Here is a 72,089-nt window from a genome sequence, read left to right as displayed (position 1 = left end):
GAGCAAGGGGTTGTTTGCAGCCGCACCCCAAGAGCTGATTGTTTAACTGTGGAAGCAAAGCTGGTGGTCTGAGGAAGGAGAGCAGACCCCTCTGCCTTAATAATTATTCTTCAAACAACAAAATTAAGGGTTGGGTGTGCAGCCACAGGCTTTCAAAACCACAACGTGGCCAAACAGCACGCTCAGATTTTCATGATCATTACTGCACATATGTGGTGCTCTGCTGCTTGAGTGAAATAATAACCACTTCCACGATGCATAAATCATCTGTTTATTACACAAAATAATTTCCCCTTGCCTTTTATCCAGAAAAATCACTAGTTCTACCGTTGCAATCAAGAAGTTCACATTTTTTATATCCTGTTAAGAGTCAAGATTTAGAGTATTAAGAAAAAAATTTAACAGACACCTAGGAAATTTGAAGATATTTGCATCAAAAATTTAAAATAAAATTTAAATGTGAAAACATAAATTATTCATCTTATATGTTCTCAAGTGATCTTCCTCTGAAAACATTTAAAATCTTTTAAAATTAAAGCAACAAATGCACATTATAATCCACAAATGTCAACAATTTAAAACAAAATTATGAAAGAAAAGTCTATCTGTTTGTGTGTTTAATTTCATTATGTTTTGTACTGGTTTGAAATTGTTACGTTACCCAGAAAAGCCATGTTCTCTTTCCCTGTCCAATCTTGTGGACCCGGTACTATTGATTAGGCTTTAAACTGCGATTGGATTGCTTCTGTGGAGATGTGACACCCCCAATGTGTGTGTGGCCTTTTGGTTAGAAGGAGATGAGAATCTGCCCATTCAGGGTGGGTCTTGACTAGTGTACTGGAATTCTTTAAAAGGGGATCATTTAGGGTAACTTCAGATGCAGATGCTTGGAGAACGTTTACTTCAGAGCCAGCACGAGACTCAGATGTCGGAGATGCAGAAAGAAAACTGCCTCGGGGAAGCTGTTTGAAACCAGAAGGCAAAGGAGCAGCAGCGCCAGCCCTGTGCCCTCCCAGCTGACAGGTGTTCCGACCATCGACCTTTTTGATGTCAAGGTGTCTTTCCCTGCATGCCTCAGTTTGGACATTGCCACGGCCTTTGAACTATAAATGTGTAACCTAATAAATCCTCTTTATGAAAGCCATTCTTTATTCTGGTTTATTGCATTCTGGCAGCTTTAGCAAAGCTTTCTGAGTATCGTCTGAGAAATGAGGCGGCGAGCGATCCAGGTGCCAGGGACGACGTCGGCAGCGCTGCACATTTGTGGCGGCCTCCCCCTCGCGGGCATGGGTTTGAGAGGCGAGGGGGCCACGTCGTCCTGCGGACGTCCCTCTGGGGCCGCGCAGTTACTTAGCGTTCCTGAGGAAACCGCGAGTCCTTCCAGAACTGCAAACCGGCGCCCAGAAGGGAAGGGAAAGGACACCCTGGGGCACGGGTTGGCTGTGAAAGTGCCCGCTGTGGCTTCACTCCCAGCGTGATGCCCCGGTCAGCCGGCAGCCTTCTCCCCAGCCCTCTGCCCCCCGACACTTCGTGCGCCCCTGCCTCAGGCTCCAGCTACTGGCCAACCCCAGCCTGCGGGGGCCCTTTGCCAGGTCAGGGGCGACCGGCATGGGTGGGCTCTTCCCTGGGGTGCGTGGATGTTTAGGGTTGGGGTGAGCGTGTGCCCACCCAGTGTTCCTGCAGAAGTCCACAGCGGGGACCCCACCCAGCGTAAGGCCGGGGCAGCCCGTGGGCTCCTGGGTGTGGCCCTGTCCGAGGCACATTGTCCTGGAAGAGGGAAGAAGGGACGGCCCCTGAGCAGGGAAGATAGAAAAAGAAGTGGCTTGGTGGGCCGAGCTGGATGCTGCCTTCCAAGGCAGATTTTCCTTGTCCCACTCCTATGGGAACGAAGATTTCGTTAGCCTGGAGGCCCCCAAGTTTCACTAGTTCGCCCGCTGAACTTGGGACTCAGGGACCTCGTCAAGTCCCGCTTGTACCAGCATGAAGGGGGTGTCAGGAGGTGCCCTGAGCTGTACCCTTGGTGTGAGAAGCAGGACAGCTTGTGGCATCCTCTGAGACACACTCCCCAGGTACCCGCCCGAGGTGGAAGGAAAGGCTGGTGGGCTTGCAGTGGGATAAACAGCCCAGGCATAGGCATCGTCCCAGGGAGGTTTTCTTTTAAACAACAAATGCAAAGTAGACAAGAAACTGGGCTCCCTGTCATTTTATGAGAGCAACATAAAGATTGTTAGATGCATGGCCCACTTTTGCCCCACCTTGCAAAGGAAGTAAGGGAGCGGTACATTCCAGATAGGAACCACAGGCGTGCATCGCCATCGCCTTCATCGGCTGTGGCATGGTGCCTGGGTCTGCGGTGAGCAGAACAGTTAGGGACGTGGTCCTCGAGTCCAACCCACAGGCAAGGGGCTTGCGGCCAGCAGAGCCTCAGGACAGAGCTCCGGGGAGGGACCCGGAGAAGCAGGCCTGGGGTGTCCCCAGGAGGGCGCAGCAGAGGTGGGCAGGGTCCCATCAAGGCCCTGGGGGTCAGAGCGGGATCCTCCGTGGGGGGACATGACGGCCAGCCCTGCTGCCCCTTGGACCTACCACAGGTCCTGCCACTTTGAACCGGAGCTTCGGGCTCTCCTCAGTCTATTTCCACCTTCTCCTTGCAGAAGCTGAGCATTCCTTTGCCAAAGACAGCGCTCATCCAATCCTAAACCTGAGTTTTTATGGGAGTTTAACACACATGGTTCTGATTCGCAGAAAATGAACTCATCCCAACTTTGGAATCTGCATTTTGGCTGTTGTCCCAGCCAGCCTCTAGATGTTCTGTGCATTTACCATTACACACTTCAAAGAAGTGAAATGCGGAATTTAGGATACCGAGTACGATGAGGAAAACCGAGCTCAATTTCCTGGCAGCGTCCCAGGGCAGGTGCAGGGAGGGGCTTTTCCCTCACCTGCCCGCCCAGGGCTGCGAGCCCGGCCTCTGCCATTAGACCGTCCTAGTCAGGGAAACTTCCGGTCTGCACCAGGGCCGGGCGGGAGAAGGGACAAGTAGGCTCCAACTGCAGGAACGTGACACCACCCATTAGGAGGTGCTGGATCAGGGGGAATCACAAACAACTGTAATGCTCAGCCCCTCTACCCTGTGCCAGGTATGCGGAGCATTCCCTGGTACTTCTTGCTCCCTGACTTACCTGTTCAGAGTGATCGAAACAGGGTCAGGTAGCAGAGCCACCTGCAGAGCCCCCCAGCCCCCGCATCGGTGCAGGGAGGTGCCAGTCGGGCTTCAGGTACAGCTCTGCCTCCCACCGGCGCCCTGGCTTCTTCCCAGCTTTGGGGGCTCAGGGACCCCCACTGCCGCCCCCCAGCCCCTCTTGGCTGGCCACCCGGCTCCAAGCCCTTCCTGCTGGGACCCTAAGGAGGTGGGGCTGGGGTCCACGTGGGGAGACGTGGGGTGCTGCGAATCGGGAGCTTTGGCTTGCGGCCGGGTCATCCATGGGCGCTGCTATTTCCAAGTCCGAGGTACAGGTGCAGGGCAGAGGTGAGCACAGAGCCATGCCCTTGCGGGGACGGTGCAGTAGGGGAGCCTCCCACAGCCATCGCTGGCCGGCCCTGAAATGGGGCTCAGGGAGGGTGGAGGACGGAGCCTGGGGTCCACCAAGGATGCAGAAGTGGTGCCAGGGCCTGGCATCCTTGGACATAGTGCCCTGGAGTTGCTGAGCATATGTCCAGGCTCATGGAGCCAAGGTGCAGGGTGAGCAGGGCGTGGGGCGGGTTCCTGGGGGGTTCATGTCAGTGGACCATGGGGACAAACCAGGACACCATGGAGGGTAAAGGAAGGCAAGTCTCGGCCAGCCCAGAGAGTGCTGCAAAAGGGGCAGTTGCATACACTGGGGGGCAACCTGCACCTGCCAGCTGGGGGCCCAGGGTGCTGGGACTGGTGGGCTCAGAGCGGGCAGCCCCTCCACCCAGCCCCCTGCCCCGGAGCCGTGGGGAAGCAGACGCTCGGGTGGCGCAGCCTCGCTGGAGGTCTGACCTTGGAAAACAAGTGGCCAAAGCTACCTTCATGTAAACTCCTGCTCCCTGGGAAAGGAACAGGTAAGCGGCTGTGCCAGTTTGACGGAATGGCGTACCCTAGTAGAGCTGTGTTTTAGCCCTGATCCATTTTGTGGATCTTTTAATCCCTATTCAGCACTTGATTGGAAACTTGATTAGGTCATCTCCACGGAGATGTGGTTCGCCCAATTATGAGTATTAACCTTTGATTAGAGGGAGATGTGACTCCACCCATTCCAGGTGGGTCTTGATTAGTTTACTGGAATCCTTTAAAAGAGGAAACATTTTGGAGAAAACCACAGAGCCATGAGACCGACGAGAGCTGACGCAGCCAGAGACATTTTGAGATGAAGAGGGAAACACCTGCAGGGAGTTTTGTGAAACAAAAAGCCTGGAGAGAAAGCTAGCAGATGCTGCCATGTTTGCCACATGCCCTTCCAGTTGAGAGAGAAGCCCTGACTGTCCTTGGCCTTTCTTGAGAGAAGATGACCTCTTGTTGGCCCCTGTCCTCACACCAGCTGTGTTGGGCCCAGGGCCTCTGCTCGTTTGCAGCAGGCAGGGCAGCTGTTTTCTTCATCCTGCCACCGTGCAGGTGTAGGGGGGAGGCACGTTCGGATGTGTGCAACATCTCAAACTTCTTTTGCAAACTTTTAGGCCAATGTGTTTTGACAGAGACTTGGCACCGTCTGTGAAATCACCTGTGACTTCAGGGAGATGGAGCTCAGAGTTCCTGAGTCACCTGCTCTGAATCGCCAGGCTGGGGCAGCTGAGGCTGGCGGGGTGATGGGGGTGGTGGGGGTGGAGCGGAGGCAGGGGTTGGCGAGGGTGGGATATTGATGTGGGTGGCAGGCAGGAACCCAGGACCATTCAGCCTTGGGGGCTGGGATGGGCTGCGAGCACTTGCCGGGGTCCCTAGGGGTCTGTGGCAATCTCAAGCCGGGAAGGCAGAGAGCAGGAGTGACCCCAAAGAGGCTCACAGTGGGGCAGCCTGGACAGGGCTGAGGGGCCGGCCACAATGGGGACCAGGATCCCAAGGTTCAGAGAAGAGACAGGAGTGGCTGGTGCTCTCACACAAGAAAGCAGTACAAGAGGTGTGTAGACCCCAGGAACTGGCATTACCACACTGTCTGTAAGGGCGCTAGTGTCAGGTCTGGGTCACCCACATCCCTGAGGGCACAGCTGTCACATCTGAATCACCCCTGACCTCGAAAGGCATTTTCTCCGTGGAAGGCTGTGCAGTGCAGGGCAGACAAGCCCAAGTCCAGGATGTGCAGGGGTCCCATGTGGAAGGAAGGAGGGCACTGCTGTATAGACAGGGCAGGCAGGGCTGGCTCTCTCCACGGCCACAGGACATGGGCAGCCTGGGGCCCGGAGGTGAGGGCCGGTCTTGCCCCGTGCTCAGACACAACCTGCTGGGTGACAGTGACACCTCCTGAGCCCCAGGCTTTGGGCCGCACTCAGAGGCAAGAGGAAATATGCCCTGTGTGGGCTTTGCAGGTGTCCGGCAAGGATGTGCCCAGATGAAAGGTGGAAAGAGCTCTGCACAAAGGTGAAATGCTGAGAAAGGGGACGGGGGTGGAGGGAAGCCTCTTCCCTGTGGCGTTGGGGTTGGCCTGGGGAAGGGGGCAGCTGGCTAATCATGAACCCAGCATGCCCTGGCCATGGGTGACAAGAAAAATACTTCTTTACGGGGTGTCACGGTCAGATTCATGTGTCAACTAGGCCAGGTGGTGGCACCTGTCTTTCTGGTTGGGCAAGTGCTGGCCTGTCTGTTGCTATGAGGATATTTCATAGAATTAAATCATGATCACGTCGGCTGCATCCACAGCTGATTCCATCTGTAATCAGCCAAGGGGAGTGTCTTCTGCAAGGAGTGATGCTCAGTCTAATCACTGGAAGCCTTTTAAGGAGAATTCAGAAGAGAGAGGCTCTCTTCCTGCTTCGGCTGGCAAGCCTCTCCTGTGGATTTTGTCCAGACCCTCCATTGGAGTCATCAGCTTCACAGTCTGCCCTACGGACTTTGGACTCAACGTTCCCACAGTTATGTGAGATACTTTTATAAATCTTGTATCTACAGATACTTCCTACTGATTCTGTTTCCCTAGAGAACCTTAACTCATACAAGGAATACAGTGGGACCATGGTTAGTCTACAACATTCTTAGCATTGGCCAGAATTTATTCCAGATACTTAGAGATCAAACAAGGCCCACTTACTGCCTCAGCCACCCCCCACCCTGAGCCCCAACTCCTCTTGTGATGCAGGAACCCTTCCTTCCAGGCCCATCTCCCAAGAGCCCTGGCGAGCAGAGCAGATATGGGAATTTCCTTCTACCAAGCTCCTCTCTTTCAGAGAGTGGCCCAGAACTGCACCCCTGAGAGGACAATTGTCCCCCAGTGGGGACCCCAAAATCTGCAGCTCTAAAAGCAAGGAAGGCTGGAAGATTTTTGGTGTAGGTATTGAGAGGGGGTCCTAAATAGATTTTAAAGAAGGAACTAAAGTGGGGCATGGCATGCCTGGGCCAGGCTGGGACGAGAACGAGGCCACTGAGCAGGTGGATGGGGCTGCCTGGGGGACGGGGATGGTGGACACAAGCTCAGCTCACCGTCTGTCACCTGGAACCTGTCCGGGGGACCTTCCCTCTTCAGAAGGATGGGAGAGGCCAGCAACGTCCACGGGAAGCCTCTGTGCCAGTCTCCGAACAGCACTACATACTCTGACAGTTTTTATCTTAAACCTTAAAACTTGAAGGATTTCGGATTTACGAATCCCTACCATTTCATGAACATAGAGTGGGATCAAAATGAGACAAGATGTTCCGTCATCCATGAAGAATGATGACGTTTTCTTTTCTCCTTGTGATCATCAATTTTATGATGCAGCTTCCCCAGAATAATTATTTCCGAGTTAAAATTGTTTTTTGTAATTCGCCAGTCCCATAATTGTTCATGATCATCACGTCTATTTATTTTTTCTTAAGTAATCACGGTATTTTCATCAAAATTCATTAGAAGCTGCTCCTAGAAGGACATGCTTTTAAAATATTCAAATTTATAGTTAATGTTTTATTAACCATATTTAGCCTATAATTATTTTTCTAATGAAAATTATCCTGACTGCACCATCTGATGTTATGAGGCTAGTTGTTCAAATAAAACTCAGAGAAACATTTATGCAAGAAGGACTGTGTATTAGTCATTTGGAAGGAAGGATTTATGTGCTGGATAATTAATTGTTGCCTGGGTTTGACAGTCCATATTTTATTGCAATGCATTATTTACACTGGAGGAGGCTCAGGGGTTCACCCTTCAAAAGGTTAGGAAAATATAAATATACACATTATCTGAACAGCGGATGATTGTGTTGCAGTGGAGAGCTGTGTGTGTGTATCCGTGGGGTGGGGCTATTTCTCCGTACTCTCTGGCCTCTCAGGACCCTGCTTTAGGGAACCCACATCTTCTGTGGGTGGTCTCAACCCCCAGGCCCAAAGACACTGCATGGGCTGGAGACCTGGCAGAGATGGACATACTGACCCCCACAGGGGGCCACATGCTGGAGAACCCTCTCTTGGGACTACCCAGAACACGAACGGCAGGAGGCTGTAGAAAGGTCCCTGAGATGCTTCTGGAATAAGGCACATTCCTCCAGTTACCTTGGGCTGATGAAATCACGGGGTCTTTGCTGCAGACCATCCTGGAACCAGACAAAAGCTCAGTGCCCTCAGGACTCCCTCCTCTTCCAGGAGGTTCTGCCAGGGTGCAGCTCCCAGCTGAGACCTTCCTTCAGTAGCCGCAGTGTGGGGGCCGCTCGGGCCCATGGGTGTAGATGCTGCTGTAACTCTGGGGGAGCTGAGTGGATTCTGAGCTGGGGAAGCCCACAGAGAGGAGGCAGGGGCTGCAAAGGAGAGTGGACGGGCAGGGCTGGACTGGAAAGCCACCCAGCCGGCCCAGTCCTCATTGCTCAGAGAAGGCGGCATATCTTTGCTGTGCCAGGGCTTCAAGCAGGACAGAAACTTGAAGGGAGAATTGTTTAGGGAATGGTGTGCCTTTTCCCGCAGTCCCTGTAGGCCCCAGATGCGTACATCCCATAACGCATGTGCTGAGTGAGGGCCGTTCAACAATCTGGGCTTCTCAGGAGAGGAGTTCTGGCTCCATTACCCTCAGAGGCCACCTGGGCACCCCAATGAGTCAAGGTACCCTCCACTCCCTCAGCTCTCTCTGCCTCACCTTGTCCATGGATCAGCGGCCACATCCGCCCACTGCCCCCAGGAGAGAACCTTGGGAACACGTGTGCCCTGAGGCGACATCCAAGGCTGGAGGGGCTGAGGACCAGCTCACCGCAGCAGCTGCAGGTGTGGAGAAAGACCAAACCCCGGGTGCCTCACCACCCCCTTCTCAGCAGAACGATTCCTAAGTTCAGTCTGTGTCGCTTCTTTGCTTGCGGAATATTTGCCTGGCATTTCAGCTTTCAAAAGCGGCCAGAAATGCACAGAAAAACCCATTCCAGGGGTCCTTACCCAAACACACAGAGACTATGAAATGGTAGAGACGGCATTTGTGGGATAAAATCCTGAGTGCCCACGTGGCTGAGTGCCATGAGCCCAGACGCCCTTCGCGGCTGTTCCGGGAGCTCCTCGTTAGGGATGTGCTGGCTGAGCCCCCTAGGGTATGGGAGGGCCCTGGATGTGGAACTGGCCAGCTGCACAGTCGTGGTTTAGTGTCCACCCGATTTTCGAGGGAAAAAAGCTCAGTTTGATTTACCAGATCAGCCTGTGGATGCACGGTGGGAGAAAATTACTTTCTCGAACTCCCCAGGAACTGCCATGGAGAGTGACTGGAAGGGAAGGACGGTGAATTCCACAGCACGTGCACTGATAGATGTGTTCAAGCAACACAAGGCTATTAGTGCCTGTAAGTGGAGAGTGCAGGGGTGTGGGCTTCAGGAACAGCTGGTCCCAGGAGTTCCAGCCATGATTCTTCTCATGGCCTCCCAGTCCTCTTTTCTTCCGCGCTGCTTCATTCCGTAGGAACGCCCACGTGTGGGAGCACATTGCCCGTATTTCTCCAGGCCGATGTTTCCATCGTATACAGTGAAGCCAGAATAAGAGCCCTGCTCTCATGAAGTATGCAGAAAGGCTCAGCTCAGCCCGGCACAGGCCAGGGTTGCCCTGCCAGGGAAGCATACACACCCTGGCCAGGATCAGGGACAGACCCCAGCCCCAGCTTGGGTTGTGATGGCCATGGGAGCGACAAGCAACCCTTGTGGGCAGCTGAGCTGAATGGTGGCCCCCAAACATGCCCATGTCAGGTCCCAGAAGCTGTGGCCACATGACCTCATGTGGGAAGAGGGCATGGCAGGGGGATGAGGTTGAGGGTCTGGAGATGGGAGACCATCCTGGGGACCTGGCGGGGCCCAGTGGAGTTGCCAGGCCCCTTATAGGAAGGGGCAGGAGGGGCAGCGTCGGAGAAGGAGACGTAAGGGTGGGAACGGGCAGCGAGCAGAGCAGCTGTCCATTGTAGCTGCCACTGGCCGTGAAGAAGGAACCCAAGAACACGGGTGGCCTCAAGGGCTAGGAAACCGCCCCCCACCGCCTCCGGGATAACCAGCCTTGCCAGCACCCACGTCAGCCGTGAGTTCGGATTCCGGACTTCTCATCTCCAGAACTCACGAGAATGTTTGTGCTGTGTTGAGCCACAGTAATTTGTCACTGCAGGAAAGGGACAGTGCCATCATAATAGTAATAAATAACAAGTAAGGTGGATGCACAGCCACGTCTACGTCTGCGCTATGTCTGCGTCTGTTCTATGTCTGTCACTATCTCTGTATCTCTCTATCTATACTTCTGTCTGTCTATGTCCTCTATATCATCTGTATTATATAATCTACATCTACATGTGCCTATATCTCTATCTTTCTCTGTATCCACATGGATATCTAAACCGTTACTGCATACTCACATATCTGTATTTATACCTGTGCACGTCTTTATATCTATGTCTGTATCACTATATCTATGTGTTTGTATCTATGTCTATATATTTTTACCTGTCTCTGCCAATGTCCGTATCTATACCATCTGTATCTACATCTATGCCTATATCTATAGATGTCTTTAGTTTTCAATATCTATGTCTCTATATTCATATTCATATCTATATCCATATCCAAATCAATACCTAAATCATATCCCTACCTCTATCTACTTCATTTATATCTGCATCTACTCCTTTGTCTATCCCTGTTTCTGTATCCACATCCATATATATATCGTATTCACATCTGCATCCATATCGTGTCCAAATCCATATCCATATCTATCTCTATTTCCATATCCAAAGCCCTGTCCTCTCCCATGTCCGTGTCTATATCGTTATCCAAATCCATATCAGTTCCTTATATCCACACCCACACCTGTGTGCACACGCCTGTCTGTATCTGTGTGTCTGTCCCTGTCCATGTCTCTGTCTGTGATGCTTGGGGAGAGGCCGTCTCAGCCGACACATGACATGGGGCGGGCATGGTGCATGTGCTTCTTTTGCACAGATCACAGGAACAGCAAGATTCTACACGTGAGACCCCTGAGAAAACTGCCTTCGGCTTGCCGAGGAAAGCCCCTGACCCAGGGGCAGCCTGAAGTCTGCTCCAGGCGGGGCGCCATAGGGTGCTGCGGTCAGCGGGCTCCCAGCCTGGGGCAGCAGGGGCAGCCTCCCCAGAAGCCCACCCACGCCCACCCATTCCCCCAGGCACAACCTCCAGACTCAGGATGCAATGCTGCCCTGTTGTTTAGTCTCGCTCACACACAGACGCTGGGGAGCTATCCAGGGAGGTTGCAGACCCCGCGCGGGGAGGCCAAGCGCGCCCCCTCCCCTTTCCCGCTGGGTCTCCGCGGATAGGGTGCCCACCCCTTCCTGCAGCCTCACCGACTTGCCAGCTAGCTTCTCTTTCCTGAATTAAAAAATTGAATTATACACTCAGCCTCGTTACCGAGCTGTAAAGTTTATTAAAGTTTATCGACCGCGTGTGCTCACTTCGCGCCGGAGCTTCAATCGCCCCCTGAAGCTGGGACATTGAATTAGGAGGCGGCGCCGTGCTGGGCTCGGCAGCCTCCAGCAGGGCTACAGGTAGGAGAAGTCCCCTTCAATTAGGCATAATCATCACTCACAGCCAATAATGGTGCTACAGGCTGCTTGCAAATCTGCGAGGGACTCGCGTTTCATGTACTGATTCAGCTTGTCTGAGCCAAATTCACTGTGTACTGAAACCAAACCAATTCAGTTCTAGCCCACGGCCTTTTTGGCAGCTCATCTAGTGCTGAGCTCTGTAAGGACTGTGAGATACAATTTAATCTGCAGCATCTGTGCACAGACAGGACCTTTTCCTTAACAGAGAAAGACGGAGGGACGCTAAGCCCTAGTTTTATGTGAAAAACCAGGTCTTATCTCGCCCCTGAAAAAATAAAGCATTTAAGATAGCATAAAAACCCAAAGCAAAAAAAAGATTTTTTTTTTCTTTCCTTGGGTTTATGAAATGCCCGCTGTGGCTGCTCAGCCTCCCTACCCCAACTCCACAGAGCCTTCAGCCCCAATCCTGGCTTAACCCTTTAACAATACTGCACTTGAATCACTGGCTACAGCTGATGGAGACAATCTTTATTAAATATGAAATGGAAATGTCTCATTCTTTGTGCATCTGCAGAAATACTAAATTTCTCCATGCATGCTACTTGCCTTGTGTAGTCTTGGGAGATACTGTAATAGCCAACACCCCTGTCACCACCCTTTCCTGGGGTCACGTCCTTCGCAGCGTTGGAAAGGCAGGACTTTTCCTCATCTGAACAGATCGTGCTAAGGCTGTGCGGTGAACTGCATGCGAGTCACCTCCCCTGCTGGCTGCTAAGCTGGCAGCCCACAGGGCACTGCCGTCCACGGGCCCCACAGTTCAATGGTGTCTATTGAAGCTTGGGATTTGGGTGGTGGGTTTTCTCATGGGAGATGGGATCACAGAGATTCTTAGAATCATGTGCAAACACCCGATGGCGGAATTGTGGCTTTGGGGCTTGTCCATGGTTCCACAAAAGAACAAAGTCTCCCTGCACGGAGACTAAATGTGCACACGGGCAGCACTGGGACCCAGGAGGCTGTAGCGTGAACAGCGAGGCCAGGACCCAGCCACTGCATATCGTCCCTCACCAGGACGTCTGCGCTGCCTGTGCTCCTGAGAAGGCCAGGGACACTGGCCACCGGGTGGAGGAGCTGCAGGTTGGGGCAGAGGGGCCAGGTGCGGGTGCCACAAATGGGTCAGGGGAAGCAGAGGAACTGGAAGGTGCAGCCGTTACTGGACTCTCATGGCCCGACGTTCAAGCTTGAAGCCTTGAGGCTGGCCTGTGAGCCAGTGTGGCTGGGGTGCAGGTGCAGACAGGGCATGCCCAGCTCCCGAGATAGCTGTGGAGGTGGGTGGAGAGACCTCGCGGTGGAGAACCTTGTCGGGAAGCTGGAGTGAGGGGCATGGGAAGGAGGGGGAGGCACACGAGGTGGCCCTGCGAGGTTCCAGAGAGAAGGAGGTGGCGCCCCAACTCTGGCACCCACTGGCACCACTACAGTGGGCACTTGCCACGTGCCGAAACTCACGGATGCCCCGAGCAGCCCCGGGCAGGGAGGGATCCTCACCCCCAATTTGCAGACCAGTAAACTGAGTCGGGGCAGGTCGGGTGAAGTCTTACACTTGACAAGTGGGCACAGAACTGGTTCCAGCCCCAGGGAGAGCTCAGTGTCCAGAGCGGTGGGATGGGGCAAGAGGGCCACCAGGAGGCCGGTGCATGGTCACAGCTGCCTGACCTCAGCCAAGGGTTGACGCCTGGACATGGAGTTGTGGCCACAGCTGTGGGGGACACACGGGAGCACTGCCACTCCAAGCAGAAAGACCTGCCTGCAGACACACGCACTCATGCTTAAACACACACTCACATACTCTTGCTTCTATACACTCACATGCAGACATGCACACACACTCGCAAACACCCACATACACTCTTATCTACATATAGTCACTCAGACATGCCCACACTCACATTTAAACACATACTCATTCACACACACACACTCACCACAAATGCATGCATGCTCACACACTCAAACATACACTCGCTTACATGAACTTATGTGCAAATATGCATGCATTCACACTCACATTCACATACTGACACATTCACATTCCTTCACACACACAAACATGTTCATGCTTACATTCATACACATCTAGCACACACTTATGCTCACTTGCACACACAAACACACACTAGCACAGTTATGCATGCCCACATTCACAAACACGCACTTATTCACACTCACACACTCTCAACACATGCATCCTTATACACTCAACCAAGTCACACTCACACTCTTGCCTACTTACATTCACACTCAAAACGTGTACATTCCCTCACACTCATCTGCACTTACATACCCTCACACACTGACACACATTCACATTCCTTCACACTCACACAAACATGCACACACACTTACACTCCAACACACACTCATGCTAACCTACCCACTCTTAAACATGTATATGCATTCACATGCTCACATAGTCTCACGCTCACACTCATGCTCCCTTATGCTCACACAAACACTTGTACACTCACACTCAAACACGCTCTGCAATCCTCCTCTCCCCCCACCTCCACCCACCTCCCTCACCTCCACCCACTCTCGCATCCTGAGCAGGGGTGTCTCTGCTCATCCCCTGAAGCACCTCCAGAGCCCTCCCCGCGCTCTTGACTTCCTGTGAGGTTCCGGGGAGGTGATCCGCTGCCCTGTCCTCTCCAGACCAACGTCGCCGAATTTGCATCAGGGGACCCTTCCAACGGCAGCTGGGACAGGCATGGGGCTTCCCGACGACCTGCGTGATGAGTCCCAGGGCTGCAGGCGGACAGACGCCAAGACCCAGGAAGCCAACATTTGCAGAGGGCAAATCAGACCCCATTACTTTGGTTTTCCACCCCTGATTTTTACTGCGGTCTCGCTTTGGTCCAGGGAGGCTGGCGGCAGGAGCCGCAGCCATGGGCTGCAGGGCAGATGTGGAGAACTCGTGCCACCTCCATGCTGCCTCCAGGCCACTTCCCCCACGGCGAATGACCCTCTGGAGAAGCTCCGGCTCTAAGATAAAGTCCCCCCCTCCAATAACTTTAGTAAATCCCAGAGCATAAGCAGTCAGTGTATTCAAACATTTCCCCAAAAGGTACACAACATATTTCCAAGGATGCACTGTCCCCAGACTCTATGTTTTTGACCTTTGAAATCACAGTCAGTTGAAAACAAGACAAGGGCAGATTTGCACAAATGTCTGCAAACATGTCATAATGTTTTATGTCAATACCCACTCTTCCATGCCCTGTGCAAACAGGTCATTTTTTTCTAAATAAACCAAAAATATAGAAATGCAGGTTCAAAAATACATGCACAAATGTGTACCTGTATGTGCATATATGGACACAGACACACATTTCTGTAGTTTATTCAAGCTCATGGTGTTGATTTACGTCCTGGGGCCTAAGGCGGGCCTGAGCATTTGGGACAGGCTGCGGCTGCTTCCTGCACAGGCTGGGAAGAGAGTTCCAGAAGCCCTTGGGAGGCTGGCATTGGGGATGACGGTTAAAGCTGCCTATAAATGTATTGAAAACACAAACAAGCAAAGACAAAAATCCACCGGTCCATAAAATGGTACCACCCACAAGATCTTGGTTACATCTGCTTAGCAAAGGCCATGAGTTTGCTGGGAAGCCAACGCCGGCCACCCATTACGCACGTCCTGTTAGAACCCAGCTTTTCCCAATAGGCTCTTGGCGCTGATGAGGAAATGCATTTTCCTTTGGTACACTTTGTGAAACGGTGAGTAGATTTTGTCCTCATTGCAAAAATAAAACCCAGATAGGGCCGAGCTCTTGGCTACATCTCCCTTGGCAGGTTGGCTGCCAAGTCTGAGCCAGGCCATAGCAACCGTGGCAGCCGTGGGACATTTTGTGGCCTGAGTTTCACTCTCACCCTGGAGCCATGCCCACCGAGGTTCCAGGGGCCCGCCTGCTGTTACAGTCTGCAGGAAAGGCCAGGGCACCCAGGCACCCGGCAGCAGGACCACTGTCTCCGAAGGGCTGGATTAAACGATACAGTGAAGGAAAGAGCCCTGTGTCCTGGAGACATGGGGTCAGTCCTCAGGTGTCATTTCCTCCCCTTGGTGACAGAGGCAGACACGGCTGTGCATGCAGCACACACATTCTGCCTTCCCAAACATGGTGACTGCTCAAAGAGGCACGAGTTGGTCTCCGGAGCAGACGCTTTAGAAACTGGACCTTCTTCCTGTATAGCTCAGGGGAATGCAGTCCACGGATTTCATATTTCCAGCCAAATCATTCAAGTTGAACACATGCAAACAGAATTCCAACAAACGCACAGGTACAAAATCTCTGATACTTCACTTTCAGTGAGAAGATGACAGATGTCTTCTACTTGGGGGGCTCTTTATTTCCACAGAAAATTTGCTGGGCATCTTACGTACTCTGGAGTACATGCAGAAACGCACTTCAGAATGAGCCAGAACATGTTCCTTAAAACAGATCAGATTTGTCCTCCGTGCAAATTTTCTGCACAGGAGGCAAAAGAGATGGAACATTATTCATCTCACAGGCAAAGAAAAGATTTCCACTTGTCCGAGATTGTGTCCCCAGCTCCAAGCCCTCATGCGTGGGTGATAAATGCAGAGGAATAAATAAACAGGTTCCTCTATGAGATGGATGGACAGATGGACTTTGAAGGTACTGAGACACACATCACTCTCTTTTCCACTTCAACAAACTGTGGGGCAGGCGTGGTGCACACGTGTGCAGACAGGTGGCTGTGGCTTCGACACCTGCACACCTGAATAACGCATGGTGCTTCAGGGCTTCACAAGGGGGGTCAACGGGCTGGCGGAAACTTGCTCTCTATTATTTGGGGTTCCTGTAGGTTCCTGCAGGTGCTTGATCTGTGCTCAATAGCAACTATCCCCTTAATTCCATTTTCATGGGTTTTGCTTCAATGCTTTATTTTTATGACTAATTTGTTTATTAATAGATGACTTCATTTTTCATATGGGAGCCCTCCTGTGGCGAAAATTATCCCTGTAAGATGGCAACACATGGTTTGCACTGAGGCCTCCTGGCTTCCTCAGAGGTGAGACATTGAAATGGTGTCTTTGGGTACATTGTTTTAGAGATTCCTTTTTTTTTTTCCTTTGAGCATTTCACTGTGATTCACTCCACTGTCTTATTGTGGTTAAATTTGCCAACCTTCTAGACATATTTCAAGTCTACCCAGTATAGAAAAACGGAGCACATTCTGGAGGGATATCCCAGGGTAGCGATTTTGCATCTGTATTTGGCTTTCTATAAAGGCACGTTTACTTGACTTTCACAGGACAAAAAAAAATATGTATATATATACCATTTGTTGGGTAAATCTAAGCTTCCGAAGCCAAAGTTATTTGCTCAACTGGGAATGTTCATGGAAATACAACTCATTTGACAATTGCAATTTTAAGCACAAATTGTCTTGACTGCAGCCATATATGCCTTATTTTGAAAGCTCCTTGGCCGAATTCCTCTATATGTAATATGCATGCTTTTCCTCTGGGTTCGCTGCCTTATGGAAAACAATAGTGTCAACAGTTAAGTCCCGTTGCTATTTTTAATAGAAAAAAATGCACAGATTTCAAATGTTATCCTACTGCATCTTATTTCACATACAGGATTAGTTATCTTCTTGCAGCCAAGAATTCCAGGCCGAAGATGACTGCTCATTGAGAGGATGAAGTACCTTTCCCAATGCAGACGGCATCTCCTGAACGTCTGACCTGGTTTGAGGAGGGTGTTTTGGACAATAAGCAAGTGAACTAATCAGTAGGAAAAGGAGAGATGGTCAGAAGGCGCACGTGGGCAGTTGAAAATCAGAGCCACCCTTAGGGCATCCAAGGGGACCCTGTCGGCAACGTTCTCGAATGCCGTCCCTCGCTGCAGGAGAGGAGAGACATACAAATGTACGTGTCATGCTCGAGGAGACACACACACATATTTTATTTATATCTTCTAATTGCTACACACATTGGCCCATACAGTCCAAATGAACACTTTGTTAAGAACAGCGACACCCAGTCCTATTTATCTATGGATCAAATGGGGCATTTTCCGCCCAGCTTGGAAAGCCACTGGCAGGTGGGGATAGAAGAGGAGCAGAGTAGGAGGCTGGCCGCAAAATCACCCCCAGTGCCCAAGGGAAGCAGTGGGGGATATGCAGTCACCGCTCAGGTGTGTCCTCACTGCCCCTCATTGCATGGCTCATTTCCTCGCTGCCCAGGAAGAGCTGGGAGCACCAGCCTTTGGGTTAATTATAATTGGAGCATCCTCTAATTAGGGGAGGCATCAGCTGACTCTAATCATTATCACTAGGGCAGCGCTGACTAACTGATATCTGAGGCCCACAGGACTTCAGATGACAAGGCACACGGTTTAACAAAACAAACTGAACTGGCCCAGGAAAGCAAGCCGCCACATTCGGGGCGTTGGTGGGTGCAAAATCAAGGCATACCACAGAGCTTTCGTGGTTGGGAGCCAGCCCTCAAATGAGAACGGGCATTTCATAACCTCACCCTCTGCCCCTGCCACCAGCTCGTGCTGCGTGGGGGCCCAGATCTGAGTTACCACACAGAGCCCCTCCTGGGGAAACCAAGGCTTCTGGAAAACTTTCAGGGTTGGCAAAGCAACCAAGCTCGTGTTTTGTTTTTGCAGCATTTTTTTTTTTTTGATGGCCAGTAGCTATGTAACCACTGCTCCAACTCTGCAATTCCCAGAAAACAACTATTAAACATGCTTTCTAAGTGTGAGCTAAATTTCCAGCTTCTCATTCACCGGTATTTGACAGTCTCTTTCATCTTTACTCGGTTTGGTGTGAAAACATGTTGAATTTGGGAAGACAAAAAAAGTAGTTTAGTACCGGGACAAGCTCCACATTCTCCTGCCCCAAAGAAAAGAGAGTGGGGTGGGGGATGGGGGGTGGGGGGTGCGGCTGGGTTGGATGAGTGTAGGATTTAGTAGCAACTGCCATTGAGTCATTAAAAAAAACACTAATATTTAAGTTGGTTTTCTTTTTTTTTTTTTTAATACTTAGTTTTATAACTTTAAAAAGACAATTTCTACTAAGGCATGCATCATCCACTGTTGGATATTTTACTCCACCTATCCATACCTTACCCCATCACCATTTTATGTTACATTTCAGCAACTCTTGCTCATTCAATTTATATCTACCGGGGGCACACTCCATGGGGGCTCGGGGGTGCCAGCACAGTGAGGCAGACCCTGTGCCACCCTCACGGAGCCCATCGCCTAGAGGAGATGAGTGGGCAGTGCCAGCCACGGCCTCGGGATGCAGGAAGCCTCAGGATGTACCGAATCCTGGCTCCAGGGGAGCACGAGGAGCTGGGCACATGGAGCATGTCCCCCTGAAGAAGAGCTCTTTAAGCTGAGCCCTAAGGGAGCAGCAGCTAGCCTAGGGGGAGAGGGGGGAGGGCCAGAGGAGGGTATCCTGGGGTGAACCCCAATTCAAATGCCTGTGCTGATCTCTCCCCCAAACTCTGCAAGTTAAAAACCATAATATTACTTGACACATCCTAATGGAAACACGAAGCTCAGTTTGTACAAAACAGGTCACTGGGCTCTGTCCCCATGCCAGCTCCATCCAGCTGACGCCTGTGGGAAGCCCTTTCCTTCGCTGCTTCCCAGCCCATCAGCAAGACCCCTTCCAGTACTTGTGCCCCCCAGCCCATGCTGCCCACCCTTCCTCTCCTCCAGGCGCCCACTGCGTCCACATCCTGGCCCTGCTCACCCGTGCCGCCACCTCATCACTGCCCCTGAGCACCGAGATTATCCTTGGAAAATGTCAGTGCGATGGCACGTCATGCATTTGCCAACGGTGCAACCTGCAGAGTCTCCACATAAGGTGCAGACTGGACACCAAGCACCTGTCCGTATTACTCCACCAGCTCAGCCAAAGGAGCCACCCGGAAGCAGCACTCAGGTGGCAGTAATGGGGAAAGCTGTAGGGGGAGGGGGGAAACTCTGTACACCCTGGGCAATTTTTCTGTAAACTTAAAACTGCTCTAAGAGTAACATTAATTATTAAATATTTCAAAACCATCATCAGTTCCTACAACTACTCTGATTAAATCACCCATTGGCCTCCCACCATCCCCGCACTGGAATCTCGGCCCCTGATGGTGGCCAGAGGGCGCCGCCTCATTTGTCCCCCTGCGACTGCCCCTCCTGCCCCTCGCTCCCCATGCCAGGCCTCAGCTGGGCTCTTCCCTCTCCGGGAATGCTCTCTCCCCAGTTCCTTTCGTGGTTCCTGCTGGTCCTTTGGGTCTCCCTGCAAATAAATACCAGCTTCCCAGAGAGGCCTCCTGCTCCCAGCTTGGGTGTCCACCCACCAAGTAACGTTGCAGAGCCTGCTCTGTGCACTTTGCTCTTCTCTGCTTCCTGCCGTGGAGGGTGGGGTCCAGGAGGCGGGGACAAGTCCGGATGGAGTCCTTACAGAGTGTCTGAGGAGTAGATGCTAGGAGGGTGTGTGCCGCATTACTTTTCTGGCATCCACATGGCTGGGTGGGCAGGGAGGACAACGAGAGGGGAGGCCCACGGCTGGGTCTAGAGGCAGAGCCAGGCCAAGGCATCCTGGGACCCCTCCATGAGGATCCAAGTCTTAGACCAAGGGCTTTAGAAGGTCAAGGAAAGACCTCCAAAAGGGTACACTTAAGGGACAGGGGTTGGGAAGCAGCTCCCGAGAGGGACTCTGCAGGTGTGCCCAGGGGGTGGGTGTGGACTGACGCGGGGTCTGGCACTGGGGGCTTGAGAGGCATGTGTAGGAGAGCAGCCAGGAAACTCACATCTGGAAGCAGAACATGGGGAAGAGCAAGAATCCAGGACCAGGTCCCCTCAATTTTGGGGGTGGAGAATGAGAATGGGGCAGCAGTACTGCTCACTGAAATAGGAAAACCCAGGTGGGCCTTGGAGGTGGGAGACCAGTCCCCTTAGAGATGCTTTCTCCACCCCAGGACTCCAAGGGCAGGTGCTCTTCTGGCCTCCGTGAGGTTGGCAGCTCTCGGCCACATCTGGGTTAGGTGGAGAAGACATGTGGTTCTGAGGTCCAGACAGGAGCTGGTGGAGGGAGGGAAGGAGCAAAGGAGGACACAGCGGCTGGGTTGAAGAGGCAGTTTATTTCCTCAAGAGGAGGATGGAAATCCTGAAGGTCATTCTATGCAAATAGGAGAGGAAGAAGAGCTGTGCTGTGTATAATGGCTCTTAAAGAAAGGGCTTTAAAATGTGTCTGTGTCACACATGTGTATATATGTGTTTGTGTGTGCATAGTGTGTACATGCACATGTGTGCTGTGTATGCTCATGCATGTGGTTGTGCATGTGAACATGTGTGTAAATGTGTACATACACATGCATATATAGGTGTGTGTGTGCACACATGTGTGGGTAGCATGGTGTGTGTGGTGTGTGCGTGTGCATGTGTAAGTGTACATATGTGTACCGCATGTATGTTTTTGTATGTGAATACGTGTGTGTGGTGTGTGTATGCACATTTGTGTGTGGAAGTGAGTATGTGTGTGCCTGTGTGCAGAGGTGTGTGTGCCTCCCTGTAGGTGTGTGTGCATGCAGATGTGCACACGTGTGTGTGCTCACTATTTGATGTCACTGGGGATTTAGCAGAGTATGGGGAGAGACAGAAGGAGCCCCAAGAGGCAGAGAAGGGCCTGGGATCAGGACGGTAGCTCAGAGGGAGTGCCAGGTGCAGAAACTACACCGAGCAGTGACCTCGCCACACTCTAGTTAAAAGCACAATCTTTGGGGGATGCAAGAGTGGTTCAGTGGTAGAATTCTCACCTGACATGCGGGAGACCCAGGTTTGATTCCTGGCCTACACACTTTCCAGAACAAACAAACAAGCAAACAAGAGAAAGAAAAAACAACAAAGATTCAACAAATGGTGCTGCAATAATGGGATACTCATATGGACAAAATGAAATGTGATCCCACCATACAGCATAGAGAAAAAAGAAAAAGAAAAAGCACAATTTTAGGAGCAGTTGGGAATCTCTTTGGCAATGAAACAGCCACCCCAGCTGGCAGAGAGGCTAGAACATCTGGTAAGGGGAAGAGCAGGCACCTGCCAGCACCTGGGGAGTTCCAACGGGAAACGCTGAGCTGCAAGGAAGGCCTGGTCTCCTGTGCAGGGGAAGTGGCCTGTAGAGCACTGTGGGATCTGCCTGCTGGCTCTGACCTCATCTCCAGGCCGCCCCCGTCCTGCCCACCACCTTACTCTCCCAGCTATTCTCTGACCTTGCTAGGTGTGTTCTCACCACAAGGCCTTTGCACTGGTTGCCCCTGACCTGGATACCCCAGGGCTCCCTTCCCCTCCTCTGGGCGGGATACCTGGGTGTCCACTCGGAGGCTAGCTCCCTGCTCTGTGAGTGGACAAGCTCACGGGGGTTCCTGGAGCCCCTTCCTGGGCATCTTGCACCTGACGGTCAGTGGTTGTGCAGTGAGGACAGCAGCCCAGCCCCAGAGCCCTGGAGAGCAGCTGTGAGAGCCATGGGCAATAGGCTCCAAGGAGCGGCACTTTGCACCCTCCACCTGTGCCTCCTGCTTGCTCTTTTGGGGTACACATAAAAATGGCTCACTTCAGTACCTCAATACCCTGAAAGCAATGAGTGGCCAGGAAAGCTGGTGGCTGCTCTGTGTGGACCAAGTGTGGGTGGCGGACACGGCACGGACACTTGGGCTAAGGTCAGCTCTGAAGGGACCTTCAGGGTTCAGGGTTGATTCCCAAGTGAGGAAGTGCTGAGTGGGGCTCCTCGGGAGCCTATGAGTTATGGGGAGATGCCTGGAAGCTGGAGCCTCTGCTGACTTTTCTACCTGTTCAGGGAAGTGCTACAGCGATGGACGCCCCAGCTCCCCACTGAGGAGGGCCGGGCTGCAACTGGGGTTTCAGGGAGCCTCCAACCTGTTTTACCATTTAATGTGTAATGTCTATTTTCAAAAAGAAGGAAATCAGAAAGGATATCTCAGGGCTGTCTGATCTGCTTAAAGGAGGAAATAATCCTTGCATTGGGTAAAATTGCGCTAATAAGCCTCAGCGCCTGGAGCTGGCCACCGGCATTGACCACTTGCCCCTTCTTTGGCCTTGACCTCTAGAAGCATAAATGAGAGATGCGGAGGGGAAAGGCAGTTAGAAATGTGGAAATATGGACCAGAGGCAAAGAGAAAACTTTCTTAGCATTTAGATGGATGTGCTGCATTAGAAACTGGGAGCTGGCAAAGTGCTTCCCAGCGATCTTTGGAAAGAGGGCAAAGGGTCTGCAGTGTGAGAGGCTGAGCCACCGGGCAGCGTCCGGGCTGCCGAGTGTCAGGCATGCGGGCCGAGGGTGTGGGGCAGAGGGTGGCGCTTCTCCATTCCCACAATGCTGAGGCCGGGACTGGGGAAGGCAACATCCGCCCGGCTGCTGTGAAGGCCGACCAGCAGAAGTGTCCAGGGCTGCGCGTGCCAGGCGGTCCCAGGCCTCCAGCGGGCTCCTGCGCACCAACAGAGCCCCAGGGCATGGGTCTTTACGGAGTCTTACCCCAGGGGACTCTCCGGGGATGCCCACTCAGGTCACCTTACCTTGCCCAGTGGGGGAGGACGCCACCACCCCCCTGGGGAAATGCTGCATTTTCCACCCAGAAGGCACAGAGTGACCCAGGTGGACACATAAGGTGCCCCAGCGGACAGAGGGGCCCTTGCAGAGAAGTAGCTGCGAGGGACAAATGCCCACGCTTGCTACCCTGGGAAAGTCGAACCATCCCCAGCCCAGCTGAAGGAGAGCCACGTAAAGGCCATATCGTCCCAAAGTAGCAGGCAGCTCACTTAATGACCAAGCCACTGCCCGCCTGGCCTGGCACTTGGCAGCCTGGACACTGCCCAGAGGCCTAATCACTCACCGAGCACCAGCCATGAACGCTTGAGGCCATAGCCTTGGCTGCCAGGTGAGTTTTGTGGCAATTCACCCCCTTCATTTCAGGGGACCCGCTGTCTATGCTGCCGATGACTCATTGCTGCGCCAGACTGGCGCACTGGGAGAGCCTGCCGGGGGGTGCTGGGGGTGGACATAGGGGCGATGGCTGCTGGGCAGTGCCCGCTGGATGGCTCTGCCGTGTGACACGGGCAGTGGGGGATGGCCCTGTGACGGTGGTGCTCCTGACCGGTGGCTCGGGCTCAGGGGCTGCTCTAGGCAAGGTGGGAGGCGGGCAACGCCAGGTGGTCACCTGAAGGCATTTCCCACAGACCCCAGATCAGATTTCAAAGTGGGCAGCAGACGCCTGGAGGCGGGATGCTTCGCATACCTGAGCATGTGAACAGGTGTGTGGGGCTCACCTCTCTGTGAGCCCCCATGCTTTTCACTTGCTGACTCAGGCAAACACAGCAGGCCCTGGCGGCCATCTTTCTGGGACACCTGGTGACAGACTTTGGGGCTCAGTGGGGGGTTGGTGGGCGGTTGAGGGCCGCCCCCTTGGAGGCAAGTGTACGAGGGTTGCAGGGAGGTCGAGGGCCCCCCTGCAACCCACACCTTGGAGTTGAAACCCCGAAAAGAAACTCCAGCCCAGTTGGGCAGAATTTCCCAATGACTCTCCTGCCCAAAGGCTTTTCCACCCAACTCGCATCTTTGGCCAAAACAGAAGCAGAGCCTGAGACAGACGACAGGAGGGTGTGTACTAATGACATTTAGAGACTCACCCTGCTTCTTCCACTCCAAGGCTGGGTGGCCTAGGTCTGTTCTCTCACCGGCCCTGACCTCTAGAAGCTATAAGTGGGAGACAGGGCCCCTGAGAAAGGTGGAAATACGCACTGGAGGCAAAGAGAAAACATTCTCGGCTTTTAGAGGCATGTGCTGCGTTACGCACTGACCCTGCGAGGTGCTGCCCGGGGATCTATAAAAAGGATGAGACTGAATTGGAGCTTCTGTGCCGAGGTTGGGTGGAAGTAGGTGCCAGGGTTTTATATGTAGAGGTGGACGTCCATCCTTCATCCCCACACGCGGGCTTGATGGGACGTCCAGCTCCTTCCCAGGACCGTCCAGCCCGAGGAGGCTGGGCGCCCACACCCCCAGGACGTCTCCATGTCCGTGCTGCGCCGCAGGGGAGCTCTCCTCACTTTGGCTCCCGTGTAGGTCATCACTTTTTATAGACAAATCAGGTGAAAGACGGAAAGCAAATGGGAATCCCAAAAGCAGCCTTCTAAGTCAGTTAAAAGATAAACTCTCGTGGCTAATTCTCAGGACTTTGAAAGTCGGTCCTCCCTGAGCACAGCTCCTCAGATGCAGAACACTTTTGCATAAGATCAATTTCAAGCAGACCACGAAGCTGCTGTGATGACTGCCAGCTTTCTCGTGCCATTTCCCTTTTCACCGATAGCCTGAAAAACCTCCCCAGGATCGTAATGATGAAGACTTGCCTTGTAGAGTCTAGGTCAGTCATACGCGTCTCTTTCGGCTCCTCTGCCACACGCCGCCCACCCCAGAGCGCTGAGCAGCTCATCCCAGGTGCGTCACCTGGCGGAGAGGGTCCGTCCTCAGACCCGGTTGCTGCCCCCTGAGTGAGTGACGGATCCTCCACCCAGACCCTCCTGCGTCACCTCCCCTCCACAGGGGCGAAGCCAGTGCCCCCAGCTTGGAACAGGCCTGTGGCTTTCCGCCTTGCGTGTGCCCATGATATCTCAAGCAGAGTCCCCTCCAGGGCCATCGGGCAGCACCTGCACAGGTGTCGGTGCCGATGTGAGCCCTGCCAATCAGCTACTTGGGAACTAATGTGAGTCAAAGCAGGAAGGAGGTGTTCAGAGCTGGGCAGTTTAATAGAAGTCCAAATGTGTATTCAGACACTGACAAATGGATGGACAAAAAGCGAGACAAGTACTATGAAAGCAAATCTGGGAGAAAAGAGCTTAAGGAGAGCTAAGTGGTGAAACTTTTATTTTCTACATAAAATCCTACTAATCACCTACATTCCCCACAGAGCATCAGACAATGTGAACAAGAACTGGAAAAAGGAAAGAGAACACTTGCTGGTCCTTTTGGGCTTATTTCAACAAGCAAATAATGAGAGGGAGAAAGGGGGAGATGTGGACCCGGCTCAGCTCCAGGGAGCAGTGGAATCAGCCTGCAGCATGGCGGCAAAACCCCCCAAACCCACCAGGCAGGGAACTTAGGACAGGGTACTTCCCCTAGAAGTAATGGAATTCAAAACGCCTGTATGTCTCCAAGGGTTTTTAAAGATTCTTTTTCCTCTCTTTTCTCACTCTCCTAGAATGAAGAAGGACTTTCTTTCTCTAGAAATTATAAGAGACAAGAAATCACTAAAGGCTTATGCCCTGCCCGGTTTATGTGATTTCCAGAATTATAAAGGAAAGTAGGACATAATGGGCCTTGTGCATTAGGAGAAAATTATCACAGAAGTACTACTCAGCAGTATCAGTCAGCTACTGCTGCATAACACATTACCACAAACTGAGCATCTTATAGCCACACCCATTTATTAACTCACAACTCCTCTAGGCTGGGTGTCTGGGCAGGGTGCAAATGGGTGCTGCATTCAGAGTGTCAGCTGGGGCGTGTTCTCACCAGGAGGCCCAACTAGGAAATGCACTGCTTCAAGCATCCTCAGGCTGTGGGTGGAATTCCACCGCTGCTATCTGCAGCTGAGGTCAGCAGCTGGAGATCACCTCCTCCATAAACTGTCCACACCATGGACAATCAAAAAGTGAAAGAAAATTGCCTTCACTTTTGCTGCATGCTGTAACCTACTCAGAAGGCAGTAAAATCCCACGAGCATCACATTCTTGCCCACACTCGGGGTTGGGGGGTGCTCACCAGGCCGTGCAGACCTTGGGGCCCATCTGGGCCCCCATGACTGGCCCTCCCTCACCTTCCATATGCTCCAAGGAACCAGTGAGCGGCTCCGTCCATTACACAGAGCCTCATCCTTTGAGAACTCTATTCCCGTTGCCCCTCCCTTGCCCCCTCCAGCTCCAGGGAACTTGGCCACCAGCTTCTCCCCCTTGTCCGTCACCTGCAGACATTTGTTATGGTCAGAGACTGTGACTATCGAGCGGCAGTGAAGGTGCCAAGAAAATTCCAAAATGACTCCAGTTGAGTTGGAACCAGAGGACTCTCCCGTGAGTACCTGGGGAGAGGAACAGGGCACACTGATTGCCAATGAGGCCCAGCGTCCAGCAGGTTCGTGAAACATAAAGTTAAGGCACACAACAGCCAGTCAACGTCTTGCAGGACAATGTATCAGTCAGGGAAGACTGTAAGAAAGAAGGCACAATTTAGATTGCAGTGTGGTTCAAACCTGGGGAAGCAGCTCAAAGCTGTTCCCAGCAGGCATCACTGCTCTGCCAGCAAGATGAGTGACCAGTAGCTCTGGTATAAGGCCCAGGAGCCATAGCCCTGCCCCAAGAAAAACAGACATGTGGGAGCAACCACCCTTGCACCAGGACACACAGACACACAGGGGAGCCGCAGCCTCTACCCTAGGACATACGGACACAAGGGACCCACAGCCCCTGCCTCAGGACACACAGACACATGGGAGCTGCAGCCCCTGTCCCAGGACATGCACCAGCGAGAGCATCTGCAAGTGCTCACCAGAAAGCAGCTGGTACTCGTCGGTCTAACCAGGAAGTTCAAGGAAGCCTTCTGTGATTGCAGACAATGCCCAAGGGCCAGCCAGGAAGCCGCGGGGGTGCCAGATTCGTGTACTAGGGAGCAGAGCTCCTAGAAGGTAGGATGGGGAGGAGGTGGCTTTTCAAGGCATCTGCAGGGTCCAGCTCCTTTGCTGGCCTCTCCTTGTGTCCTCTGAACTCTCAGATCCCCAAGGGTCTCCCTGGGGCAGGCTACCTGTGTGTCCAGGAATCAGGGAGAAGCTCAGTGCTCAGTCAACCAGCAGCTTTGCTCAGTGGTGGCCCTGGTCTCAGGAAATCACACTCGCAGTTGCCATTCCTCATCCAGCACTTCTCACAAGGCCTGAAGCAGCCAACTTGACTCCAGCCCAGGACCACACACTTCTCCAGGTATGTTCTTGTGTGATCACTAAGGTGACAGCATAGAGCATTTGGTTTCTAGGTCATAACCTCAAAAAGGCATGCATGGTACCTCAAAATGATTTGAGGGTGAGGTAGGGGTGGACTTCAGGGTGGACATTAGTGGATTTGTGGGAGTCTGACCAGAAGAGTGAGCAGGTGTCTGGACCCTCGGCTCCATTCCTGGGACCTGTGGCCAAAGCAGGTGGTGCCAGGTTTTCCGGTAGAATCAACAGGAGCTGGCTGAGTCCTGACAGCCTCTTGCCCAGCCTCTGTGTGCGGCAGCAGCGTCCTCCCCAGAAACTCAGCAGTCGCTTATGTGTAAGGGGATGAGCCATCACTGCTGTGGGAACCTTGCTCTCGGTGTCCTGATACTGCATGATTAAGACGCGCCTCTGGGCTCACAGCGTGTGAGTACAAGGCTCTGGCTGGTGGGGGAGATAAGCGTGAAGATTTATCTCCAAGTGCGGGTGAAAGCATATCCAATGGGCACTTGTTCCGTGTGCTCAGATACCACTGAGATAGGAACTCTGGAAATAGATAGATAGATAGATATCTCCTCTCTACTGCAGCCAATCACTCAGCCTTTGTGGGAAAGCTCTGTTGGTTCTCCTGGGACAGTGCAGCAATGCCGGGGTTTGGAGAAGTCCTGGCGATGGCAGTTTCCTTACTAGAGTAGACAGTGTTCTTCCTTTTGGGAAGATGAATATTCCCAAAGCACTGCCTTCATCAGGGAACTGCCGCTCTGCAAAAGCCTCCCATGATGCCCCAGGAATTTGAGACTGTGCCTAAGCTGGCATTCTGCTTGCCAGACCTTCCCCAATCCTGTGTCTCAATTCTTCCATGACAACCCACTGCCCCACCTGACCCTCACCTGTCTTCTGAGCCTTCCGTGCTGTGGTGGGTTGAGTCAGGTAGCCCAGTTAAGATGCGTTCTTGGTCTTGGCCCACATTCTGGTGAGTTGGACCCACTGTACATGAGGTCTCTTGAAGGTGTCACTTCAGTTAAGGTGTGGTCCAACTGGATCAGGCTGGGTTTTATTACAGATTCCTGAGGTCCTTATAAGCAGAGTGAAAGATTGAGAGAGCAGCTGCGGGAAACAGCCAGCCACAAAAACCAGAGGAGAACAGAGAAGACAGCACTGTGTGCATTGCCATGACAGCAAAGCCAAGGAAGCGTAAAGACTGCCAGTTACCCAGAAGACACCAGGCCTGGAGGAAGCAAGCCTTCTAGTGTCTGAAACATGAGCCAACAAATTCCCATTACTTAAGCCAACTCATTGTGCACAATTCAATTTAGCAAATGGAAAACTAAAGTTGGGTTTGCTTTTGGAAAGTGGGGTGGTGCTAATTGCAAATACCTAAAACTGTGGAAATGGTTCTGGGATCAGCTAACGGGTAGAGGATGGAATTGTGAGGTGCTTGACAGGAAAAGCCTAGATTGCTGCAAAGGGACTTTTGGTAGAAATATGGACATTACATTTACTTCTGATGAGGCTGTAGAAGGAAATGTATTATTGGAAATCAGAAGAGGGTGACCCTAGTTATAAAGTGGTAGAGAACATGGCAAAATTGTGTTCCAATAGAAGATTGAAAGAGGGACTTGGAGCAATGAACTTGGCTATTTAGGTGAGGAGATGTCCTAGCGAGGTGGGAAAGGTACAGCCTGGCTTCTCCTGGCATCTTATAGTAAAATGCAAGAAGAAAGGTACAAGCTGAGAATTAAACTCTTTAACTCCGGTTCTTAAAGGAACCAGACATTGCTGATTTAATAAATCCCTGGAAAGGAAGCATGTTCTGAGAGTAGGGTCAGAAGTGGCAGTGTCAGGGACCACCCGAACATTTGGAAGCAGGTCCCCTGAGGACAGGACCCTGTGAGGGCTTAACTGAATAGCCCTTGCTAAGGATGATGCAGCTAAGCATGGAGCCAGGTGGCCATTTCAGTGGAAGCCAGGGTTAGAAATGCAGTTATCCAGGAAGGATCTGTGGGAAGTTCTATTGTTTGACATTTGGACCCATTTGAATTGCATGCAAAGCCAACAGGGGTTTTGCAAAATGTGTGTGAATGGATGCAAAGACTGAAAGGGACAGAGAAGGGATGAATTGAAGAAATATGCTTTCAAGGGCAAGGTCATGGAAGCTGAGGTCTGAACAAAGAGATGTCTAGGGCCAACAGAGCTGCCCACCCACATATGTGGACAGAGCAGGCCCCCTCATTTGAAAGGGGCAAGCCATCTACCCCTATGCTCAGAGGGGGCGGGTGTTGTGCTCTTTTGTTCAAAGAGAGGCTGGTCACCATCTAGGTGCTAGGAGAGGGTGGGGCCCATACCCCAGTGTTCGCACACAGAGCCACACCCCAGTGTTCGCACACAGAGACCATGGCTGGTGGGGCTGCCTCTCCAGCAGGTTGGAATCATGAAAAGTTGATCCACAGATGCCTCTCAGACCTTGAAAGCCATTGGGATTTTCCCTACTAGTTTTCAGAGTTGTTTGACCCTATTTGTCTTCTAATTTTGCTTTTCTAGAATGGGAATACTTCCAATGCCTTTTCCCCACTGTTAATTGGAGGCAAATAACTTGGTTCTTAGGTTTCCCATGTCCATCAGAGAGGGGACTTTTGTCCTGGGATAGACCATACCCCGAAAGAATTCTAAGGAGACATTACACTTACATCGTTACTGGAATGGCTTAAGGCTTTGGGGAAGTTGTGATGGAAAACATGCCTTTCAGGGTCTAGACAGCAGACTGTGGTGGGTTGAATTCTGCACCCCGGTTTGCACATGTTCTTGGTGCTGACCCACATTCTGGTGGGTGTGGCACCATTGAATATTGATACTTTGAGGGCTGCTACTTCAGTTAAAGTGTGGCTCAGTTGAATCAGACTGGGTTTTAATCCAGCCTACTGGAGACCTTTATAAGCAGAGTGAAAGTCAGATACAGAGAGAGACGCCTTGGGGAGGAGCCAAAAGCTGGAAGTCACTGGAACTCAGAAGAGAAAGGAAAAGACGCCGCCTCATGCACTGAGATGTGGCAGGGAAGCCAGGGAACCTCAAGGACTGCCAGCCAGACAGAAGATACAGACTCTGGGAGAAAGCCAGCCTCCTAGTATTTTCCCTTGTTTAAGGCAACCCTTTGTGTGGTATTTGTTGTAGCACCTGGGAGACTAAAACAGGTGTCCTCAGTGTATTCCCATGCACTCCGCTGATGCACTGCCACACTCTTCCTTGGTTGAATCTGTCCTCCTGTGAGTCCTGGTTCAAGTCCATCACCTTTGAGACATTTTTTATTATTCCGACTATTGTTCCACTGAACACTGAACACATCACTCATGTAAGTATCTTGTCAGCTACTATCTTGGTTTGAAATTTTACTGATTCATTTACCTATTTCTCATCTTCTAATCTAATTCATAAATACGCATTTGAGTTATAAAGTATGTAAGCCATACTGCGTGTTGTAATTCATTTGTATCGCCTTATAATGTCTGATATATTTCTAAGCATAGGGGCGTGGTTAACAGATAAATATGGAACCAATGTCATTTTTATACAACTCAAAAGCCTATCTGTTCACTTTATTGGTTGACACTATCTCGTGACAAGACCCTGAATCCCACAGAAGGTGCTGGAACACACTTCCAGGACTCAGATTGGTAAGAAGGCAGCTTTCAGAGACTTAAGGAATTTCAGCAGAGATCAAGTAATCCGGAATAGTCCTGCACAGTAGAGGCCCCCAGGTAGGTCGAAGATTGTGTTTGCTATAAAATCCTTCTAACATATACACAGATACATTCACAAGACTGAGATGAGAGGAGAAGCCGTGACTGCTGGGAGCCGGCAGTTCTCCGCGGAAACCCGAACCTCCCACTGTTTTACTTTCCTGACGTTTCCCATCACAGATCTTTTCCACATTAAGCCACACACTGGAAGATCATAGAGGAGGCCCCATAGGGCTGGTCCAGCTTCCCAAAATAGCACCTCAGAGGGTAGTGAGCAAAGGCTCACATTGATCCGATGAAAATCAGCAGGACCTGCGCTTCTCAACAGCCTCTTCCTCTCCTTCATCAGCCCTCAGGGTCGAGGGTCAGAGGACAACGCACTCCCTGCCCCGTGGCCAGGCTGGGGCTGGGCTCCACTGTACCAGTCACAAGCTGCCCATCCTCAGAGCTGGGAAGGAGTTCTGAGAGCAGCCAGACCTAGAATCGCAGGGCCAGTATCTCCTCCACTCTAGAGGCTCCACACATGTGCTCGTGGTTTCCCAGGACGCGATGCTGGGGGGCGGGGGGCGGCGGGAGAGACCATCAGCCCGTGGGACCAGGTCCCGTTTGTTAGCACTCGACCAGTATTCTAAATGCCCATTAACTCCTATTTCTTAGAGACCCTGTCTTTCTTCTATCGCTGTCTTATACCCTCGACCCGCCACACATACATACCCTAATTCCTACCAAAGCAGGAATGAGCTGGTCACTGTTTTCTGAAGATGTGTGCACAAGTTTGCATATGTGTTATTTTCTATCATGCACCTTCAGAGGGGAGACACTGCACACACAGGGGTGAATGTTGGCTATTGGAGTAGCACAGAAACTCTTAGTGGTTTGTGTTCCTCCAAAGCTCAGCTCCATCTGTTAGGGAGAAATTAGATTTAAATTTACTTAGTGATTTAAATTTAAAATTAAACCTCCCCCCAAAATGGGTGATAATAACATAGAGATCAAGACCCTCCCTTTATTTTCCACCAGTGAGCAAAGGCGGGTAGAATAAGTGCACCGAAACCTGGCGAAGTCCAGGCTGCAGGCTGTCCCTGTGTGTGGTCCCAAGCTGACTCTTGACACTTTGGGTGAGACTTTTGGGTCTGTCTGAAGATTTCCAAGAGGAGGAACCAGGCCTAGGGTCTGTGTAGCACAACCCCAGGCTCCGTGACCTTCTACCTCCTCCATGCTGAATCTCACCTTACAGGTGAGAAAACCGAGGCTTGGAGAGATGACTCCGCCATCTGCGCTCTCGTCCTCTCAAGCGGCCCAGCAGCTTGATCCCCAGGTCTAAGGGGCTGTGCAGGGTGGACCATTTGCAGAAAATCCAAGGTGCTCTGTGCGCATATGGGTGCTGGGCCCCGCGTGGCCCTGCAGCCCTTCCAGGAAGGACCATTTGTCTCTCTCACCCTCGCTTCCCTGGAGGCTCTATGAGACTTCTTGGAGTTCCTCGTGACTCCACTCCCCAGGCACTTGGGTTATCAGCGCAGTTTCCAGATCACACAAGACCCCAAAGGCCTCTACACAGAGACAGGGAAAGGCTGTCAGTCTTTGGACAGACCTGAAACTGAACCTATACTTTGCCATTTGCTTGCTGTGATAACAGGGACAGATACTTAACCTCTCTGAACTTTGTTTTTCACCCTGTGCAATGGATACATCAATGCCCACTAGAGTTGTGGTAAGGAATATAGGAAATAAAGAATGGAACGCAGTTACCCAGTGTCAGCACATGGTAGAAATCGAATAAATGTGAGATTGCCTCTCTCCTCTGCTTTGCACCAGCTTCAAAACATTATCTTTTTTTTTTTACCATATTCAAAATCACTCCCTTAAGAGCCTGATATTAGCTAATAGTTGAGAATATAATAATTCAGTTTAAGTAAGAATGATGGATGATGTATTTGTATCTCACCATATATTTATATATTGTACCATCACAATATATATATACAGTATACAATGTTATAAAATCATTTATTTAATTAAAATAATGCAAATGGTTTAAGGAGGAGAGATTCTGCTGAGGAAAGCATGGTCTGAAATTCTTTCCGATCACATCTTATAGGAATCACCAGGGTTGCCGGATAAAATACAGGATACCTGGGAAAATTCAAAATAGAGACAAAAACAATTTTTATAAGCAATATTATATAAAAATTACTCATTTATCATCACATTCAAATTTACCTGGGCATCCTGTTTGCTTATTTACTAAATCTGCCTTGAACACTTTTTTACACTTTCGAGTGGCTGACCGCCCCCCTCCATTTTCCGAGGAGCTCTGTGCGCTTTGGCAGAAGGGCGAGTTGCATCCTTTTCCTGCCTCTCTCTCCTCTTTTCTCTTTGATTCTTCTTGGGCCCGTGGTGGCCTCTGCGAGTCCCCTTGCACCGTGGGCCATCTCTGCGCTTGGAGCATGGGCCGCTGTGGGTCCACTGCTCGGGTCAGGGCCCCCGTGACCCGACACCTGGGCTGGTCTCGCCATCCCCGGGGGCACAGAGGGCTACCAGGGCAAAGCGACCTCGGCACCCCCAGTGCCCAGTGTCCCTTCTCCTCCGCCCATTCCACTCCTGCACCTGAAACGCCTGCCAGCGCCATCTGCTGGGGTCCAGGCAGCCAGGTGTGCCCTCTGCCCGCGAGCACTCACGGGGGCTGTGGGAAACATACCCTGAGGTCGGAGGGTGGCTGGGAGGGGTGCTTCGGGCTCCCCAGAGGTCTCAGAGGGGCCCTGCTCTGGGACTTTTGTATCAATAAGTGCCCCCGTTTGCCCCCCCTCCACCTGCCCAGGCACACCCCGAGCAAGCTGACCCGAGGGCGGCCACTAAAACCCCCCATCCCTCGGAAGCAGTGCTGGCAGCGGGCGGGATGCAGGAGCCCTGGAGGGAAATGAGGAGACAGAGTGCGGAGACGGTAGGGAGAAGCCATCCCGTGGGGCGGGGGTTGTGCCATGCCCGGCCCTGGGCGCTGAGTGGACACGTGGTTCAGGTCGCAGGGCCTCCGTGCCAGCCCAGTGGGCCACCAGCTCTGCCCCCCCACCAGCTCCTTAAACCTGTGACCCCATCCTTTGCTGCCCAGGTGCTCTTCCAGGAGCTCACCGGAGCAGGTGGCTTATTACTCTTGATGCCCAAAAGAGAGTGTGTCCCAGGGACCCCAGGGGAGCAGGTGTGCTCCAGGTGCATAGCCACAGAGAGGGCCTTCCAGGCAAGGAGCAGGGCATGCTGTATTTGTGGTACAGGTGAGTATTAAAGTGCATGGAAAAGAGTAGGAGGAGAGGCGGCCAGGTGTGGGTGAGGTCCTATCCGAAGAGCCTTGTATGGTGCTAAGACATTTACCTGAAAGGGGCAGGTAGCTGCGTTAGGCGGGGCCAGCCATGCGGCTGGGACGTCTGGGCGCTGGCTTGAGGCCTGTTTCATTTCTCCCACTGCGCCTCGCCTCCCGGCTGCAGCTCAGAGCCTGGGGACCTTTCCGGGCCCGGGATCGTTCCTCCTTCTCTGTGATGCACCGTTCGCCTTCCTGTCCCGCAGACCCGTGTCCCCGCCATCCACAGGGCCTCTGCCGTCAGTCCGGCCCGCTAACCACCTCGGACTGTGCCTCGCACATCCAGTGATACCGGGGCTTGGGCTGAGACAGGGCAGCCTTTTGTCCAAAAAGAGATCTGCTCCGGCCCGCTGCCCTCCTCCCAGGAAGCCCGCCCTGATAGACGGACGCCTGGGCCCCACTGGGTCCCGAAGGCGATGGCTTTGTCAAGCCTAGGAGGATGGTGCAGTCCCTGCACACACACCGCCGCCCACCAGGGTCACCAACACTGGCCTCGAGTGACGGCTGTGGTGTCTCCATCACACCATCACCCACCCAAGCTCCCAGGCAGAGCGGTGTCCTCAGGATACTCACCGCGTCACCCTGACCCGTCCTTCCTTGACCCTTGCTTACTGTCAGCCCAGGGGCCTGGCGCCTTGGGGGTGGTCTTAGCCTCCACCCTGGCAGGACCACAAGTGCCCCATGCAGCGTGCTGCCCCCAGGCAGTGGGCCGCTCCCCCCAGAGGCCGATCTGCCCCAGCGCCCCCTCCACGTGCCGTCAGAAAGCACGCGGATCACTCCTGAGACCAGGGCTCCGGCCCGTGCCAAATTCCAAAGTCGTTGTTGCATGGCCCCCGTCTGGAGACGACATCCCTCCGTGCCATGTTCTCCGCTGGAGCAGCAGCCCCTCAAGGCAGAAGACGAAGCCATGCAGGCAGACATGGCCTTCCCTGGACATGCTTATGCATTGCTTGTGGTGGAGAAAGAACCCCGAGAACGGAGAGCTTGCAGCCTCTCTGCATACATTTCTGGTGGCTCATTGCATTTTCTAACTGGACGCAGTGCTTCAGAGCCCCCGCCTGTGGGATGAGCTGCCTGGGACGGCATCTGCCTAGAGTATGCATCCATCTACAGCATCAGTCCCTGTGATTTGGGACTGTGTTAGCCCCTCCCTGGCCACCTCGGCATGCGCCATCATCACCATGACCCCCGCCCCTTTCGCCTAAGTCTGTCACTCACCAGGACACACGGCCTGAGGCCAACGCCCACCAGGACACATGGCGTAGGCGTCACTTCTTCACAACCCTTCGCAATCTAGATGCAGAGAGCAGCCTTAGCGTAAAGGAATAAGGCGATACAAAGATACAAATGCTGGTCTGAGACTGGACCGTGGGCCCTTCCAGCCTGGACACCAGGCCAAGGCAGCCAGGGCAAAGTCCCTGGGCCTGGGGCTGTGGGGACTCCTCTCAGCAGACCCTCCCTCCTCTGTGCACAGTTCAGGTCCCAAGTCCTAAGCTAACAGTTTCACTCCTAAACCAGAAATTAAAACAACTTAGACAGAAGGGCTTTTTAACAATGCAGCACAAAAACTTAAAATCTTCTCGGCTGCCCACATTACAGTAAGAACCACATCGGTGTGTTCTGATTCCATGTTCACGTGGAGCCATAGTGAGAGATCAGAGAACAGGGGGCCTCAGGGAGTGCCTCACCTTGGGCCAGGAGGATGCGCCATGAGGGATTAGACCACGGAACATTAATTCACTTCTTCCTGTTCCTTACTCCCAGGTATTTTGAATAACTTTCTTTCTACAGGAAAAAACTGCAAAATATGATGACCGTCCTGGATTAAGGTACAGATTCCCCCTGACAAATGACACTCCATTTTCTTCCCCTGTATTGGAATTGGGAACGAGATCACGGTTTTATTTCTTTTTAGCAATTCTATTTCTTCCAGGGGTAAAGAGCACAGTAGATTTTATGATGATAACAATAAGTTACTGTTGGACCAAAATATGGAGAAATGCCTATTTCTACAGGGCTACGTTCATTTGAGAACCTGCCGACTGAGATGGAAAGTGGGCTGAACTGACTCAACTCTGGTCAATCTATTTTTAAAAAAAACGTTCTAAAAAAATGCTATTTGTTTCTTCTACTTTCCTGAAAGCCACACATTTTAAGACATTCTGTACCATTCGGGCAGAAGAGGCGCCACTCTCTTCAGTTCATAAACTGAAGCAGCATGTGGGGCATCAGACAGAGAAGGAAGCTGTCTACTTGGTCTGTACCATGTGGCCGTCACTGTTTTCACTCTACATCCCCTTTTGGAAATCATCTGGTCATGGAAGCTTCTCATCGGCGCTTCCCAGCTCTGGAGAGTGTTGTCTTCCCTGGTTTTCTTCAGGAAGAATCCTAAAAACACGGGATGGGAGAAGACCTGTCGAGCGCATGAACCAGGCCTGGGGTTCTCGGGCAGACCCCAGGAAGGAAGCCTTTATGTAGGCTCGCCATCTGAATTGTTCTAGAGATATCAGAACACAGATCCTCTCCTGCGTCTCTTTTTTGGGCTGTTTTCCTCCTGGAAGCTCTGCTCTTGGGGCAGGACCCTGGCAGGAGGCAGCTGATGGCACCCCCTTATCATCCACTCTCTAAACAGCCTTGACATCTCATGGGGAAAAAGCAGATTTACCATCCAAGTCAGAGATTTCTAGTATTAGAAAAAGGTATAAGAAACTACAGATTTCTATGGAAAACACGTTTTAAAATCAGCACTGTTACTCTTTTGTTTCTGCAAGAATCAGCCCCTTTACTTCTTTACTTTGGTAAAAAAAAAAAATGTTTGAATGCCCCCCAAGCCTGACCACTCATTACCTGCCATACAAGGCACAGGAATCCTGCACTTTGTGCACGATGGCTCTGCTAATTCACAACGCCTCTAACACAGAAAGGCAAAAAAGGGACGGAGTGCAGCCCAGACAGCAGCTTCGCGCCTGACAAGGAAGATGAAGTGGGACGTCAGGCACATTCGGGGGAGAGGCTGCTGGCACACCAGCTCCAGCCAGCACACTCAGCACGCTCACCAGAGGCACAAGGACGGCTCCCCGCATCCCACGGACTCCCTCTGTCCCGCCCCAGCTGAAGATTTATTTTTCCTGGATTCCAGTGTCACCGAACTCAGCGACACCCCGCCTCCCTCTGCGAGGCTGTGAAAGACCCCGGGAAACAGGCAGTTTGCTTTCAGCAGCCCCGGGTCAGTGGAGGGCTGGGGGGCAGACGGGGGGCCACGGGGGCCGGCAGGGGGGCACAGGGCGGGGGCCAGCAGACTGTCCCTGGGTGCCAGCCTGTTTGAGGTCCTCATTCGTCTTCATTCCTGCAATTAGAGCCCCCCACCCCCCATCCCGGACCTGCAAAGAAAAGGTTGCCATGACACACACTGGCAAATCGAGGCAAATTTGAGGCCTGGTCATTGAGTGGTAGGTCCATTGTCCCCGGGTGTAATTGGTGATCAAGGAGGTCGTAAAATGGGCGTGGGGAGGACGCTGAAAGGCAGAGCGGCCCTGTGCCTCTCCGGAGCCGGCGCTCACCCTCTCGTGAACCGGGGTTTATGGACAACTTGACGTGCTTAGGCCGAGAGGGGAAAAGAAGGGGGGAATCAAAACTAAAGAGAATTAATGAGCCTTCACATATTGTCCTGTTCTTTTGTTGTCAAAAAAAAAAAAAGAAGAAGAAGCGCAGATGAGAGCGTGGATAGAGAAGAAACCATTAATATCAGGCTGTAAATTCCACAAAACATTAACTTCATTACATGGCAATTATGGCCCGTAATTGGTGGAGGGAAAGATCCCACTTTCTCATCACTTACTGGTTGTGCAGGAATCAGCACTTTTGCTCCTGGCAAAGGTCACACCCTGATAAAGGGGCCAAGTTAATGGGACACGAGGATTCTGTGAGCTTTTCGTCAGGGTGTCACATTCGTCCCCACCCAGAGGGCCTCTGCGCTTTTCCTCCCCTCCCCTCCCTCCCTCCTTCCTGCCCTCTTTCCTTCCTTTCTTCTTTCCATCTTTCTTCCTGCCTTCTTGCCTCCCCCCTTTTTCCTTCCCTCCTTCCTTTTTATCATCAGACCTCTTAACAAATGAAGGAACAACCTAATACAACAGCATTACAATATGTGCATAAACTTTCTCTCTGTGCCTTTATTCCTTTCTGTGCCTTTTCTTTCCCAGCAGCATTGTAAAAATAAAGCTTGGACATTTACCGTGTAAAAACCACAGGTTGACAGAACTGCCAGAGTTTCTTTTCAACAAAATAATTATAAAAGTTCACAGGGCAAAGTGGGGGAGATGAGAAAACCACAAATACCACTTCAAGCCTTTGTTTCCTCTCCGCTGTGGTAGAAGTGAAGTTGCTGTACTTGAAAAAGAAGACATTCAGCAACGCAATGGCCCTTTATGTGTGCGTGGACCCCAGACCCCAGGGGCACCACCTGTGCCCCTTCACCAGGGGTCCCCCAGGCCAGGCCCAGGCCCAAGGCCACCAACCCAGAGGTGTTTCCCGGATCAATGCCTAGAGCACTGGGGGGGTGGGCAGGGCTGCAGAGAGGTGCTCCCCCAAGGGACAGCCACAGAGACCACTTCGACCTCTAAGGCATGTGGGCTTTCACCAGTGGTCAAGACCCCAGCCTCAACGACAGCCTCCAGTTTTCACAATACTCGAGGGTGACCTTTAGATAGTGCTGGCTGTGTGCATGGCACCCCCAAAGCAGCCTGGCCCCTGCCCCGCCCAACCCTCCCTTCATGCCTGCCCCTTGCTCCCCACCTGCAGGAGACCAGACACGCCACCCCCCACAGCACATTCCAGAAAGCCTGGGATGGCTTTGCTTCCTGTGGGAGGTCAGTTGAGCTGCCCAAACTGCGCTGGACGCAGGTGCCTGCAAATGCACACCCCGTTCTAGGCCCCTTCCACACCCACTCAGCACTGACCCCCAGTGCCAGGGCATCCAGGGAGGAGAAGTGTGCCAACACATCCCTGCGAGAGCTTAGATGGCAACTGGGCATGTGGAAACACACTCACACACACACACGCTCATTCACATGCACTCATGCACACTTGCACACTCATTCTTATCCACTCATGCACACACACACTCTCATTCATACACTCACTCATACACACCAGTCTTGTACACCACACACACACCAGACTGACATATTAACAAATCAAAACCTATTTTGTGTATTTGAATGTAGTTAAAAGGGGAAATTTCTAATGTAAACTATGGACTATACTTAATAGTATAATTATAATAATATTGTTTCCTCGATTGTAACAAAGGTGGCACACTGATGCAAAGTGCTAACAGTAGGGAAAACCTATAGAATAAGATTTCATCAGAAAGTCTGTTAGGAAAGTTTGGAAAAAAGGTTTAGATTTTGGCAATAGGGTAAGCTAAGTAGATGCAGCTGCTTCTCCTGCTCTAAATATATAGAAACAGTTAAAGACTATGTAATTTCTAAATCTTAACAGCTAAGGTAACCGCTGGAGACCAAAGGAGAGAGAGGATTTCTCTGCCCTGTATTTGCAACTTCCTGTGATTTCAAAATAAAAAAATAAAAATGCACATAGTTGAGATCAAATGGAATGTCTCCTAGAATAAGGGAAATATTTTAAAAAGTGAGTGTGGGCTAAGTCCATGAACCCACCAGCAGTGGCCAGGCAGCCTGGCCAGGGCATCACACTGGGAGAGGGAGGGTGGGCTCAGCAACCCCAGAGTGTTCCAGCCTTGATCCCAGGGAGGCCAGGAGCTGGGGCTGAGACTCCTAAGTAAACACGGAACCCTTGCAGAGTTGCCCTTCTTTGGAAAGCAACAAGAACAACTTCACCCGCTGGTCCGGAGAAGCAGCAAGGAGCCTTTGCAATTCACTTAGAAATTGGAAGAAAATGTCTCTTAAAATAAAGCAAACTTCAGGTCTGTCCCCCACACATGGGTGAGGACTATCTTTTTACTCCCACGGGCAAGCATACCAAGTGCTGGCCAGAGCGCAGGCCCTGGAAAAGCCAGCAGGACACTTTTCTGTTGGGATGTTTGCCAAGCTGAGTTGCAAAGGAAGCAAAGCAAAATTTACCAGCAAGCCAAAAAATGACCCCAAGAATTGCCGATATGAGTGCAACTGTAAAATTCTCAAAGGGAAGAGAAATAATGAAAGAACATGATGCTATGAAATGAAAGTCACATGAGCAGAGCAGTTTCTATGGCCTAAGAGAAAAACGGAGTGGGCCTTAACTTTCAGAATTCACCCACTTACTGGCAAGTCAGCACGGGCACCAGTGCTGGGGCAGTCCAGATGCCATCTGTGTTTTTGGCTGTCAGTAATCCTAGTCACCTGAGGAGGTACAGGTGAGGGGACTGAGGTGTCGGCAGGTAAAGAAGGGCACCTGTGCCACTAGCGCTGAAATTAGAGGCCCGGTGTCCTGGCTCCCAACCCTTAGCTCCTGGCAGTGCCCTGGCCGTGCCCTAGCAAGGCCATCCCTGTAATGGTAGTTCACTCCTTCCAGGATTTGGGTAAGTCTTCCTTCACGTGAGCTGAATGGAGGAGTCTGGCTGTCAGGCAGTACGTACGCGAGTTTAGTGGGTACAGGGGAGAGGGGTGGTGGGAGGGATACAGGGTAATGCCAGGTGGTCCGCCCGCAGGGCCTGCAGAGGGAGGAGCAGCACAGCACCACCTCCCGGCTAGCGTCCCCTGGGCACTTTGCTTGCACCCCACTTAGCTCCTTCAGGGGATAGGCATCATGCCTCCACTGGGTGAAAGAGAGAAATGGATGGGCTTGCTTGCTACACTACAAGAGAGTAGTCAAGCCCCAAGCCCCTGGACTATGTTTCCCCCAACCCAGATCTGCCCACAAGGACCAAAAATTCACAATGGGGCATTTAAGTGCCAGGCCCAGGGCTCCCAAATCAAGCCTAGGGGCAAGGCTGTTGAGCATGAGCGGGTCTCTGTTTGTTTCCTTGGGCTGTCATAACAAGTTGGTACAATGGGGTGGCTTACAGCAGAACTCTACTCTCTCACAGTTCTGGAGGCTGAAGTCTCAAATCAAGGTGTGGAAGGGCCTCAGGGAGGACGTCCCTTGCCCCTTCCAACTTCTTGTGGCTACAGATGTGCCCTGGCTGCTGGCTGCCTCTGCCTCTGTCATCTCCCCTTCTAGGTGTCCTCTCCTCTGTGTGTCCATGTGAATTGGGAAAATCATGTGGTTCTTTGGATGTAATGCACCTCCCCATAGGTCATGCTCTGTCCCTCACATTTTGGGACTTTAGTTTGATCAAAGGTCTAGAAGCAAAGGGCCGTGGGGGTGGGCCCCATGGAGAATCAGCAGAGCCTTGCAAAACATCTACTGAGGGAGGCCACAGTTCCTGAAGCAAAGCAGGCAGTGAAGGGCTGCTTCTGCATGCAAAGAAGACTCAGGAGAATCAATGGCATCAGTGGCCTCAGCTTTGATGGGAGCATATCCATATCCAGCATTCCAGCTTTCAGGACACCATCCTTTCCCAATCAGTGCCCTCATTCTAGAATTCTCTGCAAGGTTTTGAATCCAGTTTGCACTATAATTCAGCCACATGCAGGATGGGATTCTGGGTTTGATTTTCAGAAATCTCAGCCCTGGGGCTACAGGAGCTATGGGTTCCTTCTGGGCAGACAGGAAAGTTTTCAGGTCAATTATGTAGAGTGGAGCTGAGAACTTGAAGCCCTGAGTTCATTCATGTCTTTCTCCTCCTTCTCCAGCATAGTTAGGGACAGTTAACAATCTTTTCACTCTGTGGTGGTTTGAAGCTATATGTACCACAGAAAAATGTTTTCTTTATATTTAATCCATTCCTGTGGGTGTACACCAGTTGTAAGTAGGACCTCGATGAGGCCACTCCAGCGGAGGTGTGGCCCACCTCATTTGGTATGGACCTTAATCCTCTTATCGGAGACCTTTATGAAAAGAATAAATATGCAGAGAGAAGGTCACAGAAGTCAGAAGTTGAACTCAGTGAAATCCAGGGTAAGAGGGCGAGGCCAGCAGATGCCACCACATGCCTTGCCATGTGGCAGAGGAGCCAAGGATCGCCAGCAGCCAGTCTTAGGAAGAAAGCATCACCTTGATGACACCTGATTTGGACATTTTCTTGGACTCTAACTATGAGCAATTAGTCTAAGCCAATCCATTTCTTGGAATTTGCTTTCAGCAGCCTAGAAAACTAAAACACACAGGCATCCAGAACTTTGCCTTTTGTTAGAATTTATTGGTAATATTTGGCATATCTCTATTGCCAGAGCCCGTCGTAGACTGACAATGTCTTCTTTACTGCTAGAGGTAGAGTTATTAGTGCCTTTAAATCAAACCAGGTTAGGGAACCAATTCCAGAAACACAGAACCAATTCAGAAAATTTATCTTTAAAATTCTCTTCCTCTAGAAGTACCCCACTGCTGGTGGAAAACTGCATCGGTCAGATTACTACCGGGGAAATCGAGCCACTGGTAGTGTATCTACATAAATGTCTATAATGTCAGGTGGGAGGTGGAGAGAGATTTATTTAAGGAAATGGCTCATGCTATTGTAGGGGCTGGCTGGTAAGTCCAAATTCCAAAAGGTAGGCAGCTGGAACTCTTGGGCACAGCTAATCTTGCAGTCCAGAGGTGGATCTTTTTCTTTTCCAGGCAAACCTCAGTTCCCCTCATAAGGCCTTTCAACGGACTGAAACTGGTCCACCCAGATTACCTAGGAGGATCTCACTTATTCAGAATGAACTGATTGTGGACTTCAATCTCATCCACACAATACATTCATGGCAATACCTAGATTTGGGTTGGATGCCATAACTGAATATGATAAGCTACGCAAGTAGACACACAAGATTGATGATCATGGGAGCTAACCCAAACATCATGTTCATCAACCAACTCTCTCCATACCTCACCATCCTCACCTGCGCGAATGGTTCTTGGTATCTCTTTTGGTGGACCTCATTCTTGCACACACAAACCACCATGGGACACAGAAGCTTGCATATACAGTCACCTGTACACACACATACACACACACTGTCTTTCTGTTTCCTCTAACCAAACTCTCAGGGCAATCTCTCTCTGCCCAGCAAGATCTTCTACTTCTCAGAAGGCCAGGCTGAAGACTTAGGTTTTGAAGCGGTTTCCCAAGTCTGCACTACATGACACATGCTTACCGCCTGGTCTGATACCTGTGGCAGGTGCTGTTTTGAAGAATTAATTTATTCCCCATCATCTTCCCAAAGCCTTGTCAGTGCCATCAAGGAAGGTGAGAGGTCCAAGCTGCCTGCCTCAGTGAGGAGATGACATGGACCAATAACAAGGGGGAAAAAAGTCAGTTAGGGATTTTTGCATCCAAAATAGGCTATTGATAGGAGACTCAAGGTGAAGACTTAGGCCTTGAAGGAAAAGGACTTCTCACTGCCAGAAACCATGGAGTAAGTACAGACTGTGTGGAATAGCCTAAGGGGCCTGCCTGGGACTGGGTAAAAAGACCAAGGGCTTGAAAGAGTGAATCCAGACGTCACAAAGTCCTTGGTGGGTCTCCTGAGAAAGGAACCTGTGTTCTGCCCCATGGAATGGAGGCTCTGGAGTCAAAAGTGGCCTGACCTATCTGGGCAGGGAACGACTTCTTTCAGACCCAGAAAGATGTGTGATCCTGTGTGGGCTGGTTGGGGTGGGCAGCCAAGGCGTGTGCTTCCTAGGAATCCTCCAGAGCCCAGATGGCGGGTGGGGGCACACAACCCGTGGCCAGAGGGCAGGAAGGTGGCATTGCCCAGGCCAGCTCAGACAGGTGAGTGTCAAGAATGAGAAACTTCCCTATCCCCCAAAGTACGTAGGTTTCCTTAGACTCGTGGCTCTTGACACACCCAAGAGCCAAGGAAGGATGAAAGTGGAAAATGACTGACCATTGCCCTGCCCTGCCACTCCTGGAGGCTGAGGAGAGCATCCAAGCTGAGTTTTATAACAATCAGGTAGCTTCACTGTACTCATAGCATCTGTGGGCTGAGACTTCCACCTCTTAAATTCTCTCCTGTCCTTGGTATATTTTAAGTCTTAATGTCTGTTCTTTCCCATAGTAACAAATGTTTATTGAGCACTTGCTATGAACTAGGCATCAGGGATACATTAGTAAAGAAAATGGAAAAAGATCCCTGCATAGGGAGAAATAAGATAAAATTCAAGCAGGCTAGAAATCTTTACTTGCATGTGTTCTCCAGTTTTCCTTTCTTTTTAAAATTGTAACTTGCAAATTCCTTCAGCACTGATACCTTAAAATTGTCCTTGGTATTTTTCCCATTCCCAGCATCAGTGGCAGGTTATTGATGTTTTCAATAAATGTTTGCAAAATGAATGAACAAATTCATGAGTGACTTAGTTTTATCATGTGAGAAGAAGTGCATTTATGAAAATGAGTGAGCCAATTAGTCTCAGCAGACAGTGGCTATGACCCCATTCCAGAATCACATGGGAGTAAAGGCTCACAGTTCACCCAATTGCTTATTTTAAACCACTGATTGGTGTGACTTAAATCCACTGATTGCTTTTCAAATGACCATGTTTCTATGCCCCGGGAATTCTTTTTCACTTTATACGAATGCACAGTTCATTTACTTGCTCAAAGCAGCCATTCCAAAGTCACACATTACATCAATTCTTGGTTGTGCTCTGAGGCCTCAAACCACCATTGACGTGGCCCCACCTTGACCATCATTAGCAGGGACAGGTGTGTTTGCAGCACCTGTAGCCTTGCAGGTGACCTTGTCTTTTTAGAGTTGGAAAATGAGAAATGACCCTAAACACGCAGGTGTCTGCCTGGTTGGAAACATCCTTGGCATTTCCTAAATTTATTAACCTGCATGAGGACAGAAACCAGTGCTGCCCACTCACTGTCCCTGTAGCAGATCCTACGCTTCCTGGCTCCTGGGTCGAGAGATGTTCTAACTGGCCCAGACATGGTGCAGAAGTGAAGTTTTGTTTGTTTGTTTTTCTTTCTCAGTTAAAATGATCTCAAGAATGTGAATAAGCTGCAGGGTGCCACATTACACTTCAGTGATGACAGGGCAAAAGTTTGGGATTTTCAGACATGTCACAGCTAACGTACAAATGAGCCAGAAGGAGACCGTTTCTCCTGCTAGTCACATCCTTCTTTTTTCTTCGGCTCTGAAAGTGATTGCAGACATAGGTCCTATGGCATCCAAAGGGGGTTACAAATGCAAGACTCACTCCCCGGGGCTTGGACCATGTCCTCTCCCCACCACTGCACCCACCTGCCCCATGGTGGTCCTGACAGCTCTGAGGGGTTGGCACACCATTGCCCAGGCATTAAACCTGAAAAGAGGCACACAGGGACGTGGTTCCTGTTCAGTGGTGCCTACAGGTTCCTTGCTCTCCAAGAGAAAGACAACTTCAGATTTCTTGATTAGCTTGCTCCTTCTAGACACTCCCTACCAGGAGGCCAATCAGAATTCAGATATGAGAAGTCGAGAGGTGTTGCCTTAAGCAAGTCACACTTGAATCCACATCGAACAGTGTGATTGGACCGCTTAGCCCCTCCCCCAGATGCCCCTCACTCTCCAGAATTGTATGTACACGCATTGCATTTGTGAGTCCACCAGGGGATGTGCCACACACATATCAAAGAGAAACCAAGGATAATGTATTAAGAAATCCAGTAATTCTCTTCATTTTTATATTTGTTAAATTGTTTCATTAAAACGTTTTGTGAAACTATGTAATGATATGTTTGTATTTTATAATGATAAATATGTTATTTGCAGTTTACAGTGGTAACATAACACATTACACCTAACACAAAGTACACAATATATAATGTTATCTAAATACAGTAACTCTATATAGAATATAGTAGCAATTTACATTTTTTTAATTATTTAATTTCTTGCAAAGAGAAAGAAAATACGTAGTAACTTGGCTAGTTTGTTCACTCTTTACTGAGAACTTGTCTCTTTTCTTAGGGCTACATTCCACACATAAACGTGCATCTCCTATTTTCTCAAACATGACAAAGTCAACGTGCAGTGGCATTCAGAAGAATTGTTAAAAAGGGAAGCTACCCCTGCATTTCCTAAATTCCCTAGCCTAGCTATTTAATGCCTCCTCTGAATATGAAAGGAAAGGTTACCAGTAGTTGAGAAGTTGGAGGCTGCTGCAGGCCTGACTTCAAACAAACAAGGAAAACACCAACATTGGGAGGGTCAGACAAGGAAGAAAGGGAGCAAGAGGCGGCTGGGAAATAGTTGAGGCAGACGCTGGCCTGTGAACTGCCATGACTCACCCAGACTTGGACAGAAATGCATCGTCACCATCGAAGCCATCATCAAGGAGTGCGTGGGAATTTGAGTCAACTTGATTTTCAGAGCTTGGGGTCAACCTCTTTACCTTCTTCTTCACTTCCATTCAACTTCCAGAGATAAAATAAAGAACGGAGAGCCCTCTGACTCTCATGCAGGTTCCACTTAAAAATAAGGAACAATTTTAAATAAGCACAATACCCAAAATGGAAATGTAAGCAAATAAGCAAATACACGGATTATGAAGCCTTCCCATTAACTCTGAATAGTGATATTTTTCCTCAATGTCCTGGTTCATTTTGGCATCAAGAGAAACACTTCCATGCAGGCTATTAATGAGAAGTAAAATACCCTGTGAGATGATTCAAATGGTTGGGAGGAGAGCACACAGAACAAGGAATTTCTCTACAGCGACATAGTCACTTTCTCTGTGAAATCACATAATTCTAAATCTGAAGTCATAAGTAAAGCTTATGACTTTACAAAGTTCTAAAAGTAAATTTTAGAACTTTGGCAAGGTTCTATTCATGGCAAGTCCTCTTATTTCAATACCAAAAAACCCCACCTCGCTGTTTCTCCATGTTTAGAATGCCTTCCCCATGTCCCCTGTCAGGGTTCCCCTGCACAAGCACTTGTACATTCGCATAAAAGAAGTTGTCTGTTCAGGCTATTTCACAGTTTGCTTCTAACCTCGATAGCACATTCATTTGGTATGTTCATTCACTGGACAATACTTATTGAGAAAATAGCTGAACTTGCTGCAGAAAGCTGGGGCTAAAATGCTGTCAAAGAATCTTCCCGTTACCATGTTGTGTTTACATTTTGCCCAGAACATCACCTCTTCTTTGGACAGTGTGGAGATAAAATGCAGCTGCTCTTTTTTGCAGGTAAACCTAACGTACTGGAGTTCTGACCTTTAGTGCTGACGACACAGAACCTGCTCACAACACCCAGTGGACACTCCCACCTGGTAGAGCACAAATTCTCAATAGCTCAGAGTGGGGTGGGTGCGGGACCCTCTCTGGAAGGACAGGCTCCAGAGTGCCCAGAGGCTCCCTCTGCACGGTGGGCTTCAGAGAAGTTCCACACTTTTCCGAGTTATTCAAATCCCCACAATGGACATATATCAGCTTTACAACAGGCAGAAACGCCTTCCTCCACGTCCTTCACAACCCTGAGAGGGCTCTCCTTCCAGAGGGGGCCTCTAGATCACTTCTCAGCCTGCCCCTGCATGGCCACAGCAGGCAGGAACTGCCCGGGCCCTTCTCCCACCATCTGATTCCGTGAGGCTGGCAGGGGCTGCCCCTCTGCCCAGATGGACAGGTGAGCACCCCCATGGCCTGCGATGAGCCAGGCTTTGCTCAGGCATCCCCAAGGCGCAAGCTCGCCCATGGCCCAGGATGGTGCCCCCACCTTGGAATGGGGGGCCCTGAGGTATCAGAGCCTCGACAGAGCCGAGATGGACGCTCCAAAGTGTCTGTGCCGGTTTGAAGGATGCATGTTCCCTAGAAAAGCCATGTTTTCATGCTAACCCCATTTTGTAAAGGCAGCTGTTTCTTCTAATCCCTATACAGTATTGTACGTTTGAAACTGTAATCAGATCATCTCCCTGGATATGTGATTTAATCAAGAGCGCTTGTTAAACTGGATTAGGTGGAAGCATGTCTCCACCCGTTTGGGTGGGTCTTGATTGGTTTACTGGAATCTTATAAAAGAGGAAACATTTTGGAGAAAGCTGGAGATTCAGAGAGCAGAGCAGAATGACATAGCCACAAGAAGCAGAGTCCACCAGCCAGTGACCTTTGGAGATGAAGAAGGAAAATGCCTCCTGGGGAGCTTCATGAAATCGGAAGCCAGGAAAGAAAGCTAGCAGATGACGCTGTGTTCACCATGTGCCCTTCCAGATAAGAGAGGAACCCTGACCATGTTCACCATGTGCCTCTCCACTTTAGAGAGAAACCCTGAACGTCATCATCCTCCTTGAACCAAAGTATCTTTCCCTGGATGCCTTAGATTGGACATTTCTATAGACTTGTTTTAATGGGGACATTTTCTCAGCCTTAGAAATGTAAACTAGCAACTTATTAAATTCCCCTTTTTAAAACCCATTCTGTTTCTGGTATATTGCATCCCAGCAGTTAGCAAACTAGAACAGTGCCTGACATTGCCCCCATGACGGAGTCCCCTCACTGCCTGGCTCAGTCCCCTGGTGGCAGTTCTCAGGGCCAAGCTAACCCACACTCCATCTGCCTCACCCAGGTCGGAAGATTCTGTGGTTAGACAGGAAAGCAACCTGCCCCCTGCAGACACATTGAATGGTGCTGGAGATAACCCCGCTTTCCAGGAAAAAACACAGACACTTTCTGCTGGCAGCCTCCACCCCAACTCCTCCTTTCTGCTTCCCCTGCCGGAAGGCTTCTCGGAAGGGTTGTCCCCTTTCGGGAAGCATGTTGCATCCTCAAGCTCTCCTACTTCCCAGAGGCTCTGGCCCAGTAAGCCAGGATGTCCACCCCACTGCTGACACAGGGGGCCCCGTGGGGCCTGGCCATGGTGGTGGGTGGGCAGCTCTTCGTGAATAACAGGCCACGGCAGGCAGATCCTGCGGTTGCCCCCAGGCACTCAGCGGCAGGAACTGGGAGGGTGCTCGTTCTCTTTCTCATGTCGGGGTTGGAATCTACTGGAAGCCCTGTGAACTGCCTGCACGCGGGAATGAAGGCACGCATTCGACTTTGGAAATTTAGTTTTCATTCCTAATTTGAGAGCTTCTCCCCCCTCTACCCTCAGTTGGCATTTCAGGGTTTTGTGGGTGGAAAAGGGTGCTGGCCCCTCTCTCGACAGCACCCTGTGGACTGAAAGAAGCAGCTGTGACCCTGGAGCCCCGAGAATGATGAGCCCAGCAGTGCTCCAAGGTTCCGAAAGATGCCACTCCCTCCTCTCGTTCTTACTGCAGACCTCCTGCAGGAGGGAGCTCGGATGCACGGCAATTTGGGGTGACCTGAGGGCTGGAGAGGGGGCGCAGCAACTGCAAAGCTGCACAAGAGACTGGCTGAGCCACTGCAGAAATGGGTAGAGTCCACTCAAGCTAAGTGTGCTTGGCAATTCCACTTGTTGGTGCAAATCTAACAGAAAAGCTTGCCTTTGCTCACAAAAGACCTAGCAGAGACTGTCTCTGTAGCAGCCCCAGACTTGAAACAACCAAATAGACCTGCCACCAGCACGATGATTAAGCATATCAAAGTAGGGTTCTTGTAGTGGAACACTCTATAGCAATTAACATAAGCCACAGCTGCTTTCCTTACCAGGATTGAGCGAGGGGAAATGAGAGGAGCCCGATGTCAGGGGTGGCATGGATGGACCTGTCCAGGTAAGAGAAAGGCGGGTGGGTCGGGGCTTCTGGGGTGATGTCAGAACACTAGTTATCTTCAATAGAGCCAGTAGGAGGGTACATACACCTATGCTTTATGGATACAACGTATGCATGTGTGCCTGTTTTAAAGACCAAATGTATACATGCGTATATATTCTAAAGATAGAATTACACATACGTATATATTCTGTCAATAGGATTATACTTACATATATGTATTCTAGTGATAGAATGTATACGTGCGTATTTTTTAGGTAGAATGTATGTGCACTTACATATTCTGTAGGTAGGATGTATGCACACATATATTCTGTAGGTAGATGTATGCACACTTACATATTCTGTAGGTAGAATGCATGCACACATATAATCTACAGATAGAATGCATACCGTTATAAAATACATAGTAATATATATAATAATAGACAAGATTGAATAATACTAAGGAATTTGTGTTAAGGAATACGGGAGCTGACCAGGCAGAAATTGTAGGGCAGGGAGTCAGGCTGAGAACTCTGCTAGAGCAACCCTGCAGTATTCAGACAGAATTTCTTCTTGCGGAACCCCTCATTCCTGGCTTTTGAAGTCCTCTAGCTGATGAGATGCCCCCACCCCACCCTGCACCATGGGGGTCACCTTCACTTGGGGTCGACTGAGTGGAGCCGCTAACCCCACCTGCCCAGCTCCCCCACTGCCACACCCAGGCCAATGGTCGGCTGACCCCCTGGGCTCCGCCACCTGGCCAGGTGGGCAGATGCAATTGCTCCTCACAGGTGAAACACCGGGTGGGCCTGGCAGAGGCTTTGGGGTGAAATGGCCCATTTCTGGATCTCTCTGTGCTCACTTCATAAAAGCGTATCACGACTTCCGGAGAAGATGGCGGCTTAGTAAAACGCGCGGGTCTTAGTTCCTCCTCCAGAAAAGCAACTAAAGAAACAGAAACAATACGAAACATCTCCCAGAGTCACGACAGAGACCAAAAAGACAGCGTACCCCATTCTGGAACAGCTGAACGGGCAGGGAGAATCTGCTGCGGTGAGCTACCCGAGGGGCGCGCGTTTTCCCGGCCGGGGCAGCTGGCGACTGGGGTCCCCTCCACGCACGTGGCTCCCCGGTCTGACTGGGAACGTTGGATAGCGGGGCCCTCCCGTCACGCTTGGCATTTCGGGCCAGCTGGGCAATTAGGACCGGCACTCTCCCAAGCCAGGGCGGCCGGCGACACCCCCCGCCCTCCACGCGCGGTTTCCCGGGCCGACTGCCGTGCAGACAGACGAGCGCCACGAGCGCCACCTACTGGGCAGGAAAAGAAAAACAGAGCCCAGAGATTTCACAGAAAAACCTTTCAACCAGCTGGGTCCCACACCCAGGGAAATCTGATCAAATGCCCAGACACCAGCAGAAAATAATGGATGACGCTCGGAAAATTGAAGATATGGCCCAGTCAAAGGAACAAACCAATAGTTCAAATGAGATACAGGAGCTGAGACAACTAATGCTGAATATACGAACAGAAATGGAAAAATTCTTCAAAAACCAAATCAATAAATTGAGGGAGGACATGAAGAAGACATGGGCTGAACAAAAAGAAGAAATAGAAAATCTGAAAAAACAAATCACAGAATGTATGGGAGTGAAAGACAAAGAAGAAAAAATGGAAAAAACAATGGATACCTACAATGGTAGATCTAAAGAGACAGAAGCTACAATTAGTGAACTGGAGGATGGAACATCTGAATTCCAAAAAGAAACAGAAACTATAGGGAAAAGAATGGAAAAACTTGAGCAGGGGATCAGGGAACTGAATGACAATATGAAGCGCACAAATATACGTGTTGTGGGTGTCCCAGAAGGAGAAGAGAAGGGAAAAGGAGGAGAAAAACTAATGGAAGAAATTATCACTGAAAATTTCCCAACTCTTATGAAAGACCTAAATTTACAGATCCAAGAAGTGCAGCGCACCCCAAAGAGAATAGACCCAAATAGGCGTTCTCCAAGACACTTACTAGTTAGAATGTCAGAGGTCAAAGAGAAAGAGAGGATCTTGAAAGCAGCAAGAGAAAAACAATCCATCACATACAAGGGAAACCCAATAAGACTATGTGTAGATTTCTCAGCAGAAACCATGGAAGCTAGAAGACAGTGGGATGATATATTTAAATTACTAAAAGAGAAAAACTGCCAACCAAGACTCCTATATCCAGCAAAATTGTCCTTCAAAAATGAAGGAGAAATTAAAACATTTATAGACAAAAAGTCACTGAGAGAATTTGTGACCAAGAGACCAGCTCTGCAAGAAATACTAAAGGGAGCATTAGAGTCAGATATGAAAAGACAGAAGAGAGAGGTATGGAGTAAAGTGTAGAAAGAAGGAAAATCAGATATGATATATATAATACAAAAGCCAAAATGGTAGAGGAAAATATTATCCAAACAGTAATAATACTAAAAGTTAATGGACTGAATTTCCCAATCAAAAGACATAGAATGGCAGAATGGATTACGACCCAGCAATACCACTGCTAGGTATCTACTCAAGGGACTTAAGGGCAAAGACACAGACGGACATTTGCACACCAGTGTTTATAGCAGCATTATCTACAATTGCAAAGAGATGGAAACAGTCAAAATGTTCATCAACAGACGAGTGGCTAAACAAACTGTGGCATATACCTACGATGGAATATTATGCAGCTTTAAGACAGACTAAACTTATGAAGCATGTAATAACATGGATGGACCTAGAGAACATTATGCTGAGTGAGTCTAGCCCAAAACTAAAGGACAAATACTGTAAGGTCCCACTGATGTGAACCGACATTTGAGAATCAGCTTGGAATATATCATTGGTAACAGAGACCAGCAGGAGTTAGAAACAGGGTAAGATAATGGGTAATTGGAGCTGAAGGGATACAGATTGTGCAACAGGACTAGATACAAAAACTCAAAAATGGACAGCACAATAATACCTAAGTGTAATGTAACTATGTTGGAACACTGAATGAAGCTGCACCTGAAATATGGTTTTTTGTTTGTTTGTTTGTGTGTTTGTATCTTTTGTTTTTGTTTTTTTTCTTTTTCCTTTTTATATATATATATTATTAGTATTATTATTTTAATTCTCTTCTCTATATTAACATTCTATATTTTTTTCTGCTGTTTTGCTAGTTCTTTTCCTAAATCGATGCAAATGTACTAAGAAATGATGATCATACATCTATGTGATGATACTAAGAATTACTGAGTGCATTTGTAGAATGGAATGATTTCTAAATGTTGTGTTAATTTCTTTTCTTTTTTTTGATTAATAAAAAATTAAAAAAAAAAAAAAAAAAAAAGCGTATCACGCCGGGCTTTATTACTTGGGCACCTCTTCTGTGTGCATGTTGCGTTAAATTTTTAAAAGTCCAGATTTGCGAGACAAAATAGCCAGATGGTAAGCCCAGCTTCAGACTGGGTTCACACCCATGGTGCTCCTTCCGCTCCCCCTTTGCACACATCTATGCTGGACATGCGGGGAGTGCACAGTATGAGCCCAATAAAATCTCGTGAAGAGGTGAAGGAAAGAAGGGACAAATGAACACAGTTTCCTCCAAAGTCATATTTCACGGAAAGGAAATAGGTTCCGGGCACACTTATTCTGCCTGCTCCAAGGCAGGGTTGCAAGAACTAAATCATTGCCCGTTAAAATAGAAGTGGCAACAGTGGCGTAACTGATAGATTTGCAAGTTCATTTTCCTAACATGGGCGTAAAATGGTGTTGGGCCTTTAGCTTTTAACATCTGTTATTAGTGAACATCAATAAAAATTTAGAAACAGTCCCCATGTTTATTAAATTATCACATGATGGTTTTCCAGAAGTCACACGTTTTCCAGACTCTGTATTAAATGAGAAGTGTTCAAGTTTTGTTTGTTTTTGGCAAACGCGAGGGAATATCTTCACCTGTTTTCAGTTATAAAAACCCATAAAAACATATTTTTCCTAATTCAAAAAACACTTTTGAGGACTTCTAACGAAATGAGTTGGTTCTAAAAGTTGGGCCTGGCACACGAATCGTGTTTGATGCCGCGCTGACGCTTTGCGGAATTTAAAATGCAGTTTAAAGTCAGGCTGGTAACACTGGAGGCTGCGGGGGAGTGAACAGTCGGGCCCCTGTGCGTTCTGGCGGTTGGAAGGCGATGCTCGCCTATTAAATTCAACTCGGTAGGTCACTACGCCTCTGCGCCGGGAACCGCTGCAAAGCCCAGCAGACTTCAAGGATACCTTTAAAAGTAGAAGTATGCCATTTCTCATAAGATTCTAACCTTGCATTTTGTAGTTACTTTAGGCTTCAGATTTTATTCAGGAAACAAAGAATGTGTTTTGACCGTGTCTGTGCACCATCAAAGTGTCGGAATGAAAGGCATAAAGCTCAGCCAGCTGTTTCAATGTTTTGTTTTTAGGTGTTTTTTGTATTTTTATAAATTTCTGCATTCATATAAACTTTTTAGGTGCATGCGGGCATGAATGGAGACCCTCGCATTCATAGGAAAGAATCTGTGTGAGCCCATAGCTGTGGAAATATTGCCTCCTCCGAACTTCTATTTTTGCACGGAGAGAAAGTAAAGAATTTAACCAGAAATCACGGCAGAACCCGGGGGTGGGGGGCGCTGAAGGAGCTGCCTGGCCAGGTGCTGCTTCGGGTTTAATCAAACTTCAGCGCGTTGGTCCCCACGGGTCCCAGGAGGTGAATGCCGCGTGACATCAGTCAAACTTCACTTGTTTACCTCCCGCCGGGATCGCTATGCGAAAATGACGATGAATCCTGTTAACAAGATGACAGCACCTCTGGGAGGAACGGGGTTGAGCCCCAGCCCAGGCGGCAGTGGGCCCTGCTCCAACCCACTGGCTTGTCTGTGAGTCCGTGCTCTCCCCCCTTGGGCTTCATGGGCAGAAGGCTTCCATCTGACCTGCCCCAACCACACAGGGGGCCAATGACACTCACTTGGCTTTCCTTGGGGTCCTCTCCAGGCCTATGCGGGCAGGCATTGTGGGACCAGTTCCGAGCACGGGGTGGTGGGCAGAGGTGGCCAGGGCTGGTTCTGGGTAGAAGAGCGGGTCAGGTTCTCCAGGCCAGCTTCCTCTGCCTGGTGGCCACACTCTGTGCTGAAAGGATGGTCCACCAGGCTGGAAACAGCCATAGGTTGGTCATAGAAGGTTTTGCAGAAGAGAGAACTAAACGTTTGCTGCAGGAAGCTGCTGATACGCCATGGTGAGTTTATGGCCAGCACCCTACCAGGCCTGTCCCGGCTAATAAACATGGAAAGAAATCCTAGGGACTGGGGGAGGTGACAGTTGAGGCATGGGTGTGGAATTCTGCTTCTTTGGGGGAATTTCCAGTGGTCTGGGAGGTTAGATGTAAAATGTCCTAGGGGGAGAGGTGGGAGACAGGGAGACGGGCTATAGCGTGAAGGTGGAGGCCTCACTTATTTAGAGAAACACAGATCTGAACAACTGGTTGTTCCCTCAGATGGGCAAAAGTAGTCACCATCTTTCTGTATTTCATTTCTTCCTCTCTCTAGTTCCAGAGAAACTTGCAAGTAAGTGTAGACACCCCAAAACCGCACACCTTAGTGTTCAGACTCCTTGTCCTGGGAATAAGATCAACCTCCTGCAAAATCACAACATTGCAGGTAAACCCAAGAAAGCGAAGGGTGGCTCTACCCAACCAATTCTACCCACATCTCCCCCAAGGCTACAGGGGTGATTTTTAGGATTTTTGTTGTTGCCCTGTTTTGATTTTGCTTTGCTTTAGAACTTGGATACAATCTTGGAATAGAGTGCAGTAGGTCTGGGGAGTTCCTTTTCTTCTCATTTCTTATTTTTTCTTGAACAGTTTTGTACTTTTTAAATTTACCTTATGATATTAATTAAAAATAAAAACTTGTAGGGCTTTTCTCTTTTAGGGTGTCCCACATTCTGTGTGATTGGTTCCTATTGGAGACAGGCCGCTGGCTCCTCCAGCAGCGCCATCCCCCAGGACCATATCTAGGAACGCACACTCCGGAGACCCAAGCTGGACCTGATTCAGCAGAATCAGGGTCTCTAAGGTGGAGCTCAGGGATCTGTATTTAGAAAAACCTCCCTGGGTGATTCTTGGGCACATGGAAGCTTGGGGAGCTCTGCTGCAGAGATTAGATTCAATTTATACTTTTGTTTAAAGCTTCCCAGGGGATGCTGTGAACTTTCCCTTATACTATGCCAAAGTAACAAAATGTCCAGCTTCCCCTGACAAGTTGCACTGGGTGTGATGGGGTGTGGGCCTTGAAAAGGCATGACCCTCTTAGGATTGAACCCCCTGAGCCATGAAACATTGGCACAGTGCAGTTTTCCCAGTAGAGGAAGTTTTTTTGGTTAGCTGTTTTGAAGGTGGAGGATCTAAGGCACGTGTGAGTGCTTGTGGGTGTCACTCAGTAATATCGGTAGATCCTACATTCTGGGCCAGGCACTATTTAAAAACTATATTATCTTTCTAAGCTTCATGGTGACAAGTCGAGGGAAGTTCTGTTATCAGCATCCCTGTTTGGCAGATAAGGAGACTGAAGCACAGCAGTCTTGACTTCATTTCCCAAGGTCACTGGATGTATCGCCATGAGGAGCAGGTTCAGCCTCCTAGTCTACTGCCCCTAGAGGCCGAGGCTGGAGGTGCAGGGGAGAGAAGGACAATGGCAGGACGCCCTTATTTCTGTCGTCGGCTCCTTACCGCAACACTCAGAGCCTGAAGAAAAGATGGCAACACAGAAACTAAGAGAAGAGGGGGCCAAATCCCAAGGCCTGCTGCCAGTGAGCCAGCTCCCCTAACGAGAACTCGGTGGCAGTGAACCAAGAGAGGTGGCTTCTGCATTCTCAGCCCTTCAGATGGAACATCGGCTGTCGCTGAGAAGGACGTGACTCCTCTGTTGCCTCGTCCTCATCCCCAGACACTGAAAATCTTCCATCCTTTTTTGCCCAGGAACTTGATTCTGAGAGGGCCACCAAGCAGACCTATCTCTCCATATTCACGTGCAGATGATGGTTTAAATGTTCTCATTTGAGAGAATGTGGCAAGAAGTGTAGTCATCGGTGGAGAAGGTGCGGATTGTATCCACGAAGGGACAGGGTCACGGGCAGGGGACACGGATGTGCCGAGAATGGGTGGTTCTTCTTAGCGATCCTGTTAGGTGCTTTCCTCACTGGGAGAGCGAGCACGGAAATGCGAGTGATTTCACGCCAAGGTGTCCACTGTACCCAGGTGCGCCTCCAGGTCCTTTTCGCACAGAAGACAAGGAGATGCCATAAGGAAACACTCCAACACATTCCACGTGCGACACCGAGTTGCACGTGGCAAATGCCTTTCTCTCAGAAGGAACGTCGTGCTTGACATGCCTCCATGTGCAATAGCGATTGCTTTAGCACGCTGTTCTTCTCTCGTGGTGTGAAACAGCAGTAGAGGGCCTGCAGTTCTTAGCAGTTTTAATGAGGGCAAATAGGGGCGGGCCATGGTGGCTCAGGAGTGGACTTCTCTCAGGCCATGCCAGAGACCCGGGTTCGATTCCCGGTGCCTGCCCATGCAAAACAAAGCAGAACAAAAAAATAGGCGCAGGCTTTGCCATGGAAACAAACCCTAGTGCACACTTAAGTTCCCACTGTGGAGGCTTCATCCAACCTCCTGCCAAGTAATGAGCTGAGATAATTACAGCTTTCGTGACACTCATGGGGTAGGCGCACGCCCAGTGAGCACAGCAAACCCGTTATTAAAACTCTTGTCATTGGCTGTCAGATTTGAACGTGATGAAGTCACGGATTTGATTTGAACGTGATGAAGTCAATCATGGGCTTTAGGGAGTTTCTTTGGGAGAGTTAATGCTTCTCAGCCTCTGCCAATGAGCATGCCCCACGCCAACATCACCTTTCCACACGTGTGTGCTCACCTGTGCGAGTAGGGCATGGGTCAAGAGTTGCAGATGAGAGCACGGAGGCTGTTCCCTGACTGTCTGGATTTTAAAGCAGCAGCACAGTGGCAGGACCGAACTCCCGGTTCCGTGGGAGGTGGAAGCCAAGCATCCGCCGTCTCTGGGAACATTGTCTTGACTCTCAGGCACATCCGTGGAAAGTCCAGACATGATGGCATTGCCTTGATTTGTGTAGCTACCTCAGGTCCCACCGTTGGCACCGGAAGCTGAAATCACATTGCCAAATGAGGCATGCTTGGCTTGACCCCCTGCTCATGTCAGCCCTGGGAGACGATGTCAGAATTTGGATCTCCATGTCAAACGTCAACTCAACTCATCCTGTCTGAAGTTCAGCTATTTCCACACCCTAATCCTAGCCCTAACCCCAACTCTGACCCCAACCCTGACCCTAACCCTAGCCTATCAGGACCAGAAGTTCACCTGGAGACCTGAAAAGAGAAGAGGTGCCAAGCTCTAGGCTCCTGGAGCTCACAGGCTGATGGGGGTGACGGCGGGGAGGACACGTGGGGCAGGAGGTCACAGGGCAGGTGAGGCAGCCACCTGGCCAGGCTCGGCCTCGATGGGGCCTGACAGGAGTCCGAGGCCAGGTGTCGGGGCTGCACCACAGCACACACCACTCTGGGCCACCCCCGAGCGTGACTCAGCACCTGCTCTTTCCCCCCACCTACTCCCCTGCCTCACCACCTGGCGGGGGTGGGGTGGTGGTGGGGGGGTGGTGGTGGATGCATGGCCTCAAAAATACATGCCACAGCCTAATCCTCAGAACCATGACCTTATTTGGAAGAGAAATAATAATAATAATCACTTTGCAGGTGTGATTATGTTAGCGATCTCAAGATTAGGTTTCCCTGGAGGTTCCAGGTGGGCCCTGCATGCAATGATGAGCGTCCTTAGAAGAGAAAGGCAGAGGGAGATGGAAGACGCAGAGTGGAAGAGGGGCAGTGTGCCGACAGAGGAGGGAAGCAGCTGCAAGCCAAGGGGCACCTGCAGCCACGAGAAGCTAGAAAGGGCCAAGAAAGATCCCTCCCTCGAGCTTTCGGAGGGAGTGGGGAACCTGACACCTTGAATTCAGATTTCTGGCCATGAGAACTATGAGAGAATAAATTTCTGTTGTTTTAACCTGTTGCTTAAGCCATCCAGTTAGTGGTTACTTGTTGCAGCAGCCACACACTAACAGACCTCTGCTTTACCCCCTGAACACTGCATGCCCTTTCTTCGTGCACCACTGTGGCTTGTTCCTGGTTTCTGAGCCCTCATAGCTCAGGCTGGCCAGGGACCTTCTCATCTCTGTGAACTTCCTTGTTTCCTCTCTACTCTTCCAGCCTCAGCCCTCTTGCTAAGTGCCCCACTCACTGAATTGCCCAAACCATATTAGAAAAAGGTATCACAATCACCAGAACCGCCACAGTGCATCCACACAGTAGGTGCTGCATAAGCGAATGAATGAAAAGTGCAGGAGAGTGGTCAAATTCTACCAGCCTGCCGAAGGGCAGGTGCCACCCCGCATCATCGGCCGCGGACACGACGGTCAAGTCTGAGTTTGCAGAGCTCACCTAAGGGCTGGCACTGCGACCAGAAGGCCCAGCAGCCAGGCTCTGCCGTAGGTTATCTGAGATCTCCTCGAGGTAGAGAGAGAGAGGCACCAGGCCGGAATTCCGTCAAGCAAACAACAACCCTGTGGACCGAGCAATCCCTCAGAAGCAGAGTGCTCTGCTGGATGGCCCGATGTCCAGGGGCAGACCCGGCCCTTTTCCAGCCCCCCTTCCTGGCCCAATGTAACTACTCCCAGGTAGAGGCCACCTGGAGGGTTAGTGCAAGCCTCCCGACCTGGCACTGAGGCATCACATGTCTCTTTCTGTAGCTTCAACTTCTCCCTGTAACTGAGACGTTCTGTTGGGGTACATACTTTAAACCTCAGGGATCCTCAAAACAAGGGCATGGAGAAGTAACCCTTTAAAACCTACTCCAACCAAAGTGATATGTGTGTTGCCAAAAAGTGTTTGTGTGTGTATGGCTGTGTGTTTGCATGCATGTGCATTATGTGCCTGCTTGTGTGTGGGCATGTTTGTATGTGAATGGATGTGTATTTTCATGCATGTACATTGTGTGACTGTGTGCATATGTGTTTGTGTGTGCATGGATATATATGTGTGGATGTGGATGTGTTGTTTTGTTTCTGTGTCTATGCATGTGACTGTGTGCGCACACATGTGTTTCTGTATGTATGGATGTGTGTTTGCATATGTGTGCCTATTTGTGTACATGTGTTTGGTGTGCATGGATGTATGTTTGGGAATACATGGATTGTGTGCCTGTTGGCATGTGCATGGATATGTGTGTATAAATGTGTGTGTGTCGTTTTGTGTGTGCCTGTGCATGTGACTGTGTGCACACACATGTTTTTGAGTACATGGATGTGTGTTTGAGTCTGTGTGTGCCTATTGGAGTGTGCTAGTGCATGGATGTGCATGTGTGTGCATTTATGCCATGATCTGAGATACTGTTGGACAGAAAAAATCTCTGTCTGATCTTATGTACATTGTGTTTTTCTGAGAACACACATATTCTAGAAATGATCATTAGATATTGGAAATACAGCAATGTAGAGGAACGTGAGCTGGGAACACTTTCCTAGCTTCTTGAACAGCAGGCACCGGGCTTTGCTCTGATTCACATACACAGACTGCATTGACATGGGGCCTCCTGCCAAGCTGTCACGCGCAGGGTGGGCAGAGTCCTGTGGCCCCTGGATTTCCCATGCGGCACCCACTCTGCCACAGACAGAAGGTGCAAAGGGCACAGCCCCAGGTGCGTGATCATGCTCCGTGGCCTGTGGCGTCTTGCTGGCAGAGCTCCCTAGAGACCTGTTTCCCCGGCCATCTCTAAAGAAGGGTGCGTCCACGTGGGGACTCGCGTGGAAAGAAGCTGGGGGGCTGCTGGGGGCTGAGGCAGTCTCCAGTAGGTGCCAACAAGAATCCAGGACCTTGGGTTCAGCCTCGACAAAGTGGGTCCTGTTGACCACCTGGAGGGGCCGAACCTCCAGGGGAGACCCCAGCGCCATGATGCCTGGCCAGTGAGGCCCAGCTCAGCGCTGACCAGCCGTGGCTCAATGCCGGAGCGGGCCAAGTCTCTCGCTATCCACGGCTGAGTTTCAGTATATTTTTAGGCATCAACAGAAAAATCAGCACCCTCCCATGATTTTTAAGTCTGTTCAAGGAACTGGATCATTAAAGAAATCCTGAATTAAATCCTCTCATAAACTAAAAATTCTGCAAACCCCCAATATATATTTTATGATTCGAAGACATCAAGTAATCGACATTCTTAGAGCAACATATTTTTATGTATCAATTATGCCTGTTTTCACTGGGCTCTGAAATGGCCATAAAACCTATTTTTATGCTTCTAAGATTCGTGTAGAATACACTTTCTTTCTACTGAATTTGTAAAATTTGTGCCGAAGGTAGTTTACTTCTAAATTAACTGCACAGTCCTGCTGTCAAGAAAATGGACTTGATGATTTTGAACATAGCCACGTTTGCACAATTATGAAAGGAAGCCGGGAAGGAAGGAAGAAGGGAAAGAGTGAAGGAGGAAAGAAGAGAAGGAGGGAAGAAGGGAGGGACAGCGGGGGAGGTGGGAAGGGAGGAGAGAGCGGCCTCGGACCTAGAACATGCTGGAACTGAGCACCAGTGTGTGCAGACGAGCATGAGAACACAGCAGAAATGAAACGTGATGTTTAACATGTTAAAGTTACAAATTTTCTTCCTCCTTAAGTTCAAGGATGACATGCCTGGAGATTTTCAGCAAAGCATGCAGGCACTTATGAACAATTACATATCCCATGGTTTATTTGTATATGCTTCCACCTTTGGCAACATTATTTAATATGAAAACTAAATTGAGGAAACCAACTAAATTAAAGCTAATCAAAGCTTCATCATGGCATGAGAGCACAGCAGAGGATATTCCAGCGCTCCATGCAATTAAATTCCTCAATTATTCTAAGTGCTATCATGTTAATTTAAAAGGCTAGGATTATTAGAAAAATGTATAAAGAATTATGCTCTGTTATAGCATTTTATTTGTGGGATTTCGTGTTAAATTATTTAAAGTATGGGAATTAGAAGAGTTACAAGTATGTGATTTCAGCCGGTCACGCCAGTGCAGTGGGCAAAGCTAAGGGGGAAGCCCGTCCCCCCTTGGCTCCCAGGGGCCCGGGTCTGCCGTGTGGGTGGCTCCCCGGCTCCCTCTGAGCATTCGGCGGTGATGGCAGCAGCTCCTCCCCAGCCGCGCCCAAGCCCAGAGCTGCCTGTGGCCCTTGAGGCCAGCTCACCACCATCCACACCCCTCCTTCATGGAGAGAAGTAAGTACAGGAAGGAGGGAGACCGTTGGAAATGGGGTCCCTGGAGTCTCAGGAAGGCTGCCCCTACTTCTCCAGGGGTGACTTGGGGGACACCTGCCCCTGTGGCCTCAATTCAGTGCCTCTTTCTTTTTGTAGAACGAGTATTTCACGCTTAAATAAGAACTGTTAGAAGTGCAAAATATAGGGAGTTCACCTGAAATGCATACCTTTTTATATGTTTCCTCTTCCCTGCCTTGTCTCTCTCTTCTGCTCCTTTCCTTGGACTTGAAGATTTTGTAGAAGTAAGGAAGGAAGGAAGCAGAGAAGGAAGGAAGGAGGGTAGGAAGAAAGGAAGGAAGGAAAGAAGGAAGGAAGGAAGCAGGGAAGGAAGGAAGGAGGGTAGGAAGAAAGGAAGGAAGGAAAGAAGGAAGGAAGGAGGGTAGGAAGAAAGGAAGGAAGGAAAGAAGGAAGGAAGGAAGGAAGGAAGGAAGGAAGGAAGGAAGGAAGGAAGGAAGGAAGGAAGGAAGGAAGGAACACTTCTTTCTTTCTTTTTGTTCCCCTTCCCTCCCTTCTTTCCTTCTTCTCTGTCTTTCTCTTTCTCTTTCTTCCTTTCTCTTCTCCCTCCTTTATTTATTTATTTAGCCCTGTCTTCTCTTTATTTTCCTCACTTTTCTCTCTAGCTCCTGGTTCCTGTATGTAGCCTATTGTTTTTATTTTTATCTACTTATTTTTCTTTCAGCAAAGAAATATTCACCTTCAAATCCACCCATCCACAACCACCTGTGCTCACCTGTGGCCGTGGGGGTGGGGGGTATTGCTGAGCCAGCCCCAGGCGAGCTCATGCGACTGGCAGGAGCTGTGAGTGCCCCTTTCTTGTCTGGGGTCCCCTCCTGCCACACTGGGAAGACAAGTGGTCTCAGACCTGAGCTGACAAAGCCCTCATGTGGGTGCGCTGGGCAGCTGAGGATGTCACAGCTCACTTCTCTGAGCACAGGCTCTCGAGGTGTATCGCATCCTACATTCGTGAACCCTTTGGAAATATTTGCCGTGCATTACCAGCCATCTCTGATCAAATAAGACATCTGCAGAGTGGCACTTAACACAACGCCAGGCTTCAGATGATTGAGCTTCACCGCTTCTGGGTTTTAGCCATTGCTCTGTTAGAAAGCAGGGCCCCAAACCCCACAAGGCGTGCCTGGGAGAGCAAAGGAGTGGAAGATTGTGCAAGGAGCCAATGGAATCTCACCTGGACCCCCTCTTGCTTTGCAGAAAGGGATCCAGGGACGTGCCAGGAGGCTTCTGCTCAGGCACAATGCGTGACCATGATGGGTCTCCATTTCCCCCTGGGCCGAGCTGGAAGTTGGGGGACTGGCAGGTCTCACAGAGGTAGCTGCTAATGCCTGGCCAAAGAAAGAACATCTGCAAGTGGCTTTCATAGAAGCAAGTGGCTTTCGGGTGTCCAGTGACGAGACCCAGAAATGGTGTGTGGCTGGGCCAGGAGCATAGAGGACAGAGTGTAAATGCAGGGGTTGGAGGGCAAAGGATGGAGAAGGTACCCAGTCAGGCCAGAGAGGGGATTTTGGCCATTTGCCACACAGCAGGAAGCTTCCAGAGACCCGTGAAGGTGAGGCCAGCTGGGCAGGAGGGCAGTACAAGGCCTCGATAATTGGGGGGGGCAGTGGGAGACAGAGTCCTCCTGATGTCCCTGTGACCGGCCTGGGAGCTGGACCAGTGGGAGGCCAGCCGCCCCTCATGAGGACAGCTGGTGCGTGACGGGCTCCGGGCCCCACAGAGGCTAGCCTGAGGTGATTTCAGGAAGAATCGGCTATTATGTTTGTTGGTTTTTCCACTAAGGAAGACAGAATGATTTGAAAAATAACTTCAGAATCTGGAGAGAGAGCTGAGTGGGTAAAGAGGCACTGATGTCAAATAAGGGCAAAGTAAGAGGACATATTGGATTAGGAATGCAGCAGGACAGCCCAATGTGGTACGAGAAGATAGATGAGAGGGCCTCCGTGTAGAGGTGAAAAGAGAGAAGCTAAATGGAGGCCGCGTGGGACCATCGGGAAGAGATAAGGGAATCTCATGCATGCATGCAGTGGAAGAGGACTTCATCGGCCCACATTCATTCTGCCAATGTTTCTTGACACTTGCAACCTGCAGGCAGGCTGGGCTAGAAAGGTTGGCCGGGGTGTGGGGAAGCTTCCCCACCTCTGGAACTGGCACTCACTGATGAGCCTGGGGAGGCATGTTATTAGGGGGAGAAACTTGCAGGGGTGAAATAAGCAGAAGTACAAGATGGATTATTAGATGCACTCTATGCTTCTGAGTGATGGTGATAAATTCAATCATTAACACCAGCAGAGGATGTTTCAAACACTAAGCAATTTGCATCATATTACACCATGCTTGGAGCAGTGGAGGAGCTTTTGATTTTCATTCTGGGAAGAGAAGTCCTTAAGGACTACGACCGCTTTGGATTGTGGGGGCCGGGTGCACTTGCTCTCTGATTTTGTGACCCTGACTTGGGTCCAAGGGGTGGACACTCTAGGGAGCTAGACCACATGAGCTTATGGTGGGCAAGCTCCCGGGAAATTGTCTCACCTAGAAAGGAAGGGCAAGGGGGTTGGCACTACGACGTGGGAATGTCCTCCAGCTCCTGTCACAGATGCTTCAACGGTGAGCTTGGATGAGATGACGGCTCACGGCCTTCCTACAATTTTAGTTTTCTAGTTTCTGCATTCTACTTTTAGCACATTAGCTGCAAAACATGCATACGTGGTGACTCCTCATACCCATGTTTGTTTTTTTCACAAACAGACATTTTGCAAAGTTAAGCTAGAATACAGGAAGATGAATTTCTTCTTTATGATGTACGCATGCATAACCCCCATCTGCAAAGTAGGAACATAGGAATTGCCATTTTGGAAGCATTTACTGGGCATCAAATCTTTCGTGAAACCAAAGGAATTTCTTCATTTTGATCCCCGATAGAAGTGTTGAATAGTGAGTTGGTGATTTTATTTTATGAGTTTGTGTTGGGCTTGGGAAAACCACAAATGCTACATTGTCTACCATCTCATGATATGAGATAACATGTGTTAAGTGGTTGCAGAGAACCTTCGTCATCACCTGGACGGCTTCGTGCATCCGAATCTGAACACGCTTGGTGCCCCTGAGGTTCACGGGCCATTTACATCCACGCCTAGTGTAGTTTTATTGCCTTTATTTTTACAGGGACTGGCCTACTTTCTGGGGTCTGTCAGCATGGGCTCAGGCCTCTTGGCAAGGCCCTCAACCCTTGTTGGATTCCAGATCCATGTGTGAAGATTTGGTTATAGCCCCTGATGGAGAGATGCCATGAAAACGTGCAAAAAAAGATCATAAATCTGACCCATTGTTGCAACCTCAGCAGAAAGGAAATGTGATTTATCCTCCTGCAAGGAGAGCGACCCTGTGCATGCTCCATTTTATGGGTATGAGGCTCCAACTGCATCAACAGCCAAAGCTGTGACAGCCCCTTCGGGGTGCGCAATGGGCATGAGGAGCCAAATCACAGAAAAACAGGATGCCCATGGAGCTCACTTCTTAGAAGTAGTTGCAGTGTACACTGTGCCCTGCGCTTCAAATAAAGGGTCTCAGGGCAACCCTCCATGGCCTCCTGGCACAGAGGACTGACAGACAAAACACAGGATTCCCAGTTAAATTTGAATTTCAATGAACAATGTGGGATTGCATAGGATAAGTATGCCCCAAATATTGCACGAAACATAGTAATACTCAAACTTTACTGTTGATCTGCATTTTGGGTTTAACTGGGCAGCCCCAAGCCTGAAGTAGAAGCCACACCTATTGTCTCTCTGTCTGAGGGTCATGTCCTGCTCTGCATGTGAGCACCTTGCACACCAAGGCCTCGTCCTAACTTAGGCTATTTTCCAACACTTGGCACCAAAGCAGACAGTTGACAACACTTTATAAACTTTTAACCTTCCTTCTGGGGAGTAGTCTATGTGGTGGAGGAACTAATGACACCTCATGTCCTCTTGAGTCCCGGGCAAACACTGGCCCACAGAGCCCCTTCTCCCCAACAGTGGGAGAGGAGATGGTTTGCTCAGGCTGAGCTATTACTAAGCACTCTTTCGACCCAAAACCACTCTGTGTGACCAAAGCACATCATCATTGTTTACAGGACTTTTCTATTTGCCCACAGTTAAGCAATCCCATGTGTTCCAGTTAGGTAGGCTGCTGAAAGCAGATACTATAAAGTGGGTTGGTTTTTAACAATGGAAATTGACCAGTTTACAAGCTTACAATTTCAAGGCCAAGAAAACGTCCAAATTAAGATATCATCAAAGTGATGCTTTTTCCCTCAAGACTGGCTGTTAGTGATCCTTGGTTCCTCTATCACATGACAAGGCACATGGTGGTATCTGCGGGTCCCTCCCACTTCTTCCAGGTTTCATTGCTTTTAGCGTCTTGCTTCCATGGCTTTCTCTTTCTTGGCCTGAATTTCATGCTCTTATAAAGGACTGCAGTAAGGAGATTGTAGTAGTTTTGTTCTGATGTCACCTTGGCCAGGTGGTGGTACCCAATTGCTCTGTTGCTGTGGACTTAAATCATCAGCATGTGAGATTCATCTATGGCTGATCACATCTGCAGTCAGCTAAGAGGAGTGCCTTCCTCAATGAGTGAGGCTTAAAAGGAAAAGTCAAAAGACAGAGAAACTGCTCAGTACAGCCCAGTAGAGCTCAGCTGCCCAACACACCTCAGCTCAGCACTCAGAGATGGCTCAGACCCAGATATTTGGAGATGCATAAAGAAAACATCCCAATGAAAGTCATTTGGATCATATCCCCCCTCACTGGAGAGTCCCAAAGAGCTCCCAGATGGAATGGACAAGAGGATGGCCCCAGTTAAGAGACAAAGCTCTCAATAAGCCTATTAAAATTTGCAAAGAAGCACAACCACCCCATAAAGATGAGCTTTCACAGGTCCAGTGGTTCTCCTCGCCTCCTCTCCAGTGGGATGTTAGAATCACCTGAAGAATAAGAAAAATAATAATTCCAATACCTGGGCTCTACCCAAGGTGAGTTTCATCAGGACCCCTGGGGCTGGTCCTGGGCATCAGTGTGTCTCAACCCACATGTGACTCCAATGCCCAGTGGGGTGGAGGGGCACAGGGCTGGTTCTATAAGGTGATGTTTGGAGCAATCTCAACGACATTTGCTGACCCTTTCACCCTTGTAGGGCCCTCAGGATGCCAGAGGCAGACTCCCCACCTCCTTGGCTTTGCATATTCAGAGAAACAAAGGTTAAAATTACCATGGCAATGTTATGATGTGATGTAGTTCACTTTCATGAAAAAATTGATGTCAACTGTTTGATAAACACCCTTGGAACTGCGTTTTGTTGATTCATTGATGGTCTTAATGTGTCATTCAAATTTTCCTGCTATACTTAAATGCATTTTATGAGAGGAATTTATTCCATGGCAATATTTGCAAATTCGGGAATTCACAAAGGTCTTAGAGTATATCTGTCATGAATATAAAGAGTGTGCTAGATCTGAAAAGCTATTGTCTGAGGACAAAGCCAAAGAGGAAGAGCCTATATTGAAAAACAAAGAGATGGGATTACTATAAATCAGACAGAAAGAGAGAAAAAGCTTCTGGAGAGTACTAATTAGCAGGCACAGCAACAGAGAGATTGCACATTCCATTTGACAGGGATGTGCAAAAGGGATAGGCGTCTGACCCGGTCTCGCCTTGGGAGACCATTCAGCCACAGCCAGGAGACCGAGGGTCTTTCCTCAGACTTGGGTGAGGACGCCATTCCCAAGGCTGGAAATCAGTGCCAGTTGTGGCAGGGAATGGAAAGCTCGTTCATTCCATCCATTGCTAGAGTGGTCACCACAGCTCGCTTCTCAAGGTCAGGAAAGTGGCGTGACATCCAAGATGGTTGCCCACGTGGACGACAAGAGCAAATATGACTCCAAGTGTGACCAGAGTGAGCAAACATGCCAGGGAATTCCAGCTGTGTGCTTCGCGACAGTGCAATTTTGATTAAGAAAATAATTTGAACAACTCAACCCTCTAGAACTCCGTGGGTAGGTTAATTCCCAAATCTTCAGCTCCAGGTGCCCGTCCCCGCTCCAGGGTCAGTCCAAACTTCAATCGATGACAAACGCACAGACACACCTTCAACGGAACCTAAGAACTATTTCATATCTTTTAACCTGTCAGTTGCAAAAGTGGGTGGTTTGTTAGCATTGTAATATTGGATATAATCTTTTGCCCTAGGAACTGGAAAATGCTCCTTCACAGAATCAAAGGAAAGGGCTGTCATTCTGCAAGTCCTCCATTAGGTTTCCCATTAAAAATGAATGCCCCTAATAATTTCATTTATATGCATTAGTATTTTGGGGGAAAAAAACACCTTCACTGAATTTGCTTTTAAATTCAGAGTGCTGCGAGGACGTACCATGACAAGTCATAATACCAAGGGATTTTCCTGATTATCTATATTGCCTGATTGTAATATGTCATTATATGACAAAACCATCTCTTAACATTTATATACATATGCTTTAATATATATAAAATAATATACATTTAAATTGAGCTCATCTGTTACTTTGAGTTTCAAGTTCAAACTAAGAGGCATTTTTATGTCTATATTACAGTGCATACAACACTTTGGAGGTTGCTTTCTGGGATGAGTTATTTGTTTAATGCTAAGATAATGAAATTTGGAATTAGGTGCACAAGTGGCCTTGGCTGACACATTTCTATGTTGTATTTTCCTTCCTCCTCAGTACATGAGTGCAGGGATGTGCATAAACAGCGGATGAGCTCCTGGTGCATGGATTGCCTGTGTAAGCCCCACCGGCCACCCTTCTCCCACCTACAATGCCCCTAAAGACACTGCGGGTTAGTGGTGATTTAATCCCCTCATGCATGCATAATATGACAAGCTTTGCATAAATAATAATAAATAATTGGTATGTATAAATAATTTATCCTTTATTTTTGCAGTAGAAGTAGAATTCTTAGGCAGATTTTAAACAAAGGGAAACGCAAACATGATCTCAATCAGAAAAGGGGTTAAATCTCCGTTAGGCACAACTTTCAAAGCTCATATGCATTCAATGTATATCCGTGATTTCTTTCGGGAGAGTTTATTACATCGGCGATGTCTCTGAAGCATGGCGTGATACATATATCAGTGTCATAAAAATATACTAAATAAATTCTAATTTGGAGACTTCTCAAAAGAAGCTGAGTAATGCCACTTATTAAGATTTTTTTTTCCCTGATAGTAAACCCAGTCCAAAGCTTCACAGTTAAATACACTATTTGATGTGAAGATTCTATATTTAGTTTGGTAAATATTTCAGATTGAAGTTGAGATCTGAGCCTATGGATACGCAAAAATATTGAAGAAAATGATAAAGTTGAGAAATGGTCATTTGTCAATTTGGGGGACTAGATGAAATCGATAAGAGATTGAATTATTGCACAAATAACTAATGCAAATGTGGCCAACTCGGCAGCAGGGGGGGGCGGGCTCGCCTCCAGCTGCGGTCCCAGCGCCGCCACCTGCAACCCCTCCGCCCCCGCCTACCCGCTCCCCTGCCCGCCCACACCCCCGCCTGCCCGCGCCCCGCCTGAACCCCCACACCCCCGCCTGCCCGCCGCCCGCCTGCACCCCCACCCCGCCTGCCCGCCCCCAGCCTGCTCCCCCACACCCCCGCCTGTCTGCTCCCGGGCTTCCGCCGAGCTCTGCCCTTGCTGGGCGGCTGGCGCAGCGGGGCAGCATCGCAGTAACTCAGGGAGGAGCCGGGGCCCAGGCTGCCCCACCGAGGCCGGCATCCGTGAGGGGCGTGCCAGGCAGCGGGGCATTTCCGTCCATCAAAGACGTGATTCCTGCCTCCCAAACGCTTCACACTTCTCCTTCTTCGATAGGGCCTATTTTTAAAAAGCATCCCCTCAAATCCAATCCTGCAACCACAAGAGGTTTCATTGAAAAATGAGCTCCTATGAAAATACTGGGAGGCTGGAACCCGCCCCACCCCCCGGAAAGACGGCAGATCTTCAGAGACCCTGACCAGCACAGCAGGGAGGGGTAGCCCGAGACCCCCCCGCACACATCCCCCCACCCCTCCAGGTGCATCCCCGTACCCTCTCCCCACGTGTCCCCTCACCCCATCCGTGTGGACTTCCCCCTTCACTGGCCCCTGTTTTAAGCACAGACCCGCTCCCCAGCCCCTCACACGTGTCCACCCCTCAATCACGTCCTGGCTGACCGTGGTCACTTACCTTCTGTTAAAATGTGAACAAAGAACAACCTACTTTCCCTTTCGGTCCTAAAGATAGCAGCTTCTGGCACAGGTCAAGAGAGTTAGCTCCACCTTTCACTGACCCACAAGGGTTTTGCCACCAGACTGAAGGGGACAACATGGACTCTGTCCTTTATCAGCCAAGTGATTTAGGAAGCTGTTTAGCGCTGAGGCTCCTGCCCTCCTCCCCGTTGTCAGCGGGATCTTCTCTCTTTACAGAGATCCACCACTTTAGGAGAACCTTGCATGGTGCCTGCCAGACCCTGCTGGGCTTCCTGCACCCACGGCTCATCTGACTAGCCCAGGAGGTCCCCATGCCACCCGCCCCATTTTCGTCCACTGGGCCTCTTTGCTGGCTGGCGCCCCAAGGGGGCTGTGTCCCCTCTGTGCCTCTCCTCTCCTCGGCACCCTCCCTCGTTGTTGGGGGCACCAACCCTCGCCACCCAGCCTGCCTTTCCCTGGCCGTTTTTCTCTTTTCCTCCAAAAATTTGCAATATACATTTGCACTTTTAAAACAGGTTCACCAACTTGCTCAGAAAAAAAGGATAATTCTGAACTCCCATATGTAAAAAGAAAGCTGAGTAACAAGAACCAAAGTGGGAGGGCATCAGAGGTTGACACTTCCTTGTACCACCGTCCTGAGGCAGGAGTTGAGGGGCTTGGCTGGACTGCCCAGCGGTCCAGCTGCCCACCTTGGCGACGCTGAGCAGGAGGTTGGACACAGGCAGCTGGGGAGACCCGTGCAGAAGGGAGGGTTGCTGGGGAGAGAGGAGGTGGGGGGGCGAACAGGACAGGGCAGTGTGGCCTGGAGAAAGCGTTGAAGAGGTCTCTCTTTGTGCTGTGCAATTTAACCCTTGTCTTCCCTGCCATCCCATCACCCTACCCCCGAACTCCCCCCCAAAGGAAACACCCATGCTTTGGGGGTGTTCATTAGAAACGCTGAGACCCTCCAGGCCTGAAAAAACACCCAAATATGAAATGGGGTCTGTTACTCAGGCCACCCGCTCCAGATGCCCAGGACATCCTACCATTAGAGGAAAGGCGTGGGATAAGCCAACTGCTCAGCCTGACCCTGAGGGCAGAACAAGGGCAGGAGGGGCCTGAATGTGAGGCCGAAGGATGCCCAAAGCCTCACGTGTTGGGGAACAACCCACAGGAGCGCCATGAGCAGTCCTGCTCCCTGGGAAGTATCCCCAAGATGGGAAAGGAGCATGGCTGCACCTGAACCCCCCTCTGAGACAGCACGTGGGCTGTGCTTTGCTGCTTTCTTTTCCGGGAGACCTTGCTCACCAATCAGGTGCCTGCGCCATGTGCTTTCACCCTCCGCAGCGTGCCCTCATCCGCTTTCACCCACCGCAGCGCGCCCTCACCCACCGCCGTGTGCTTTCACCCACCGCAGCACG

General features: G+C 50.1%; 1 long non-coding RNA gene across 1 annotated transcript; it reads right to left on the bottom strand.

Moving 5' to 3' along the window:
• Window positions 1-32,999: 32,999 nt before the first annotated feature.
• On the bottom strand, window positions 33,000-47,054 carry LOC143646099 (uncharacterized). The gene is made up of 3 exons (XR_013157278.1): window positions 46,631-47,054; window positions 34,326-34,614; window positions 33,000-33,095 (listed from the first exon to the last, which is right to left on the bottom strand). It is a non-coding gene; the product is annotated as an uncharacterized LOC143646099 (long non-coding RNA).
• Between the last annotated feature and the right edge of the window lie 25,035 nt (window positions 47,055-72,089).

The sequence above is a fragment of the Tamandua tetradactyla genome, chromosome 9 (genome assembly GCF_023851605.1).
Source record: "Tamandua tetradactyla isolate mTamTet1 chromosome 9, mTamTet1.pri, whole genome shotgun sequence".
Lineage (NCBI taxonomy): Eukaryota > Metazoa > Chordata > Mammalia > Pilosa > Myrmecophagidae > Tamandua > Tamandua tetradactyla.
The sequence above is the reverse complement of the archived record's forward strand: the minus strand, read 5'-3'. Positions and strand labels throughout refer to the sequence as shown.